This window comes from Haliotis cracherodii, unplaced genomic scaffold (genome assembly GCF_022045235.1).
Source record: "Haliotis cracherodii isolate W230 unplaced genomic scaffold, xgHalCrac1.p SCAF_7, whole genome shotgun sequence".
In the NCBI taxonomy this organism is placed as follows: Eukaryota; Metazoa; Mollusca; class Gastropoda; order Lepetellida; family Haliotidae; genus Haliotis; species Haliotis cracherodii.
Window position 1 is genome coordinate 10,955,987 of NW_027266330.1, and position 72,089 is coordinate 11,028,075.

General features: G+C 39.3%; 2 protein-coding genes across 4 annotated transcripts in view; one reads left to right on the forward strand and one right to left on the reverse strand.

Moving 5' to 3' along the window:
• Window positions 1-7,496: 7,496 nt before the first annotated feature.
• Window positions 7,497-60,068, reverse strand: LOC139448582 (multiple epidermal growth factor-like domains protein 11). 3 transcript variants are annotated; one of them, XM_071230152.1, is made up of 13 exons: window positions 59,989-60,068; window positions 44,104-44,174; window positions 43,576-43,854; window positions 42,072-42,168; window positions 41,472-41,509; window positions 39,664-39,731; window positions 39,138-39,175; window positions 36,141-36,249; window positions 34,653-34,694; window positions 30,980-31,021; window positions 23,585-23,604; window positions 22,701-22,757; window positions 7,497-8,469 (listed from the first exon to the last, which is right to left on the reverse strand). In XM_071230152.1, the coding sequence occupies exons 7-12, from the start codon at window positions 39,172-39,174 to the stop codon at window positions 22,720-22,722; spliced, it is 288 nt and encodes a 95-aa protein (XP_071086253.1). In that variant the 5' UTR covers window position 39,175; window positions 39,664-39,731; window positions 41,472-41,509; window positions 42,072-42,168; window positions 43,576-43,854; window positions 44,104-44,174; window positions 59,989-60,068; the 3' UTR covers window positions 7,497-8,469; window positions 22,701-22,719. The 3 variants fall into 3 exon arrangements, with proteins under 3 accessions (XP_071086253.1, XP_071086252.1, XP_071086250.1); XM_071230151.1 differs by having other exon boundaries at window positions 39,129-39,175; XM_071230149.1 differs by lacking the exons at window positions 7,497-8,469; window positions 22,701-22,757; window positions 23,585-23,604; window positions 30,980-31,021; window positions 34,653-34,694 and having other exon boundaries at window positions 36,164-36,249.
• An 11,376-nt stretch (window positions 60,069-71,444) lies between these two features.
• The window catches only part of LOC139448578 (platelet endothelial aggregation receptor 1-like), a 10,994-nt gene continuing 10,349 nt past the window's right edge, over window positions 71,445-72,089 (forward strand). Inside the window, exon 1 of the mRNA XM_071230147.1 lies at window positions 71,445-71,545. The gene's annotated coding sequence lies outside the window, so the exon portion shown is untranslated. The remainder of the gene's footprint in view (window positions 71,546-72,089) is intronic.

A 72,089-nucleotide genomic window follows, 5' to 3' on the forward strand; every position in this document is an offset into this window, starting at 1 on the left:
ACTTCTTGTATTATTATGCATGATAGTTGTCACCTTGCAGTTAGTCATGATTTCAGGCCTTAGTGTGATTGCTCCTACTTGCTCCTACGTGTGATCCCTCGGAACTCGGAACTCGGATATTCATCACAGATCTTAAAATGGGACACCTTAACATGGGTAAAAACGACATTTGAATGCTAGGACGGAATTCTATTTTAGTGTGGAATACAGTTATAATCATATTTGGTTTCTGTAGGAACAGTGTCTGTAAGACTCATTGCTTGTCTGTGCAAACAACTCTCAACACTTATCTTTTGTAATATAATGTCCTTTAACATGTTGTGAAATATTGCTGACTGTAATAAATGTAATAAATAAATCAACCTAAAGTATTTTTCTTTTTGGTTTGTAATAATGTGTGCTGTATATCCTTAGTTCTGCTTTTGATTTGTGACTCTAACATACCAGAGAAACCACATGTCCTACCAAACGTGTGTTTGGAACCAAAAGGAAACACACACAGACACTTTTGAGGGTTTATATCAGTTTATTTGCTAAAAGGTCATCACTGTTTTAGAAAATGAAGAAAAACAATCACATATAAATGTGGAGTTGATAGTTTACCTGTTCTGTAAAAAGTGTTTTATTTTATTTCGCCTGTGGAATTCTCATATACATGTAAATAAGTATTCAATTTTATGTGAATTTCGTTGCTTACTCTGTATTGCGGTAGCTGTTTAGGCATTCATTCTTTTGTCATTGTTTTGTGTGTTTTGGCCACATCCCAATAGTCTATTCTTGTAATTTCTATAAGTGACTGATAAAATATGTGCATCTCTGTCGAAGCTGCCGAGTGAGCAGGCAGATGAATATTGCAGCCATATCATGTTGTGTCGAGTTATTGGTATTAACACGAATTACTGCAATGTGCTGACAGTGTGACTGTGATGTTTCATATTTCCTTGTTTATGTCGGTTAAATAAATATTAATATGAAACTTTATATAAGGGCACACTCACACGAAAATGAACCTACTTTTGTTGTACTTTTTCAACTCGAAAAGTATTCACCTAGATTAATTTCACAGCCAAAACAGAATACATAACACGAATAACGAATTATCTTTTGCATTACCGAGAGTTCTATTTCCATAATAAACATACAATGGCTTATGACCCTTGCAATATGACGGCATCGGTGCACATTGATGAACGAATTGCGTCATTAGACTTTACTAGATACGTTTTCACGTGGTTTCGGTACAGGTTGTGATTCTACCATTTCAGATGCTCAGCCTACTGTTCTGAAACAGGTTCACTGTTCGGTGCCGCGTTGTTGAAATTACAACACTAAAATTTATGGGGGTGGGGAGTTACAAACTTGAAGGCCAAACATATCAGTACAGGAGGTCAGAATCTTTTAGAAACCTTATTATTTTCAAATATTGTTGATTTTCAACAGATTTTAAATCATTTATATTGATAGCAACAGTATATGCGTTTTTAAAAAATATTTTACATATTTATGGTCCACGCAATTAAAAAACCCAACTGTTTTTTGTTCCTTTAGTTAATAGTACAAAACATTTCAAACGACTTGCCTCGGCAGTCAGCGAGACGGACCACATTTTCGTGTTACACAAAGACTATTCTCCCGTGATTAACTGGTAAAATGCATGGGTAACCTTGGTGTAACAACGTTTGGCGATAGATCGTATTTGTATTTGTTGATATTGCAAAGTAGCCTTGATATGTAGTCTAAAGGTGGTTTGGATAATCATAAAATAGGAAAGCTTTAATTTGACGACATTACCGTTGCCGGTGATAGAGTCTTCACAGGGTGAGGCAGGATGAATAGGCCAGCTTACGAAACATGCGGGTAACCAGCCATGACAAGAGAATATTACGTTTCCGCATCTGTAAAGGTAGTTATGAGCATATAAAGACACATCTAAAAGTATTATTCTTACCACTGTGTCGTTCGCGATTGCGTTGATGTCGAGTCTGGGTCGGGTGACACAATAGGTTACAATATATGCGAGTGTTTCCACTCCATGTTCATCCTTAATCGTTTTCATACTGCGAGACTGGCTCGTGTTGGTCATAAGCGTATAGTTTTTCGAGCTCTTGTTGGTTCAAGGACACTTCTTCGGAATCAGACAGGTATGGGATGCCATGTTGTCTTACCATAAACTGGTTCTTGATGTCTTTTGCGTTGGGACTATATAGGGAAACAGTTTTAATTGGAACAAAATTACGTCATAATCTAAGGGGTGTAATTTAGCTCGGAATACGGAGAGATCTTAAGGGCGTAGCATTTCCAATCATATATGAAAATGAGTGCATATTTTCAAACATTGATATTAACTGATTCTGAATTTGTGTTTTGTTTCATGTAAGAACAAAAGTTATTTTTGTGTGAACATTTGCCCGTTTAGTTACCTAAAATATATCGGGAGTTAAATTGATAGACTAACTGCTCATATCTAGTCGAGCCACAGTCCCGTCTGTTTTCTGTTTCTTAAGTTCTCTCACACACTAGTCATACCAATATTACGCCCAGTATGATCTGATATCTTAAGGAAGTTATGGTTGATCTAAAATCAGTTTCAAAGAATTTGGTTTGTATTTGAACATATACGCTAATAAAATGATTCTAAGGGATCACGAAATAGTAATGTTAATATGAAGTAGCAGAACAAAGATAAGTAACGGCAAACATCCTATACAACAATGTTTATGTCTGTAAAACATAACACCAAAACACAACCTATAGTTTTCACGTGTCGCAGACAGAAGCGCCACATACGTGCGTAGGGTGTCATTCCTGATTTTGACACTTGCAAGAAAGGTCAGTTATCCTCGTGGACCGTTATTTCTGTCAATCTTATTGATTCTGCTTGTCATACAGTTGGGATAAGTTAATTTTATTCATGGTTTGTGTATGAATAAGTGATGCTGTGTCTGCAACGTGCGAAGCGCCTACGTGCCATTGGCATGCTGGCGACTATCAAAATTCAGCGTTCAAGGTTTCACACTCTCTGATTGTCAGACTATGTAACAGGCACCAAAAACCAAAAATGTTGATGACTCATCCCGTTTAAGGCGCCCCAGGTCAACGACAAAAATACAGGAACAATTTATCTGAAACCAGGCTCTACGAAATTGAGCTCTCACGACGAATCATATTATTGCAAACATTCATTAGGCTACTGGAGTACGAATTACGTGTCAGACGATTAGAATCAGGTTAGTCTACATGCAGCTCATCTCAATGCTTAACGGCCACGTATTGTGCAAACAGACGTCAATTGTGTTGACGACGTCGAAACTGGGATAATCGTCGCTGGTCACGTGTGAGATAAGTCCAGATTCACTTTCCACTCATCTGATAAACGTGGTCGTGTCTGACGTCGTCGAAATAAACATCAAGCCAATGATAACCTGAGACCTCATGACATCTGGTTCGGTAATGGTATGGGGTGGCATCATTATGACTGACCGGACACCACTCCAAATTGTGTAATGAAGTGTCTCTAGACAGTACATTCGGGGCAATACACTGAAAAGGTTAGCTTTCTATATTAAATCGAAAAGGCAGGTCCGGTCAGTTTGTAGCTTTGGAGGTGACCACAACTATTGTATGTTATTATGATATAGTGTGTTCGTGAATGGAGGACAGAAACACTCCTTATACAACGAGGAAGTACACTGTGCAGGGTTTAGAATGAGGCGTCGATGTTCGAGTGACATGTCCTTTTTATAGCACAAAAGATGTCAGAGAGTAACTTGTTTTGAGTTTCAGTGCCCCCTCCTTCGTAGTAAAAGCCATACATTGATGTAATCACTCTTTGGTTTCTGTCGAGTTCACTTTGTATTGATTGTTACTTTTTTTGCTATTTTGTATCGCTTTCAGCAGTTTTTCATATGACGGCAGCTTCAGTAGTTAAAATGTATGTCCGAGTTTGAATTCTCATATCGTTACGGAAGCGATAGCACAAAATGATACATCTGCACCTTTTACTGCATGCTTACTCGGGGGCTCAACATTAAATTTGTATTTATTGTCATGATTGATGTCTAGCGCCGCAATCCATCTATTCCTGCTATATAATAGCTGCCTGTGAAGAAGGAATCATCTTCCCGAGGCAAGGAAGAAAACTGACTATAAAAATCCAGTTTCCATCTTTGCCGATCTAGGCCGGAATTATGAAGTTACATTTTGGCTGGACTAAAGAGTCCATGCACAGTCCAATCAAAATCGAGTAACGAAATCGACATCCGGTTAGTAAACTGCCGCGCAAATTTCGGACAATTGCAGGATTTGCAAAGCATGTGTACTGTCAACTCGGCGTCAACAGATATTTTCCAAATCTTTTCATGTTTTGTTTTTGAAGGTGTAATGATGTAATGCACGAATTAATCACAATATAGATTCTTATTATCGACCAGATCGTCTTGACTGGCCGGCGCCATGTTGTTTTAAGCAAGAGCAAGTGATATGAGAGGTTGAATGTGGTAGGTCAATAGGAGGGGCATACAAGGGACATGACTCGTAATAGCCACTGGTAGCACTTCGATCGAGCCCAGAAATTCCAGCCTATTTCGGGAAGGGTGGAAACTGAACTTTTATAGTCGGCTTACGCCTTTGCCTCGGGAAGATGGTCTGTATCAGACAAACCATTGTCTGATATTAAGAACGTCGTCATATCAACAAAGTTGCCGAGCCTGACCACCCAATCCACAGTCGCCGATAGCATATCCTACCAACTTCGACTGTACATTCAGGCAGATCCAAGTGCGATCACATGTTATGCTTTGCTGATGTGAAGTTTCCATCGTTTGTCTGTCCGAGTCAAAAACACGTTTTGAGTCGGCATACACTCTGATTTATCCGTTTTGATTTATCTGGCGATTGCCTGACATTATCATACCTTCCTCATTGATGTCATCATCGATTATCCAGTTCATTACGTCTCCATTTCACTGAAATATATATTTTTGCTACTTTTGCTTCGTTTTTCGTGCGGTTGGAATGATATGATACAATGTACCCGTCCATACAATCATGTCTCGGTTATATACTTGTCTGACACGGTGAAGTGTTGAGTTAAAATGTGGTTTAGCGTGGCATTCTAAATTATTTCACAAAATTAGCGACATTAATGCGCAATTCCACTTTTCGCCCTATACATACATGTAGATGCGGCAAATGTCGTCCCTCAACCAGTAAATAAGAGAGAAAACCCTTCCACATTTATAAGAAAACGATTATCATAAGGCGATTGTACGGTTCCGACTGCATCATATACATGTTTTCACAAATCTATATCAAATAGTGATTATAGGTGTACTCGTAAAGGTGCTTTTGTTTGTTTGTTTGTTTATTGTTTAACGCCGCACTCAGCTATATGACGGCGGTCTGGATAATCGAGTCTGGACCAGACAATCCAGTGATTGATATGATGAGCATCGATCCACACAATTGGGATCGATGACATGCATCAACCAAGTCAGCGAGCCTGACCACCCGATCCCGTTAGTCGCCTTTTACAACAAGCATAGTCGCCTTTTACAGCCAGCATGGTTTGCTGAAGACCTATTCTACCCTGGATAAGGTACAGGGGCAAGTCAACTGTTCATCTAAAAAGACCATCGAACACATATGGTACAAGTCTAAATCGGACATGTTTTTTTGTTACTGATGCGTCACCTTTTGAAAGCTTTTCTGAGGTATCGACTATTTGAAAGTTGAGACCATGCCCAATTCTTACATACATGTAAACAATAGGGAAGTCCAACATTTCACATATTCCTTTCTCAGTTCTATTGCTTTCATTTTTGTCAAATTGTCCTGAACCTCTGAAGATAGATATTTGACTATGGTCACCGTGTTTAGTAACAAATGTCCCATGGCTCAAGTCTCAAGGAAAGGTGTTTTCCCTTAAGTTTGTTATGTGTCTTGATAGAATGAGACTTGTTCTTTTTTTAGATTGCCAAAATTCAAGCAAATCCTTGGGTTTTGTGAGAATCCACTTGTTTCTGTGGAAAGTCTTTCCTTGGTTGTTTTGAGGATTATGGTTAATCTTTGAGACAGGGATTTGGTTGTTATATTTGCTGGACTCAGCCATATATCTCTCTTTGTTTGGATTTGTATGTAACATGGATTCCAGTAAAATCAAAAGTTGGCAGTACTGATGCATGGTTTTGGTGGATTTCTTCCTCAGTTAACATACTGGCCTTAAATGTCGCAATATTTGCTATGTCACTTATACCAAGTTCTGTGATCACACAATTCACAAAGTAATGCTTGCATATAATTATTTATGTTTTTTAGACCCTGTAACTTCAAATTTATCATGTAGGGCAGCTAGACGTTTGATTGCATCCTGCTTGGATTGAATAGGTTAATTTCACTTCTGTTTCCTCTTTTCAGTTCGAGCATTCTACTAATGACAACATCATGCGCTGCTTTAAGCCACTCTGAAAAACATTCTCTCTATCTTTAGCATATTCATCGACGGCATCCATAAAGCTTTAATAGTTGGTATCCAAATTGGTAGGAGGATGCCCCTGCAATAGTGGGTTGTCATTTTCAACAATACTTTCCAGGTCAAGTTCTATCAGTCTTCTGATATACTGTAGACGCTTCTACTCGTATCAAGGGTTCCCCGTAGGCGGCCGACATTTGGTATGGAGATCACAGCCAAACTCTTCTTATTTTTATTGAATGTGAAGTTTAAGCGACAGACATTGTGTGCAAGGTTAGTGACAAGAGCAATCAAAACGATTACGTCACGAAGCTATGGTGGCGAAATCTCCAGAGAATTTGTAGAAATGGATATATAACATTCCTAAAAATCAAATGCAATGATGTGTTTGCAAAATACAAATTTTGCAGAACCAAAAACAATATTCTTGAAAAAAGCAAAGAGCACACAAGAATAGTATCAAAAAATTAAAGCGTATATATACATGAAGGACAAAGCACAAAACCGTTGTGGTCGTCTAAAACCTAAATATAAACCTAACAAGAGTGATAAATACATACCGTCGGAAATCCGAGAAGACATTACCTCGGAATTCATTATCGATAGTATTAAGTTGATTTAATACAATAATAATTTTAATTTCGATGGTTCTTAATACAAAAAACTTAAAGTCACAGCAATGGGGACACAAATGGCCTTGTACTTGGCTATTTGGAGGAAAGGTTGTTCTAAAAAAATGATGAACAATTGGGCATTAATAATGGACAGAGATTTCAAGACAAATTTTAGTTTGATTGATGTTTTGGCATTGTCGACGTTTTATATTTAAATTGGCATAATTGAAATTGGTTCTTTTTTTAGATTGCAAAACGTCAAGTAAATCCGTTATTAAGACTTCACATTATTTCTGTGGAGTCCTTCCTTGGGTATATTAAGGAGTATGCTTAATCGTTGATACAGCAACATATCGCTCGTGCACACTAGTATATAGGCGAGTTGAAATAAAAATTACATACAAAAACAATCATGCTATATAACAATATTTGAATGTGTAAATGAAATTGGGAACAATCAATAATGAAATATGATAATATCAATCAATAATGAAATTAAGAACTTGAGATCGCACTTTCGGTAAGCTACGTGGCAAAACATGTTCTGTACAGTCCATTCGCACTCGATAGATAGAAAATCTTACCTGATCCTCTTTGACACCAAATATATCAACACAGGTTCATAAAAGTTTTAACGCCGAGGTTTTTAAAAAAATGTCTTATAACAATATATGAGCTACTTGTAAACGGTTTATTTCTGACATTTATCAAAGACCCATTGTCATATTTATATTCCAAGTCAACTGACGTTGAACGTTGGGTATTTGTGTCTCACTTTTGACCAGTTGTTACGGTAATTCCTGATTATCGAATTTAATCTATCCTAACAAATGCCTCGACTAAAAGATGTTGGTTACACGCTGTAATTGTGTCATTATAAATGATACTTGACAGATCATGACGTATAACCCATGTTTTTTATTCATCCTGGCAACGGACTGTGGAATAGTCGATCGGCCAAGATAAAGAACGGTAGAAAATAGTAGCTGTGCCTTTCACACTTTTCTGCAAAATATACAGTAAAACACTGACCGGACGATGTTCAGTATATAACTGTATTCCACACATCTTGCTTTTGAAGTATTTCTTAACGGATCAATATCAAGACAAATAGACCCTGGGTAATCCGGGTAAGATTATAGTTCCCCAAACAACCCATGCTTTCGTAAGATGTGACTAAATGGACAGGGTGGTCAGGTTCGGTGACTTGGTTTACTGCATCAATGTTCATGATGTCTTTCACTGGAATGTTTGGCCCAGAGTCGAGTATTTACACACCGCCGTCATATAGTTGGAATGTCGTTGAGCTGTATGCTGTTGATCATCTGTTTATCTTCATTGCGTCATTCCAGTACGTTGAGTTGTGTGATCAATGGAAGGCGGTTTCTGTTCATAAAGTGAACGTACATAATATTATAAACTCAAAAACGTACAGTGTCGACGTGGGACCAGAAATTACAATAAAGTACATGACAACTATATCTCGCGAATGTGCAGTGACATACAATAACACTGTTCTTTCTCGTTTCAGCTGCACATACACTACATATATTTAACAATACACTACTGCCTAAAAGTTCATTCCCCTAACACGCGTTGAGAACGCGTGTAACACGCATGTGACACGGGTGCTCAACGGGTTGCACACGGGGTGAGCACCCGTTGGACACGGGTGTGCAACGGGTGTGCGTCGCGTGTGCAACCCGTTGCACACGCGTGTGCCACGCGTGTAACACGGGACCGGGTTCCAGTTGAAGTTGACAAATTTATCAAATGAATAGTGAGATAAAACAAAACAGTGAGATGTGAAATTTGAGTTTATGAGCGGCCATTGAGCTGTGCTCACCAGACCGTAAATACAAGGTCGGCCCATCTTAATTAGTGTTCGGTTGCTAGACTTTTATCGCATGAACCATTCCACTAGGGTCCAGTCTAGCCATTGTGGCTAGCCGACTGTAGAACAGTAATGAATTTAGATGCGAGTTTATTGCTAGGGGAACCCCCGTGTTGACACGATTGTCGCGGGTTGGTAAATGTTCGCCATTAATAAAATGATTGTTTGTGGATTGCGAACATATTCATTTGCCCACACGAGTCACACGTTTTTCGTTCGCCAAATTTATGCTTTAGACAGTACAATTATGATATAGCCGTCACCACTACTAATGTCTCATTATTTCACGTAGGAATATGTCCCATTTCCCCACACCCCACTTTCTGTGTTGTATTTTGAAAGAATAAATAAAAGAAGGCTTTGTGTGGGACACTTTTATACTAATTATAAGAGGATGTTGTAAATGAATATGAACAGCCATGCTGTCTGACAGTTGATAGAATTTGAGATCTTCACAATCACCGGGTGTGACCATGTTGACAGAATCTCGTTAGGGTTTGTGATTTTTACATTTGCCCAATGACCATGGTGAGTATTGCTGAGGATACCAAACGTAACAGTTTATTATCTGAGGTTGTGAGTACCTATACCACGTAGATAGGATATCTTTAGGATTTTAATCCTTCTTTGAGAGGCATTTAGAAGTTGGAGTACTACGTTAGGAGAAGATGTATGGGTGACTTTAATCCTTTCTTTCTCTGTGGGTAATCCTTTCATGTTGATTGGAGGAAGTCTCTCAACCAGGTCATGACAGGTCGTGAGTTTACTCACTAACTACTGTGGGCGTTTTGGGCATGACATCTTTTCTTGTATAAACATAGAAACGATGCTCACTCACTCACTGTTAAACTTCTGCAGTTTGCTGGCAAAGTGGGGATAAACCTCAGTGTCAAAGACGATCAAATTTAGTTCGAATCCTTGTTTATATGTGACATCTCCCAAATGGGGACATTTTCATAAACTTGGCAAGTGATGATGAACATTAATATTAATATTATTATAGTTTATGAAATTGTTAATAAAACTTTAATAAAATTGTGCTTCACTCTCACGAAAAATATATTGTCTGTGAGTAAATTTATATGTCACGTTACATCGGCATTTTTCAGTGATATTGCGAAGAAATAATTACCAGATTTGGGGACTACATGAAACATGCCTGGTTTTACATTTCTGGTTCAGGTGCTTGACTGACTGAGTAGTTCATGATCAATAAGATATGTTTAAATCAGTCAAGTTTGCAACAATAGATGAATAAGTTGATACATTTGGACCGCAGTTACCGATCACCAACTTAAGACATAGAGACAGGGAGGAGATATATAACCAAACCTATGATCCTGTTGAGACAGTTGACAGTTAGAACGTTGGATTAAATGACAGTTACTAATTTGAACATTCCCCAGTTATATCATAAAATACATCATAACTCATAACAGTCCGAGAGACAGCTTCCAGACTTATACTAGTATTGAAGGGACAATAGCTTTTGACAGTTTAAAAGTAAACTCACCTTAAGGTGCTTGGCAAGTCAAAACTTACCTCCCTGTATATGTTTTTAGGTTTGACAGCAACTATGCTTGTAGATTTCATAGATAGACATGATTGGTTAGCTAGATGTTATTACAATAAGCGAAAATGTCTTAAAAGTCCACAGTTTGTTTAAAAGTACAAAAAGTGTGTTATAGATCTATCAACGTTTTCTTTTATTGAACATAATATTTGCACTATATTGCTGTAAGCTGTAAATAATCTAGCCTCCCCATGTACGTAACTTACATATATTTATGTATGACCAGAACAGCAAATAAAGTTCTGGTAGATAGGTACCTCGGAGATTTAACGTGCGCTTTCCGACTTTAGCCTATCTCGCATACGGGGAAGCACTTATACTATTAGGGTAAAAAAGCGTAATGATTAAATAAAGAAGTGCAAACACCCCCCCCCCCCCCCCCCCCCCCCCCCCCCAAAAAAAAAAAAAAAAAAAAATTAAGTTTAGTCCTTGTAGTAGTCTCTTGGTCAGCTTCTCATCCTGGGGGTCGGGATTCTGGTAGAGACTCTTGGCAAGGAGGGCGGCGGTATTGGCGACGAAGTGGTTTGAGGTCGGTACGCCACTACTCTGGAAGAAGTGGTACAAGTCTGTGTAGTTTGTGATGTCTTACTCGATGTCCTGTCCCCCCTTCTTGTGCACCATGACGAAAGGGACTCCTTGTTTGGCGTAGAGATATTCCTTTGGGGTGTTGATCTGGTCAACCTTGAGATCCGGCCGGGGCTTGTAGTGGTTGATCGGAATGTCTGATTTTTCCACTAGTAAATAAAGTTCTTTGGTATGACCTCTTTTATCCCTGCTGACGTTATCCTAATGTTCAATTTCAGTCTGCCTCACCAAGCGTAAGAAAACATTGTACATGATAAACCACACTGATGCAATTTTCTATATATATATTTGTAGATATGAAGCATTCTAGTTAATTGTGGATACACTGGGCAGACAGAATTGTGTTTATTTCCAGGCCATCCTGATCGTCGTTTATTACTATAAGGTGTATGGTTGGAGGCAAGATCAAAGGCGCCGCACAGCATTTATTAGATAACAGACGGGGTCGTCCGTTTCGCTTTGAACAACCACCCCACCTGTCTGTAGGAGTTATATAATCAGTGCGCAAATAACTGTGTCAAGTCCACTGCCGGGCTGATGCGGTGTCAGTGTCAGCGATGAACATGAATGCCCAAATCATAGACCTGTAGCACTCACAAGTTGCTTAGCCAAAATATTTGAAAAGTGTATATTCAATTCTCTGATAACAGCAAATATAACCTTAGGAAAAGATTCAACATACAAACAATCAAATGTAGAACACAGACCTATGCTTATTATCATTTCTTCTGGATATGATCAACCTGCGGAACCCTCTATCCGATGAAGTAACTAATGCTCGCTCATTAAAAGAAATCAATTTCCTAATTAATCGTTCTGATGCAATTATTAATAATTTTGACTTCAAATATTTTCATAGATCATGCCAAATTGTCCACTGTCGCCTTAGGCTCGGCTGCAGTGACTTAAACGCTGATAAGTTTAGACGACATGTATCAGACATACCAGACTGCACTTGTGGATATCACCTTGAAGATGCAATTCACTTTTTCTATAACTGTTAAAAAATACGATAATATCAGAAACACTGTGTATTTCTACACACATGGGTATGGTCTAAACATGATATTACATGGCAGTAGTTGAGCAGTTCTACAAACATGACTTCTTAAATCAGTTCATGACATCATTGTCAAAAGCAAAAGGTTTGAGTAGCTTAATTTTATGCATGTAGTAAAGGAAAACTGCATTACCTTATTTCACAGACACCACTTGCTTCAGTGTACTGGCTTCGTGTATTTCATTTGTGCATTTTGTATGTTTATGTTCATCACTCTCTTATATATATATATCCAGCTGTTGTTAAGTTGTTACCTGGAGAGGTATTACATAAGCAAGTTTTGCTTGTTTACCGATCCAGATTTCTTTTGAAATAAAAATACGTTTAAGCCAACACAGCTAACCCTAAAACACATGATTGTAAACTATTCAAAAAGGAGCACTAATCTCTGGCTTCTTCTCGGGTGTCGAACTCAAACTCAAACTCATTTATTCTTAGAATAACATGACATACAATTATCTACAATTTTTATTATGTACAATTTAACAAAAATAATAAAAATAGGATACGTGGATATTAATACAATTTACCAATTGTATTGTACACATTGTTAAGGAATTTAGATAGGCCTTTTAGATTTCTTACACTGTTAGTGGTCATAATTTTCTTAAATGTTTGGAAACTTAAGATATTGCTTATTTAAGAGTTCATATCGCCGTTGGTGTAAAGCTTCACATCGGAATGAATAATGCAATTCATCTCCCACAGCGATAGAATCACAGAGTGGACACTGGCTGTCTTCCCTGGGAATGTTCAGCCATCGACCAGTTTCAACTGGTAATCCTTGGTTAGAAAGTTCTGAATTTTAGTATTGGGAGAAATATTGATTTTAAGAGCAGTAGATATTTCGCAAATGAAGGTTGATTCTTCAGGTAATACGACCTTTGGATTTCCGCTTGGGCTTACTAGCTGCCGTGAGTCAATTTGCTCGTTAACGCAACCGAGCGTGACAAGAGACTGGGCTACCAGTCTGCAAGGACAGCTAAATAAACTTACGCATTTTTGAAAACTGATTGGTTACCCGTGATCTATGAAGATTTCAACAAAGGGCGCATGGTAATTAATTTCTTCAGCCTAAACAAACAGACAAATAACGGCGAAAGCTCATCGGATGTCGTTATTTGGAAATACCCCTGATTGTTACAGTTTGATAATAAAAAAAGTATCCCTGAGTGAAAGCATTTGCGGATTTCGGATTGCGTGGATGATACAATTACTACTCCCTTGTTGTCATCCACATTTTCTGGTATAACCCTACACTTCTGTATTTGTCGTAATTCACATGCTGCTCAGTTAATGAATTTATATTATGTATACTCAGTTGTAGCACCACTCAGAATACCGGATAAAGGTTCAAATTTGGTCTTTCTTGTACCTGGGGTAATTATTTGATCTAAATCCAGGTTTGAAGTGAAGTGAAAATGTGAATTATGCACGTGGCAGCCCAGCAAGAGATGTATGATCAGTTGATTTACTTTTTTTGTAAATCAACTGATCATTCCCAGACATCAAAGGATCAACAGGAAATACGTTGATTGATTAATTACTGTTATCTTGCACAGTGGATATGTCAAAAGTAAGTGTTTACATGTGAAGGTAGGGTTACTAAACCTAGGGAATACACTCATATCATGGCGTGAAGTACAGATGTAAAAACAACATACTTTGTTCAAAGGGTAAGCGATAATACACTGACTGGTTGTTCATTGTTATCTAACTCAATGTATGATTTTAAGAACCGTGGACATTATAAAAATAGTTGTCACGTGGGCTTTCTCAGCTAACTTGGCACCTATGTGAAACAATTGAAACAAACTAAGTGATCAGTTAAGAAACAGACACGGGTTATAATATTCGATACATTTAAATAACGTTTAAAAACGATATATTTAAATATTTAAATATATTTCATATATATTCCAAATATTGTTTCCAAATAATTATTATTAAAGTATTTGATTCTCACATAGACATTTGACATCGAATAAGTATTTTTGTACAGCTGCAGACGCAATGGATATTGTTCCTTTATGTTGATATTCCCGGATACATTATAACTTTGGTAGGTTGTAATAATGATATTTGCATTTTGTTTTCATTCATTCGCTGCAGCTTTGAACAGAATCATTCTTGTTCCTTTCCGTTTGGTTGGGAAGTTTTTCTATGCGCGATAGACGTTGTTTTCACAAGTATTTTCTTTTGTAAGCGTGTATATGTTACAGTCAATGTGTAAAATATGATTCACTCAGGCAATTTATTAAATATCTAAATATTTCAGTCATTTTACAAATTGACTGAATAATCCATTCATTTATTTAACCGACTGACTAAAAATGATAAAGACGACCAAAAGAGCTTAAACACATCACAATATATTAATTATTGCTAAGAAAAGAAGCCCAACAATACAGAACTGTACTTGGTGATGATATTAAACATAAACAAATATTTGGAATTCGTTATCATATTAATAAAGATGGACATATTTTTCAGTTAATTTGTAAAATAAACTGAATATTTAGGCGTTTAATACATTTCCTTAGTGAAATCTGTTTACATTTTGAATGTAAACATATACACACGGTAAAATAAGCAATGTGCAGATGAAATATTTACTTTGTGTTGCAAGTCAAAATAGTGTACACGAAGATCGCACAATTACCAAGCAAGTGACTTATCAAAACTGCATCACCATTACCGATGCTCCCCACAAATATACCTACATTTCAAAAACTGTATTTCATTTTTGTTGATCAGTGTGACCATATGTCCTTCTACTTTCAATAAAAATGCGCTTACGAATGGCGAGCACAGGTCGCGAACAAGTCTAGATTTCTGCTATATCATCCGGGTACTCACTGAGAAAATACAGTAATGCACAGGTAACAACTACTCCCGCGGAATTGCTTTAGATCAGTGCTCTTTTGTACGTTGAAATACTATATATTGTGAATGCCAAAATGATGTATCAAGGATCAAGTAGAAGATACATTGACCGTTGCACTGGGAGTTTATTCAACAGACCGTGAAAATAACACTGCTGTATCTTATTATTTATTTTAGATGACGCAGTCAAAGCTCACTTCTCCTGGCGGCCATTATCGAACGGCCAGCTAAAACACAACCCCGCGCTTACGTCTACAGGTCTCTTCCTGTAGTACGGTAATTAGTATTCTCTCCCTCAAGTGTATCCTCAATGATATAACCCACCCTCATTAATTACATGCTGCTCTTTTCCAGCCTCACGGCTATGGAGCTGTGATAAAGAGTCCAAGTCATCATAAAGTAATTAGGGTCCAATAAAAACAATGCGCCGCCAAACCTCATACATATTATCACTGAAAGTCGTACTACAGACGGTTAATGTCAAATCACAATAAAAGCATTTCAATTGCAATAACATGTTCCAGGACCATGTATTCTCTTAACACCATCGGATTTAGAAGCAATGGTCGTATAAAACAAAACACATCTATTTGATCACAACAGTATTCATGTTATTCCCACAAAATCACATAAAGAAAGGAGACATTAGGAAATACATGTGCATTATCATTTTTCGTCAGGATAACAAAATGTTCTCTCCTTGTTACCACCTCCAGGTTCAGCTTAAGACGGGTCCTCCTTTGGTCAAAAGTTTGTTCCCCCTCTAATGAGTGTGTCACGCGTTGCACACGAGTGGCGGACGGGGTGCACACCCGTGTGCAACGCGTTGCACACGGGTATCACACGCGTGACCAACCCGATGCACACTGGTTGCGTAACGCGTTGCCCATGCGTGTAAGGGGAATGAACTTCTAGGCAGTAGTGTAAGTATATATTTGCATTATATGGGAACGTACACGTTTACTGTCAACCTTGGCATCTGACGTGTATTTTACAGTTAACCCCTTCAAATTAAATACATGTTTCTTTTACTCATATCCAGTACTTCATGCTATCAGAAAGGAACCAAATTATCTTAACGTCAAACTACATGTACTTGTTTGTCCTACCTTAGTGTACAGTCCGTTTGATTCCATCTGAGACCGATGAATTGCTCACTAACTCAAAATCTAATAATTGCAACAAAACCAAAATGTGCACAGCAACATGAACTGGACAGACCAAATCTGATGGTTTGTCTCATAATTTTGGACACCCAAAATTGTTTAACAAACGATCATCATATTGTTGACATTTTTCGCCATCCCACACAAGGTAGGACCAGCCGCTCATGGAACAGCCAGGTAATGAACAAGCATGTGAATCGTATATGGGGGTCATCTCAAAAGCCGTTTTGGGTGTTCAATCGGAGTCACTGTTGCAGGTTCCTGAAGCCGTGATAGTGCATTCGGAATCGGTGTCGCTGTTGTCCAAATCACTATCGCCGCTGTTCGAGTATACCCTGATGATCACTGGCTTGATTGTGGCATGGTCCAATCCACTATGATCCCAATAATGTCTCTCTATTTCATTCTCAACTTTCTCAACACACTTTTGCCACGTTTCCTGCGTGATGGTGTCTATTGATTGTTGAACCAGTTTCTGTACATCCCGCAGTTTGAATGTTGTATTGTGCCTGGCAAAATCCGATTTAATAATACCCCAAATTGGTTCTATTGGGTTTAAATCGCAATTGCAGGGCGGCAATCGCAAAACTGAATGGCCATGTTCTTTAAGATACTCGTCAACTTTAAAGACAGGTGTGGTTTTATTAGACTTTATAATATCATACAGAACAGGTTTCGTTGCTTTTTGTGGATATGGTACTGCTTTGTATGTCAACCATTCTATCATATCGCCCTTCCTACTGTTAGAACGCACTGATATGGAGCATTGTCCATGACAACCAGACTCTTGGGGGCAATACCGGTACTAATTGAGTTTTAACCCATTCTAGGAATACCGCTCCGTTCATTTCGGTATGATAGTCTCGGTTGACCTTGGATTTTGCCTTGAAGACTAACGAACAGCCTGGTAGGAATCTCCAACTCTTGCAGCCAGCATGGAGGACAATAAGCCGCTCACCCTTGCCAAGTGGCAATTTCCTGGCACAGAAATCAGAAAAGGAGCTAGGGAACCATTGTGTTCATAACCCTCGTAACGTTTTTCTGGTATTGTGCGTAAGAAATTGTTCCTTAGTCGAACAATATCAGACCTCTCGCATAATGCATATCTATTTTCGGAGCCTACTTTTTTGTAACGGAAACCAAATTGGTTAAGCAATTTCCATAATTGATATTTTAAAATGGTCAAAGAATGATTTGTCACCATATATCTTTTAAGAGTACGGAGAGAGACATAGATATTTCGTTTATACAGAGTCTTGATGGCGTTTCTAACCATCTCTTGTTGAAATGAATTGACTATAAAACATCGCTTGGGTTCTGAGATGGTCCCCTCAGGTGTGTCACTGCAGGTTGAATCAGTACACTTTTTTAACATAGTTTTTAACTTCCTTTCTGTTATCCCAACTGCACGTGAAGTTCGTAAACGATACTCTTTCAAAGCATAATGTGGTCTACCTCTTTCACATTCTTTTTTTAAAAAATTGAAGGCATTGCAAATAATTGACTTAGCGTCGAGTGATGTTCCCATTGTTTCAAGTATAGCAATCACGCATCTATGGTTTGCTCAGCAAGCCTTACGTCACTTTCGCACATGAAACTCGCCCACCTGGCTGTTCTATGAGCGACTGGTCCTACCTGTAATGGGATGGCGAAAAATGTCAACCATATGATGATCGTTTGTTAAACAATTTTGTTATTCGGGTGTCCAAAATTATGAGACAAACCATCAGAGTTGGTCTGTCCAATTCATGTCGCTGTACACATTTTTGGTTTTGTTGCAAATATTAGATTTTGAGTTAGTGAGCAATTCATCGGTCTCAAATGGAATCAAACGGACTGTAACTGCGATTGCTGTTCGCCGTCCACTGCTTGAACATCAAGCAAGGAAAAGCATTTATAATTACATCAGTCTTCATAGGTTTTTGGTAGACATTTACAAGTTGAAAGAACACGAAGACATAGGGGACCTGTGTCCCCTTCATCGGTTGAGAACTAAATTAACCTTTTGGAGTTAAAGGACCGTTTCGGAGACAATCTGGGTCAGGTCAGGGATAAATTATGATATTCAATATATGCAGCAATAAAGTAAAAACACACAAAACAAACCATTTTGTTGTTTTAATAAGTTATATGGTTACGATATGTATGCTATGATAAATAAAGGAGATAGTAAATTAGTACATAAAATAAAACAGATAAAAGATATTAAAAATGAGACAGTGTAACTATTTTTATGAAACAAAACAAAGACAAAAGAAAAGGCTGATAAAAGTTGAGCAAAATATATTAAAGACGTTTAGTTGTAACGCATAAGCTGAGGATGGGATAAATAAAGTGTTTCCGTTAAGCTGGTAATTAAATATTTGATAAAGAAATATAAAATATAGAAAAAGTGGGTAAAACCTAAATCCCATGTAAAATCGTTGGCCTAGGCCGGAGTGGTAGGGCGGCTGGTTTTGGCAATGTTGTGATGGTGACAGCCTGGGTGAAGCCACCTTCTTGCCCTTGGTGGAAGGGCTAGATAAAGGATTTCAACTATATAGTGAGTATGGACGTCGTAGAGGACAACCCGCGCTTAGAATTTCGATCCTGATCCGAATTTCAGAAAGTTGTGTTGATTCGAAAGATTGTTCTGTTTTAGATGGTTCTTACGTCTGAGAAGCAGGTTACTGCTTTTAATAAATATTGTTGTTGGTGGGAAGACTGCTGGGGGATTGAAAGGGCTGAATAGGAGAGAAATGTTGTTTTATATTGAGGAGGTGCAGATTGATAGAGAAGAGTATGGTGTGATGGATAAAGTGGACAGTGTTAAAAACTATGGTTGAGATCCTCTGGGTGCTACAGTTAGTACAGTGACCACTAGCTTGACGTTTCTGTTTAAATAATATAGAGTTGGTGATGGGTTTGGTGCAAAGTTAGTTTAAGACTTTAGTCTAATGAAGTGCAGATCGAATGGCCAGAGGTTCTGCTCCGTTTGAACAAGAATTAGTGATAATTGGTAAAGGTTCAAACTCATGGATACCTTTGCCGGTTGAATTGTTTGTGTTTTGGGATGCATCTCTGCATATGTGTTTGTGGTGTGGCCAGGATTGTTTGATATAGTTTATTGATAGGGCAGATTTTAATTTTGAGTGAAATTGGAATGGTGTTGGTCACATATGATGTGTCGATTTGTGGTGGGGAGTTGTCTTGGATATATGTTATGTGGGGGTGTACACGTGTTATGTTTAGGTTGTGGGTATGAAGTTGTTTATAAAGATGGGTTAGGTATAGTGCTCATATGGGATTTTTTGGAGCTGTTGGTGTGTTACTTTCCTTGCATTTTGATATGTTTCTGTTATTGTTAGGTATTTTTTTTATTTGGGGCTTTGTCGTGCCCAGTGTATTTTAACTGGAATTAATTCATTTTGAAAAGTTGGGGTGTCCATGTTAGGTGATACTCCTACATTATTTTCTTTTTGAAATATACTTTCTTCAGTATTTATGTTATGGCTGTGAAATATGGTCTTAAGTTCGCCAGTTTGCAGTAACCTCTGGTCCGGAGTAATAAGATTATATTTTGCAAGTAGGAGTTTTAGTTGTATGTTAATATTTGTTTAATAATATGTGAGGTTACGCAACGGGGCGCTATAAACAGGGCTCATTTCAACGTTTACCTGGTTTTAGAATTCACTGCAAACACGAAAACGTCGTTTTTTATCGTATATGGTCACTGGACGAAAACACGACGTTATTTGGACGTTTTCAAACCATCGTTTTTCCGTCCAAATAACGTCGTTATTTGACATCGGAATTTACTGGGAGAGAATGATATCATCAAGCTCCTCCCTTTCTTGATTGACATTGTCAATCAAGCAACAGCGTCTGCCGGTATTTCTACTTCTCAGATTTCATTGGTCAGTTAGATTACAGGCCCTAGTTTGACGCTGTACTCGAAGCACTTAGCGGAAGTACTGAAATCAATCGTTCTGCGCATGCGGATTTGTTAATGCCTTGTCCAAATTTTCCGTTCTGTGCATGCGCGACTTTGCGTATTGTTTTTCTTAAATTTAATGTCACCACTATTTGACAATGATTCATAAACACAGTCTCGTGATAGGTTCGGAATCGTACAATGTCGCTAAAATTTATGGCACGTACTTTATCAGCACGCATTTCCCATTAACTAATACAATGAAAACGGTAAATTTTGTCAAAATAATTAGGAAAGCGCAAGGCTCAGGAACGTCTAAGTACAGGAAAAGGATTTATTCTTTCGCAAGTTAAATAATCGTCAAATACGCAAACCAATATCAACTGGCTTTTAAAACTTATTTTTGTAGAAGGTGATCTTGGTGTATATTGCCAGATATTAGTACCACCATAATATGACTTTCAATAAGTGGCGATAATGCCGAAAATAGAATAATAGTTTTGAATTGTTACACGAAGGTGGTGGAGGATAAAATAGCTTATAATATCTATTCCTGTGGCTGAGGATGTGCTTTTGTTGAGGTTGATTGTTTGGTAATTAGAGTTTTATTAAGTTTGGGTAATAAAACACCAGCTGCCCCTAGCCCTATTCCACGTTGTAAATCACCAACCCGAGGCAAAAGTAGGCAGACTGGGTGACGAACCGATCGTCATAAGCGTTGAAATTGTGCAGCGCGTCGAACACCGGGGACATGCTTTAATCTCCCCGCAGTGGAGGAATTGTTCGTTTGGGAAACAATTTCGCCTGCCGTTGTGTTATCGTATGTTTTACACTTTTTCCGTATTTCCACTTAATTTTGGTCAAGCATTTGTGTTTAAATTTTCCCTTAAGTATTAAAATCTGCAAAGTTGCTATGTTGACTTCACTTGCTCTTTTACAAAGGTCGGGGTTCAAATTCGAAATTTGCATTTTGAAGCCCACATCACTAATATCGGGTAAAAACAAGGACATCGCCAATCTCGATTCCTTCGGTGATTTAAGTCTTGAACGAACCTCGATTCGTCAGAAAACATGGCCGAAGCCAAATGTCGAGTATCCCAGTGTCACGCAAATGTATCTGTTAATGCCATGGTTCTGAATAATCTGTCCTGGACTGGACTTATTGTCGCTGGGCGCCCAGAGCGGCATCGATCATCAACGTTATATGTTCGTTGGTAATTAGTTTGTTGGCCCACAATCTGCTGATGACGGATTGAGCTGCATGCAGCTTTTTTGCACCAATATTCTGACGTGTGCCCACCTGCAACATGCTTATGACATGAAAACGTTGAACACTTTGCAAACGTCGCATGATCAATGTTGTTACCTCCTTGATGTGTGTTTGTTGTTTAACGCCGCACTCAGCAACATTTCAGCTATATGACAGCGGTCTGGACCAGATAATCTATTGTTTGACATCATGAGCATCGATCCACGCCATTGGCATATGCTGACATGCACCAACCAAGTAAACGAGCTTGACCACCCAATCCCGTTTTTCGCCTCTTACGACAAGCATCGTCGCCTTTTATGGCATGCGTCGGTTGCTGAAGATCAATTCGCTCCCAAATCATCACGCGTGGCTTCTTTAATGTTTAGATGTGTTTAATAATTTGTCTTTGAGCATTTGATTCCAGGAAAGTATTATGCGTCTGCTCAGAACCGAGTCGGAGTGACAATGGTAAATCTGGCATACCACTTGCACTGCTGTAGGTCATGTGTTTCATGACTATCACAATGTTGTGTTTGGGAGCTTGATTTCTTCGGGAACCTTCTTGCTGCTACATGTATGTTCACACAAAGCTGAATTGATGTACAAAGTTAACAATGTAACGAGGAAGCTATTGGGATTAAAGGAAGAGAAGGCAATTAAACACAATGTAAACATAGTGATAAGGATGGGTTATGGTGAAAATATAAAGTTGCATGTCTCCAGAGTCTATAAAATGACAAAATCATGCTGAAGACGTTCCCATCGTCACAGTTAGCATCACGTCAAAATTAACACGTGTAGCAAATTTCACATCTAGCAACAGTGTGTTTACAGCAATTCCTCCTTGACAATTTCAAACATTGACATATATTAAATGCTTAGAAATGAGTTTCCACGTCGGTTTCGACAACAGCGTTTGGGTTCCTGGTTAACATTACCCTGGATTCTAGAACAGATCATGTGCCTCACTTAAGACCTCCAACTGTGACACATTCTGGAGATTCGTGAGTGCAATTATTTATGTAATAGGCTTATTATTTATGGCTGCTGCCTTATTTGTTTTATTTTTTTAACCGTTTTTTTTTTCCCTTTTGATTGTAAACCTGATCCTGTGTATTTAAGTAAAACTTCATCTTGTGTGGTTATTTACTAATTTGACAATTTATTTCTGGAAGAAACGATTTTAGGAATGAAAATGTAACAAATTGAAGGAACAATTGATAGGAAGAACAAGACTTCTCTTTCGTGTAGGAAATAAATGCAAACTATATGTTCTAGTGCATCCTACCTTCATTCTGCTGCCACTCCTAGTCATCGAACTCTTGATATCTCAGCAAAACAACATCTAAACAACACATTCAAAACAATAACAGAGTCAAATTCATCGGTAAAACTACAAACTGACTTCCATTCTTGTATAAACCATTTGACCTGTCCGCGTATATTGTCTCATCTCCTACTTAATTTAGCTAAAAGTGCAAATTCAAACCACGAGTATTTCTTACAGCTATCGTTCAGATACCAGTCACAGAGTAACTGGAAATAGTTCTAATAATCTGACAAATATTGGATCAGGGAAGTTATAACGTTCAAAATCACACTATGGACCAGTACATTTGATTATCCGTAAATCACTGGTTATTGTAGTCCAATTCAATTAATGTCAGTCAACGTTTACTGAAAACAAATAAACCGTTCCTTAAATGTCACTGACATAACAATGTTTACCCAGTATTTGACCAATTGAGTTGGTTTACGAATTTTTGTATGTGGAAATTTTGAATTATTAAATCGTAGCTGTAAAACATATTTAGGTAAAAACTAAATGGAGGACATGGTCATTGTCAAATATTGATATCACAAGCAAACTGTTATCCAGACAAACACAAACATATTAATCTCAGAAATTATCAAAGCACTAAGTTGAACGAACAAAAGGTGTTTTTCAGGTACTTTCAAAAAGAAACGCAGAGTATCCACGCCCATTCCTCACAATTTCCCCTAATCCTAACATACAAATTGCTTATTCCCTACCATAACCTGGGACCTACCTGATTCAGGTGAACTAGAAATAAGACATTTGTTTGCAATACATGCAGAATATACACAACTTAAATGTGTCTATATGTTAATTTTAGGTGTAAGGTGATATCTATATTAAGAACTACTTACCACTTTCTTCCCCGACGCTTCTGTTAAAGAAGAATATGAATGTTTTTGATGAAGATTTAGAAGAAATAGTTTATTCAAATCCAGAGGATAGATATTCACAGGTAATAGGTAGGTGAAAGACCAGAGACCATGGCTTAGCATAATTCAGTTTAGGTAAAATAGCTTAATAATATATTACCTAAAATGAATAATACTAAGCCATGGCGTGCATAACTGCAGTGCAAGTCACACAACTTTCACCTACATAATACATAGTACCTGTGAATATCTATCCTCTGCATTTGAATAAAGTAACTTGTTTGAGAGATCGCGGAGAATCGCCCTCCATGGTGTTTGAGCAGAGTTTAATGTTTGCACTAATTTGGGGTTAATACCTTACATAAGGCTGCTCCAAGCAGTTTGTGCAACTGAAGCAGTGCACTTTCCATGTGTTACGTGCCGATTCCCAAATTGAAACAATGTTAACCTCAAAATCTGTACGTAAATGATTTTAGAAAAAAAAACCAACAAATGGCGTACAACCAACAATTCATTAAGTAAACAAATCAATACAAATTACAGAAAATCAATTACAATGGCAGTACACAATGGAGTGGTAGTATAATACTCAATGGCAATATATAATATGATGGCAGTGGTCAATATCAAATACACAAATACAGTGGTGATAGCATAAGTTATTGATAATAATTTACATTCACCCCGCGGCGACAGCTTGACCGCTTCCTAAAGGGTTGGTTGGTTGGTTGGTTTGTTGTTTAACGCCGCACTCAGCAATATTCCATCTATATGACGGCGGTCTGTAAATAATCGCAATTGGGATCGATGACCGTGCATCAACCAAGTCAAGCCTGACCACCCGATCCCGTTAGTCGCCTTTTACGACAAGCATAGTCGCCTTTTACGGCAAGCATGGGTCGCTGAAAACCTATTCTATCCCTGATCTTCACGGGTCGCTTCCTAAAGGGGCTAGACAGGGATTCCGGGGACATGTGCTATCCTCACAAGGAAGCGAAAGTTTACACAACACACTAGCATCTACATAATTATAGTAACTGCCTGACGATTGCTTTCGTCACATATTACGACATTCCTGACGACTAATCACTCTCCCAACACAGTGCAATGAGCGTCTACTGAATCTTAAGATAAAAAATGTGAGACAGGTACAGTTAGGAGATACACATAGTGTGTTTTCAATGTAGAACTAGGTAACCAGTAGATTTAACCCCGCAAAATTGAATTTGGAACCGAATGTTACATTTAGCGCGGTTAAATCTGCAGGTAACCAAGCTCTACATTGGAAACACAGTATGTTTATCTCCATTCTACCATGACACTCTTTGGTGTTAGCAATATATTAAGTGAAGCGGCATGGGTTGAGTCATGCAGTGTTTTGAGTTTGTTATCGATCTGTAATACGGAATTACCGAACAAAATATGGCGTTGTCTATCCTCAAGCAATGTGTTTACACCGTAATACTTCACTCGAACATATGACAGGCATTGAAAACATATAAGCACGGCAACTTGGTAAGCTAACATGAGGTGGGCATCCTTAAAGAAAACAAAGTAAGCTTTGCAAGGCTTTCGTCACCATTATGACGTCATATCGCTCATTGTGACATAAAATATATGACGTCATAGTCGTATATAGAAAAGGTTCAAATTTCCAAGCTCTCTGTTGTCTCCAAAACGTAAATACATTCCCTTTGTAGATTTTTATAGTGTTTTCTGCACGAAATGTATTGCCACACATCCTTTGATTATTGTAGTAACCGCATCTGTGCATTTTGTAACCAATAATTGTTGATATAATTATTTAAATATGCCTACCGACAATGACTGAAAATAGCACTATTCTATGAATATTAGCTTCCGCGGTGGTGCGGCCGTATAACAAGCTGTTTCAATCAGAGGTCTATTGTGATTTAAATGGCTCTGATTGACCAGATTCTTGATCAGAATCGAGTAAATTCCAAAATTCATGGTAGAATCATTGTTAAACAATAAAATACACTGGCATATAACACTGTCCTCCTTCGGAGAAAGAAAATTTGACCATAATGATAACAAGAAAGGCGATCTTGATCTTTCCCACGATGTACACAGCCTAACCAGCTACTTGCAATTTCTACAGTTCCCCCACCAGTCTGGTGGCACCAGGACATCACAGAATATTTTGCACGAGTCCACGGCCTAACAGAAGTTTACACGACACACCTAAATATAGTAACTTCCTGACGACTGCTTACATTAAGTAGTACTGCATTCCTGCTGACTGATCACTGTCCAAATACAATGTAATGAGCGTCTAATGATTTTCAGCAGAAACAATGTAACACAGTTACACATATTGCTGAACAATAAAATATAATACACGGAATATGAAACAGTCTTGATTATCTGCCGAAACAGAATTCATGGATTTTTTTCCCTCAGTGAGGCATGTCGTGTGAAGATTTGATTCGCTTGGGGCAAGTTCAAATAGCTCAGTAATATCATCTTATGTTTCACATACTATTCAAGTAGATGGTACCCTGAATCTCCACGAGCTCCTTTAGGTCAAAAGGTTATCTTTTTGGTGAAAAGGCTATAATTTAGGGAGCGACCATTTGATATTCTAGGGGGGGGGAAATAAATTGTCCCCTAAAACACGTGAAAAAAATAATTATGCTTCTAACCCCTTCCCCAGTATATTAAATGGTCGGTCCCTTCAAAATATCTCAACTGTTCAGGAAGGAACACAGAAAGAAACATTGACTCTCTGCAAACCATACTGTGGCCCGATCTATCATCAACCAGTCAAATCGTGATCATCATAGCGATATCACAGCCATTTTTACGAACAAAGTCCAATCACAATTAACGTATTATAAGCTTTTGCTTTCCAATTTTTCTGCGATGCCTACGATTCTTGATCGTTCTTAGAAATTACTTATACGGATCCATACTGCATGCTTTTCTCAATAATATCATGCAAGTTATGAAACGAAATTTGTTAGACTATCAGAGATTTCAAAAGATAACAATACGCCAAGTTCAGCGAGCGGGAAAGACACGCGACCAACCGCAGCAGAGTCACATGTCATCTAGTGCAAGTGACAGTAATTCGAATAATGTTGCACACGGTTCGGAACAGTAGTACAAAACACGAAATTATTCCAACAGTATGGCCGTGGATGGAAAAGACTTTGAAATGGATGATTTGTTCCGTTAGCACTGTCCATAAGAAGAAAAACACACTTACTAACTGCATCAACCATCGCTCCTGTACTTTGAATCGTCATGTAAATTCGTCTGACCACGAGGATTCGGTTGGAACCGTAAGTTAAAAGAAACATTCTACCATGAATTTGGAATTTACTCGATTCTGATTGGTCAATCAGAGGCTATTAAATCACACTAAACCCCCTCTGATTGAAACAGCTGGTTTGATGACCGCATGACCGCGGAAGCTGATATTCACAGAATAGTACTTTTTCAGTCATTGTCGGTAGGCATATTTACTACAATTACAGGTTACCAAATGAACAGGTGCGGTTACTACAATATTCAAAGGATGTGTGGCAATGGATTTCGTGCAGAAAACACGATAGAAATCTACAAAGGGAATGTATTTATGTTTTGGAGACATCAGAGAGCTTGGAATTTTGGCCCTTTTCTATATACGACTGTATACACATAGCTTTTGCGTCACAATGAGCAATGTGACGTCATAATGTTTACGTGCTATGTAGAGCCACAGCCTTACAAAGCTTACTTTGTTTTCTTTACGGATGCTCACCTCATGTTAGCTTACCAAGTTGCCGTGCTTATATGTTTTCAATGCCTGTCATATGTTCGAGTGAAGTATGCTTGAGTATACACAGCGCCATATTTTGTTCGGTGATTTCGTAATTCAGATCGATAACCCACTCAAAACACTGGACTCAACCCATGCCGCTTCACTCAGTATATTGCTAACACCAAAGAGTTCGCGTTTTGTTTAGTCATGGTAAAATGGAGATAAACATACTGTGTTTTCAATGTAGAGCTACGTTACCTGTAGATTTAACCGCGCGAAATTTAACATTTAAAACCTCACGCTGCGTGTTCGGTTCCAAATTCAATTTAGCGCGGTTAAATCTACCGGTAACGTAGCTCTACATTGAAAACACAATATGTATCTCCTAATTATCGGCATGGATATTATTTGGAAAAACATTTCATCTCTGTATACTCAGTTGGCAAGTACGCGTTCGATGGCTTAAGTAAAATCGTTTCAAACTTTCTCGTCTCTTTTTCTAATAAACTTTCAAATTGAATTGAAATAAATAATGTTACATAGAATAGAAGATGTAATCCATAAAGAAATGTCATGTTTTAACGTAGTAACAGTAAAGAAGAACAACTGGAGAAAGTAGGCAAATCACTTGGTAAGAACATGTTAGAAAAGATGTACTCAGCTATTTTTGGTAATGTAGGCCTAAATTGTGTTGGGGTATTCAACTAAATATTGCTTATTTGTGTTTAATAAGTAATTCACATGTGATTTTGGTTATGGTTGTTCGTAATTAATTGCAATATTAGACTCTGGATACATGTTATACCTACACAGTTTATAAGAAAATCACATTTTTAGTTTTGTCAAATCAGTATAACTTCATTCAATACGTTTTTCATATCTTACCAACATACTTTCTGCTGTTTCGCATATTCATAGTTTGATTATTAGAAGTTGCAATGATGCTAATTAAGAGAACATCCAACATTGTCCTTCACACATTCTATTCCAGGCTGCAGATGGGGTGATAAGAAGAAACATGTCATGAAAGATGCTACATACACTTCAGGATCAGCAGGAGATGAGTTTCGGGCATGTGTGACAGAAGCTATTTATGGATAATATCAGAGATCAGCTTCTGTGATGGTTGGAAGTCACCATGGTGTTGATACAAGTTACTGTATATGTTGCTGCTGTTACCAAAGCCCTTACTGGCCTAAAGGATAAAGATGTCAAAGAAAGGAAAACAGCTTCAAAATAAATTGCAGGAGAAAATGAATGATGATGCGAAAACTGAAATGGTCTCCAAAGCCCACAAGTTGGATCTCTAAAGAAGTTAATGAAATAAGAGTGGAGTTCTGTGACAGCCTCACTAGAAATATAGATGATAGATACCCCCAGGATTCTACCTATGTTGCTTCAGTTTTCAGTGTCTTTGGCTTGAGATCTCTCTCCCTTCTGGCAAACGAAGATGAGAGAACAAAAAGGAACTTCAGCTACTTATTGATTATTATGGAGCTGATGCCAAGAGAGGTTAGTGCACAAGTCAGGCAATGGGTTGATGAGCCTATGTGTCACTCAGAGTGACTCCTTGCAAAGAAAGTAGGTTTAGAACAAATGTATCCAAGAGACAGCACCAAGATTCTTGGTAAGTTCTACTTTCACAGAGATACGTTTCTACATCGGCTCATTCTTGCAATGTTGTGCTTCATCATGCTATATCAGACGGCAGATTGTGAACGAGGCTTCAGTTGCCCAAATGGAATGAAAGCCTCGATGAAGGTACCACAGGACGGTGGTTCCCTTAAGGATTTCAGCTTAAGCAATCTGTACAGATTTTGAAAGAGACGAAAGACAGAAGCATTTAGAAGTACACTCTTTAAAAAAAGAAACGCATAGTTACAAAATAAGGATTTTTATTAAGCGGATGTAAACGTATCTACACAGAATATGCATGTACACAATCAAATGAAATTAGACACAGTGATCGACAAAGGCATTGTCAGCATTAATTCAGTTCAGTCATTGCACATGTGTAGCCACAATGGGGCGTCATGATCAGTACCTTGTCACACTACCTTTTGCAGCCGTCACTGCTCGACACCTCATTGGCACAGATTGCACAAGTCGTCGGATATTTTCGTGTGGAATTCTTCGCCATTCCTCCTGTAAGGCGTTGGCGAGTTGTGCCAATGTGTGGGGACGCTGGTGACGTTGTTCAATTGGGTGGAGATCAAGCGATTTGGACGGCCATGGAAGGACATTGATGTTCTCATTAACAAGGAAATTAACTGTTGCACGTGCTGTGTTGGGCCGAGCGTTGTCTTGTTGGAACAGCTCCCTCTGGTGGTCCAAAGTTGAGATTCCCGTGAAGATTCCAGGATAGAATAGGTCTTCAGCAACCCATGCTTGCCGTAAACAACAAACCAACCAACCAACCAACCAAATTTGGGAGGAGGTGAGGACGCAGAATTTGGTCTATGTATCGGTTTGCTGTAAGATTGCCCTGGACAACCACTAACTGTGATCTACCCGTGTTGGATATGGCTCCCCTAACCATGACACTCCCTCAACCAAATCGAACGCAGTTCGGCGCTAAACGTTCACGTCGACGTCGGTATACACGTTGTCTTCCATCCCGTCGTTGAAGAAGAAAACGTGACTCATCGCTGAACCAAACGCGTCGCCAGTTCCTGAGATCCCATGCCTGTACTCTGTTGCACCACCGGACACGTCGTTGACGGTGTAGACGTCGCAAGACATTCCAACATTTGGTCGTCTCGCTCGAATTTCCCACTTCCCTCCGACGATTTCTGATGGTTTGTTTGGAAATTCTTCGCATACCGCGCACTTGTCCTGCAGTGTCCGTTGCTTTTGCAAATCCATTCCGAAGCTGATGGATGTACCGATCCTGAGCAGGGACGGTCACTCTAGGTCTTCCACTTTTGGGGATGATCTTGAGTTCAGTAAGTGCGGGTATATCGATCCCATAGTCGGGATATGGTGCTTTGGTGAACGTTGAAGTGTCTTGCAACGGCAGATTGGGACTCCCCTGCTTCCAAACGTCCAATGGCGATATTACGGTCAGCTGCAGTTAATCTTGGCATTTTTCGATCTCCGTTCCGACCGAAAATTCGTAATGAACTGATGAATTTTGTACGATCTTTTATAGTCAGTGTCTCTACTCTTGTTTCCAAAATTTTGCACGGTCATTGTGCTGAAAACTTTTTCTGGACGCAATTTCCGTGCATCCTTTGCATTTTTGCTTATAAACGTTTACAAAAAAACATTTAGAGATGTGTTTGCGGGCAATGCACAACAAATATGACATGATTAACGGGAATCAAACATAAGAATTGTCTTTATGACGATTGCTGGGAAAACAAATCTAATTGGAATTCTCAAAACACCTATGCGTTTCTTTTTTTGAAGAGTGTAGTAGTCACTCAGTACTGTGACTACCATTGTGCCAGTGTATTTTCGTGACTTAAACCAGCTTTGTGATTAGATTTCAACACTGTGATTTCTTATTGAAAACCGTGAATGTCACATGATGCTTAGGATTCATCAAACACTGTACAACAGTATATCATATTTAATTCAAAAAGCTATGACAATTAAAATATTACCTGTCATCCTCAGGTTCTCCACGTAACCACTGCACTACATTGCTGCAAGAAATGTTAAAATATGGTATGGATACTCACAGAATATCAGTATATGATACAAACGGAATTCATGGAACAATAGAATCAGAACAAAATTATTGCTATAGTTCAAACAGTTTAGTACATACGGCAGGTATTAAATTAGAGCTAAATTCAGCGCTAAATTTGAACCGACTGTACAAAATATTTACCATTCTAAAATACCAAAGATATGCATGAACTATTTCATATTTCCGAAGATAATAAGTGATTCCTTCTTGGAGTCCAAAATGTTCATCAGGTAGCCTTTCAAACAAGTGTGTTGTAATGTGTATGTTACACCCAATCTGTGCAACTGCCCAAACAATTATCTTCTAATTGCATGCAATAGGCAATAGTTAAATAATTCTCCATTTTTTTCACAATATGAGCAACAAGCTTGCTCATTTCACGCAATGGGCAGGTAAGTGTTTTGCCCAAAGCACGCAATTGAAATTGGTATTGTTTTACATGTTTTGTTTTCAACAAGAATCGTCATACATTTCAAAAATTCTCTCAATTTGAGAAGATATAATTAACGTACGGTTTTTCTTATCAAACATTAAACTATTTGTGCCACAATTGCATTAGTTTAACCTTTCGAAAATAATATACCATCAGAATATTTGTAAAAATTGGAGAAAACATAACTAGTAAATTTCATTTAGATCAAAGGTGAACATGTTTACGTTACGAAAACACCTCTCAAATATGGAGAAATGTAATAGAAGGAACACCTTTTAAAAGGATAACTTGTTTCATTCATTCGGGTAAATTGATATCAAAACAATATACTGTAGGTCAATTATACACAACACAGCCCATGCTTGTAAGCAGCAAATCCAATTTTGTGAGTAGATTTACTTCAGCAAAGATCACTGTTTAGAAATTTTTAAAAATTAATAATGTTGATCACATTTATTTGGTGCACATTAAAGTCTACATTTATCAGGCGTATCATTTTCGGGCCGTTTTTTATTTGTGTTTTACAGGAGTTAAGAAATAAATAATAATTTCTGAGTTAATGTTGATGCATCCGTGTCTGAAAACGATTCAGTTAACAGATCTTTGTAAAATAACCCGATGAATTGATCCTTATAAAATAGCTTTGTCCTTTTGAGATCTGTGAAATTTCAAAACTCATACAAGTCACTGTCAATTGCATACATGGGACAAGCCTGAGCAAACCGCCTGCCAGATTGGGTGTTTCTCTCTCTCTCTCTCTCTCTCTCTCTCTCTCTCTATATATATATATATATATATATATATATATATATTGTATATATTGTTTTACACAGAAATATATGAGTGAGTTGTGTTTAACGCTGCTTTGAACAGTTCCAGTTAATATCACGGCGTGTCAGCTTAATGTGGGAGGAAAGCCAAAAGTGATGCAGGTCTCAGACTTCGAAGAAGGTTTCCGGCGTTCCCAAAGGGATGCAACTATGTACAGCGAATCGCGGCGACTTAGACGAGTGGGCCACCCGTGCCCCCTCTACGATATGACATGCATCCGTGATTCGGAAAACACTGACTTTTTCTGCCTGTTTCTAACACTGATTCCTGGACTCAAGAACAGATCGTGTGCCTCATTCAAGATATTCAACTGTGACAAATACTGGACTTTTGAACTATTGTCTAATATTCCTACATGCCACATAGTTTGACCCAGTGTATTGCCTTTAACCTAAGACTGCGTATTTCAATATGATTTGTTAATTTCTTTAATCTTGTGTTGTTATTTACAATCATGGGCGTACATAACTTGAAACAGTGAGTTCTTCCAGAGGATTCCAAGAAGTCGGACATCATCTGACGTGCGGCACTTGGCAACACTGAACTTAATCCTCACACAGAGATGAACTGCAATAAATGACTAATGAGTTTTGTGATGCCTAAATTGTTACAGAGCTCGCAGAGAATCGCCCTCCTTTCTCTTTGAGCAGTATTTGATGTCTGGACTAATGCATCATTACACACTCCTTCAAGGATATCGATAGCTGCCATCTTCTCAGACACACTTTTGGCGTGAATAAGACATATATGGCTGCTTGGATTTCTGTCAACTGTCTAGGTAACTGAAACAGTGCACTGTGGGTTTCTACCTTCACTTTCCATGAAATACGTCAGAGAACAATCAGTCTCTATTATCGACCGAAACAAATTCCAGGAGGCTGTAAAGGCAAAATAGTGGTTAACATTGTATGAATGAATCGCTGAAAATGAGTGATGCAAGTCCTGCCCAACCGGTAACAGTCGCCACCCACACAATTTGTATGAAAAAGTAAGTGTGTATTTGTTGCCTATGCCACAAAGCAGTATTCCTGTTATACGACAGCGGCCTTTAAACAATTACGCCATGTCTACCCAAATCTTTCTGGGGATCCTTAGAGGTCTGCACAACTCCCATGTCACCATCAAAATAGCGGCACAAGAATTCCGGTGAATGGTTGTATAAGATATACTCTCCCCTTCGTGAAGCCTTTCCAGCTCAAGATTTAACTCGCGTGGAGCAAGTAGATATAAATCAGTAACATCTTTTTAGGTTTCAAATACTACACAATCCATGAGTTCTCTTTACCAAAACGTTGTTACTTTCAGACCAAAGGATTGAGCATAGAAGAAAACATATGACTTTCTGAAAACCATACTGTGACCCGAGCTATCATCAGCACCAGTGGGTAATTCAGATGAAAAAAAACATTCTGCAGCATTTTATCATTCTTGACTGATGAAATCTCCATTTAGATGTGGTTTTCGACGAGATGGTTTTATTTTCAGTTCCAGAAAAGACTTATGACACAGCAGCACATGTAAAACCCCAGAATTCTAGCAGATGTTTGAAAACAACCACAGTCGTGTTCTTTCGCCGGCTGGCAGATGAATTTGTCTATGACATGAAACACGTCATAATTCTCATACTTTGTGCGTAAGCAAACGGAGCAAACAAACATGTCAACAAGAAAACATAGTTATATTTTTTTCTCGCAATTGGTGACATCAGAATTGTGTTTGTAATATAGTAGTGAATATACACGGAGAAAGGGAGGGTAACGCCATAACAAAAACTGTGCGTCATTGCTGCAAATGAAACACCAAAGTATGTGTTTTTAGAAATACCAAATGTGTTTGATGAAAATGCGAAGTTTCATATTAAAATTATGAATGGTTTCCGAGTTATGCTACGCGTATTTCAGTCTAAGTCTGGGTTGTTGCCAAATGAAACACAAATATATTTTTTGGGAAATATCAAAACATCAAAAGGCACCAGTTTAGCATGTGTCTGATGAATATGCAAAGTTTCGTAATCGAATGTCAAATAGTTTCCGAGTCAAATAGTTTCTCCAGAAAAGAAACGTCGCCTGGGAACAGACGGTAAGACAAAAGGACAGCACCCATTCCTATATCCCCTTCCCACTTCGTAGCGGTGGGTAATATACGTTTTAGACTACAATTACAGACTTTTATAATTACTGTACATTTCTAATCGATAATTTCTGAGGAAGCGTGATTCGAGAATGTCACTTGATACTTAGATTCCACGATATGAGATACATATTGGTTATTTCGTAATTGGCTGGTAATCTTCAAGCGATATAAATATGTCTTGAAATACCTGTACTTTTTAGATCCTCCACATGGCCATGGGCATGCATTTCTGCAAGAAATGATAAACATAGTATAAATGCTCACAGAATATCATTGTATGATACAAGCTCGATTCATGAAACAATGGAAAGAGAATAAACTTATTGCAATGCAGTAAACTACGTTTATAACGAACACGCCTATAACGAACTGACGGGTACATCAAACTTGTCTCTTTGGTCCCGTCCATTTGCTGTATATACTTTGCATATATGCTTTAAACGAACAACGGTTATGGCGAACTATAATTAGCGGTACCCATTGGTTCGTTATAATCGTTGTTTACTGTAGTTCAAACATTTTTCGTTCATGTAGAAGGTATTGGATTGGAGCTAAATCCGCGCGAATTTGAAATTTGAACCGATTGCATCGTATGGTTACCATTTAACAATAAGAAATATATGCATGGACTCTTTCATGTTACCGAATATAATAATGTGTGAAGATTTCTTCATGGAGTACGACATTTTCATCAGGTTATATGCTTTGAACAATGTGTGTTGATATATATATACTCAAGACGTTTGTAGATGCATACTATACATTACTCGCATTTCTTAGAAGTTGACGGATGACAAAGTAGACACAATTTATGGATAACAACTTCTTGAATACTGTAAAGGCGACGTTTCGGTATAAATCCTTATACCGTTGTCAAGCAAGACTGACTGATGGCTTTTGGGCGGAGAATTCTAACAGCTTCTGTTAGTTTTCTTTTAGAAAATGAACGTAACAACGAAAACATAGCATATGCTTCCCCTTGAAAGTAAGTCACCGTGACCTACCACTGATATCAAACGATTGTCATCGCTTCTCAAACATAACAAAAAAAGCTTCTGCTGCTCTTCAATTGATTTAACCACTACAATCGTAAACAACACATGCAGAAATATAATGTAAATGACAAAAATATCACTTTGACCTTGACTACATACCTATGTCACGCATGACATTTTCCAATTAAAAGATGACATGTTCTAAGCTTCATTGACTATCGCTAAAGCTTGTTCACGGTATTATGAACATATTACATTTTGGAGTGCACGGAATTGAGACTGGATCTGAACCTTCAATATCAGTGAAAAGTATTTCATGGGCATTCATTCCAAAGGGCTATCCAGCACATAAACCAAATATCATGTACACTGGTGTTCGAACTTCTTGAACAGATTGGATGGTCATCATTGGTTAGGATATTCTACGCTTCTGAACATGAACATTTGAGGAAAGGTAATTTCTGCCCATTATTCAGACATTTGTATAGGTATCAACATCTAACCTTTCTGGTACTGGCAAACAATTGCCATGATGAATGTAATTATGACACTCTACTACACAGCAACCATGTGTGTGTGATTTATTACAGAATAAAGTTGTAAAAACATGTTTCTTAGATTTGTGAAATTAGGAGTACACAAGTATGTAGTCCGAGAAAGCATTTATCGTTACAACTTACTTGATGTTAAGACATAGGCTTGTCGCAGTAATCACAAGGAGAGCTATGCATAGTCCGTATGTAGTCTTAAGTTTTGCTTCCATTTCTGTATAATCCAAATCTGTTTTTGCTGCAAACAGAAACACATACATGGGTAATACCATAACCTTATGCATTTTTTTCGGACCCGTCCCCTGCTTTAAAGGGGCGGTCGGTTGGGGTGCATGGGTGCAATGTATGAAGCCCATTTCTGGTGTCCCCCGCCGTGATATTGCTGGAATATTGCTAAAAGCGGGGTTAAACCATACTCACTCACTCTCTCCCTGCATAATAGATGAAGTTTCTTTGTCCGTTAGTAAATGCGCCCCGACTTAAGCTGTTAAAAAATCCAGGATAAACCAGGATGACCTTAACCCTTGGCATGATCATTCCAATTCCGTTTTGTTCAAATGGGTTAGAAAGGGGAATACTATATAATTGGTCTTCAGCAATCTATACATGTCGTAAGACGTGACCAGTAGTATTACCCGGAAACCCCATGAGTTCGTTTCGTCAGTGTGGAGGTATCCGCAATATTTACGAATAAGTTATGGCTTTGAAAGTTTTGTGTTTGTGTTTAACGCCGCACTCAGCAATGTTCCAACAGAATTACGACGGTCTGTTAATAATCGAGTTTGGACCAGACAATCCTGTGATAGACATCATGAGCATCGATCCACGCAATTGGGGTACGATGACACGCATCAATTAAGTCAGCGAGCTTGACCACACGATCCCCTTAGTCGCCTTTTACGACAAGCATAGGTTGTTGAAGACCTATCCTAACTCGGATCTTCACGGGTGAATAATTTATGAATCTCACAATTAGAACAAATATTACATAAAGTTTGTACACGAAAAAAGAAACAGAAATGCTCACATTCATGTTTGGGCGGTATGTCGCACAAATTGCATCCTGACCTGCACCTAAAGAAGCTTTCCTCTTCTCTTGTTAAACACTCTTGAGAACACTGATACTGGCAGTCATCACCAAATAAGCCTCGCCTGCATTTTACACAATGTCCACTTTCCTGATGACATGACTCATACCTAGGTTTACACGAGCTACTGCATAATTTGCCATAACGACCACCCATGCACGTGTCTTGTGAACAGTTTCCCTGAATACTACATGCATATCCTTTACATTTGTCCAAACACGAGTGTTGACAACTCTCTCCATATAAATGACTCTCGCAAAGTGTACAGTTCTCGCAAAGCATACGTTTACACCGTAGACAACCTTCAGGACAGGGTATCTTACATGCAGGGTAACAGAACCCATCAACACATCCATCTGCACACATTGTTTTTCCTGTGTCATTATCCACCATACATCTACCATTAGTACAGGTCTCCTGACACGGATGTTGACAAAATATATCGGTAAATCCTGGTTCACATCCGTCAGTGCATACTCCGTCTTGGTCACACTTTCCAAATAGACAGTTTCGACAACTCGGGGAAGCTAGAATTGAACTGAGGCAAACTGAAACTGGAATTACGAACGTAATGTAAAAATTAACACGTTAATATTCTGCAAATACGCGGGTCTGGACCAGACTAAACATTGATTAACGTTCCACGCCGAGCCTGCCCGCCGGATTGATCTAGTTGCAGCTTGTAACAAGTATTATTAGTTTGTAACCTTCTAATCTGGAATCACAAAAGGGTCAATAATAAAAACTAGAGTTCATGACAGCAAGTTATTTCCTTAATTAATTGTACATGATGTACAACCAGTGGTGTTTCCGCGTATAGAACATAAGATGTCAGCAACATATGCTTGTCACACATGTAATAGGCGACTAAGCAGATCGGGTGGTCAGGCTCGCATTAACTTATTTACTGCATGTAAACATATCACAATAGCTTTGATCGATGCGTGGGTAAATCACTGTAGTGTATGGTTGAGACTCGATTATATACCACAGCAACATTTCAGCCATAACTAATTGAGACTGAACCAGATAGGCCATAATTGACATCAGCAAACAAGCAACTGGGGTACATGTTTCATTTACCTACTTCAGTTTTTTATCAAGTATATGAACAAAAAAAATCCCTGAGAGAGAATTCAATGAATCAATGAAAATAAAGCATATACTACAAACTGAATGTAGGTCACCGTGATTAACTATTGATATCCTATTAAGGTTGTCATTGCTTGTACATAAACATTCACAAAATATATGCACCGCATGCATAAGACATAATCTGCGGAAATAAGCATTCAGTAAACCTCACTGTGACCTGAATCTTACACGTAGATCACTCACAATTGTTTCAGCTCGCGGACACGTCTCAAGCATAACATGTACCAGAATTCATTGACATTACTTTCGTCAAGCTATGGCATATATGAGCTCAAACATTGGTATCATCACTATTTCATAGTGATTCATATACACATGCTCATGATATTGTGGAAATCGTACAATCGACTCTTCTTTTGGCAGAGATTTCTTATGGACAGGGTTTTGTCACATTTATCTAGGCACCAAAGAACTTTACATGCATATATGGCAAGCATTGAAAGTTTGTGGACAACTTGGACGGAAATGTGTCATGCACAGTTTACGTTTGTCGCACATTCGGTGGGCATTCAGTGTTGAGCATGGCTTCATGTACCTCGTCAGCAAACATGTAGTGGAGATATAGGATTTTAGAAATTATACAATATTTCCTTAGTTGTTTTATATTGTGCCACATCTACTTAGGTTATAAAACAATAACCTATCTATGAAGAAGGTGCTATTGGATTATGTGCCTACCAACGATGATTTGGAAAGAAGTACTTTCCTTTTAATATTAACATCCGCGGTGATGCGCTGTCAAATCAACTGTTCCTTTGAAACCCTATTGACTACCTTCAGCACACGTTTTAAAGTTTTATTACAGAATTAAGGTTAGAACGCCTCATCGGCAATACCCCAGACAAAGTATTAGACAAAGGTCGTAGAAGCCTACCATACAAACCTGTCAGTACACAGCAAACGTTAAGTTGTGGGAACATCCTGCAACAGAGTCATTAGTAATTGTATGTTTTGAATTTTCTCATAATCGGCGACATCTGTTGAAGCTACTTGTATAACACGTACTGTCTCCAGCTCAACTATCCTCCTAAGAGCTGAAAGTGTTTGTTGTTTACAACATCACAAAAAGCACAAAAAGCAGAATTATGTTAAACCCCACTTATAGCTAAACATCCAACAAATTGTATTACATTCTGAACAGAGATTTCTTCTTATAGCCATATATAAAATGGTTTCAATATGGCTGCCCTATTGAATATCGGACATAATGCACATAAGTCAACCACCCTCTACCGATCCTGATGATGCCTTGAATAACGGACATGTCAAGTTCAAAATACGGAAACATGATCCAACCATCCATTCACCAAATAGCATTTGATTTCCAAATGACCCCAATACACTGTTGTTCACGTTTCACATTCAAGTCTCTACCTCACTTTGTCATAACTAGCTAAATATTCACTTACTTCTAACTCTATACCAGGTTGAGGTCTCAGAGCTTCAAGAACTGGATTCTTGTTTGGCTTCTTTGTATCTGCAACATACAGTATAAACTTTACATATAATGATAAAGCATGGGTTGAAATATTAAGAAAGTGATATATGTCCGATTTCTCTTTATTATCTCTGACTTACATTATCTCACCAAATTATGGTTTCTAAATAAAGTAACAAAACCCTTTACATATCCAATAGACATTTTTGCATAAAGCATCAATTGTACGATTCCGACTATATCATGATCAAGTGTTTATAAATCACTATCAAATAGTAATAATACCAGCTGTTCGCGTATAGGTGAGCGTATCCTGCCCATCGGTTGCACCCGTCACAAACACATGCAAAGGCATGAAAAGAACGGGAACATATAGTACAAGTCAAAATAGGGAATTGCATCAGACATCATTTTTGTCACTGACAAAATGGGAAATGTCTTCCACATGTCTGCCATAAAACTTGTTAAAGCTTCACTAGGGCCTTGATCAAAACAAGCTCTGAGCAAGAGTTCTATGCTCAATTGTATCTCAAAAGATGTGAAATGTAAGACACCAAAGGCTGGAAGTGATGGCATATTGTAAGACAGGAAGTGAAAGTTGACTGTTGGAAAATTTGAAGTGATCCCTCTTGCGGAGAGTGTTTCGTCACTCGTCATGGGTAAATCATTGGAAGGGAAGTGGCTATTTGATTGTTATTAAACGATATCAGATCATGGATATACATGATGCTTGAGTTACACTTCTTGGACAAATTACCTTGGTGTGAAATTCCGATTTATGTGCATAATGAATTGAATTCGAAACAGATCCGCAAGAAGGGGAGCACAATTGGTGCCTAAATGTCTTACCCCAAAATGTTATGTAGATGTTATCAAAGAAGATGTCCAGCATTTCACATATTGTTTTCTCAGTAAAGTTCAGAGGGCAATTGCTTTCATTTTTCTCAAATTGTCCTGAACCTCTGAATTTAGATACGTTATACTTTATCTGTGTTCACCACGTTTGGTAACAAAAGTCCCATGAAGGAATTAAGTTTTTCCTTAAGTTTGTCATTCGGGATAGTGGTGTTCAAAGTTGAAAAATGTTTGGACAGAATGGAACTTGGTTCTTTTCTGAGATTCTAAGTTAATTCAACTTGTCTCAAGAAATCCCTGCACTGATGAATCAGAATCTCGGAATGCATATTCCCAACTACGATGACCCTATAGTCTATTCAAGGTTTTGAAATAGTTTCGAAAAAGGCCACAATGACATATACGTTTCCTATTATATAACATATGATGTTTCTCTTTTTGTGATATTTTTAGTTATTGTAACTTAAAATTTGAACTGTTTCCTTCGATCAGAAACAGCAACTTAAATGTTCCGTGAAAGATGTCGTGTCTTAACCAGTCAATCCAGAGATGAATGAACCACACCTTCGATGCAGTGACCAGCGATTGACCAAGTCACCGAGCCTGACCACCCGATCCATTTGGTCGACCATTAATGCCAGCATAGGTTGCTGAGGACCTATTTTTAGCCAGAATCCCAACGTGGATGCAGATTAATAAATATTATGTACTGCACTTGGTTCACATTTTTCATTTAGTCTTCTGCAATTGTTGAGAAAATCTTTGGATATCAATTCTGACAGCCTAATACTAGTATATTGTTTACAGTTATATTTTAAACTTATATTTCTAGGTGAGCTGCAGTGCACTATATTTATGAAGTTATGTATCTGATTGTCCACAAACAACATATCGTTAACCATTTACAATAATTACAGTACTTACAAGTTGGTCGTCTTCGTATGAAACGCACACACCATACACTGAAAATGTTATTTGCATTTTTTCAGTTCTCAGATAATTCAGTTTTAAAAATGATCAAATCAAATTTCACCTGGCATATAGTAACGGAATGATGTGAGTATATGTTGGTTAAGCCACAACATTACTCCAGCTATCACCTGATACAAACAACACAAAAGAATGTTCTGTAACGCTGTCTCTGTAAAACAGTATTCCTTCTATGTGATCGTTGCTCTGTCGGAAAATCAGAGATTTGCCAGCAAGGGCAACGATTCAAGATACTGGGTTGGTGTTTTGGTTGGTTTATTGTTTAACGCCACACACAGCAATATTCCAGCTATATGACGGCGGTCGCCTCTTACGACAAGCTTAATCGCCTTTTTACGGCAAGCATGGGTTGCTGAAGACCTATTCTACCCCGTATCTTCACGGGTCTCAAGATACTTGGAATGCATTCACAATACAGGGAATGCATTGACAAGATATCAAAGTGAATTTATCTTAATTAACTGTTGACAACTTTATGTTGAAACGAGACATGTATATTCATGTTAATAATATATATACATCACACATACTTACACAGCACCAATGACGTTTAACAACGCTAGCACTCCAAGGGCCACAGCCAAGTAAGTTTCACTTGAATCACACTTACAGGCGTCTGGGTTGCTGAAATCTGATGGTGAATTGTGTCCACATTCAGGGATTTTATACAATCTTTTCATATTCAAAATATGCTAACTACCTATCTTGAAAAAAGATAAGAGCACTACTGGTTTAACAACATCGCTTCCGGTTTAATGACATTGATCATCAATATCAGCCAATCACATGATTTATTTCGAATTCTTCAAGTTGAAAACATGACCATGAACATGGTTCAGTACAAAAAGCAGAATTGCCATCCCAGTGACCTTTGCTCAAAAGCTTAAGAACTGAATGATCATGACATCTCAGTTGAGATAATGTGGACAAAATATCATCAAATTACTCTAAATATTTCATGAGTTTATCAACGTGATACATTTTTGAGTGAATGATTTTGGAGAGAGAATTTGACAACATCTGAGACATCTTCATATATATAAAGAACATTCCAAGTGGTTATTTAACAAAAATGACAACATCATTCGTCACAGTGACCAGCGCCTCAGATCATTAGATGACCATCACTTGTTAATAATACGTATTTAAATAGCATATATACTACTAAATGCTTATATTACTACATAATATATGCATAAAAATTCATTTTCTTGATAATGGCAAACATTTCGTTACGAATTACCTTCGCTGTGACCTCGACCTTGCACACAGATCACTCAAATTTTGACACTCCCAATGACCTATCTTAATCCCTCTTGATATTTTTTTCTGTCTATGACATGGAGGATGTTCTTGACTCTTGACTTGACACATCAATGTTAGTCGGGGTTATGAAGGACATATATCTGATATATTCAGGAACCACATATTTTCCAAAATAAATACGCGTATGCAACTTATTGAAAATAGCTTTCCGTGACCTACAAATGTCATCACTTGTCATACGTAAGTAAATGATTTAACCACTACGTGCATAAGACCTGAACAGACCTGAGACCTGAGTCAGAAACAGATAATCAAGTGAAAATAGCGAGCACAAATTACGAATGGACTCCACTGTGACCTTGACCATATACGGAGGTCACACAACATTTTCAGATCGCAGCTCTTCCACAAGGATGACTTTTTCATGGGCAATGAACTCGAGGATAATATGGATCTTTGACATGATGTGTCAAAGAAAGAAACCCAAGTATAAACTACATATACATGACGTCATACCTGGGATTATTTAATAAAAACTAAGAGAGGTGATTTGCGTATCATTCTGACAAAACCGTATTCCTATGCGCGACCCTATTTACAAAAGGTCATCTGATCCCCTTCCCACTTTCTGGCGTGTTGCCTTTACATGGGTTCTGTTGTGGTCTTACATGAGGATGCCAGCCTAACTGACTTCATTTGATAATTCACGTCATTGAAAGGTTAGCATTCGAAGAGTAAGAAATAAAGTTTTCTTGTGTAATGAGAAATGTACCTTTGGCAATGTAACAAAGAGGTCCTGTGTAGTTTTCTTGACATCCAAGGGTGCAGTATCCGTTATGTTGATTACATATTTGGTTGAGACAGTTGACGCTGCACGTTTTTTTGCAGTCTGTACCACACCATCCAGGAAGACATCCTTCCGAGCATTCTCCACTTGTTTTATTGCAGTGTTTTGCTGTGTTGTTTTTAACCAGGGCGCAGTTACAGGAACAATTTCGTTCACAGTTCTGACCAAACTTTCCCCACTGACACTGATCAGCATCGGCCACAACTGCAAATGAATGAACGCAAACATAGTTGTATATCCGCATTGAATCGTAAACGTTCACCAGTTCGGTGCATCCAACAGTCTCAAATGCAAGTGCAGACAATCAAAAGATCATATCAGTACGAATCGAGCCTCACATGATTATGGGAGACATTAATCTGCACGGCAAGATCCGACACCTACGGCGAGAAGACAAACGTGCTTGTTGTTGGTTGCATTGAAATAGGACGAACTTAAATGATAATTACTCACATAGGACAACAGCAATAAGTAGACACGTCAAGCACATGGTATCCGCATTGTTTAGCTTTTCGCTTTTTGGCCTGCAAAGAAAAAAATGTTTGGCATGAAATCCGGGTTCAGTCACATTTATAAAGGATGGAAACTGTCGGTTACGTTCGTGCAATACATAATATGGTCACATGATGCACGCGACATATTCTCCTCATTCCTTAAAATTATGTTTATACTCTGAATCACTCATCGTGAAGATCCGGGCCGGAATAGGTCTTCAGCAACCCATGCGTGCCGTAATAGGCAACTATGCTTGTCGTAAGAGCCGACTAATGGGATAGGTGGTCAGGCTCGCTGACTTGGTTGATGCATGTCATCGATACCATTCCGCAAGTGTTAGAAAAACAGTGAACCTGATAGCTAAACAATAATTGTGTGATATTCACATTAAAAACACACGTCTGTAAGTATCATGTTCCCAACAAACACGCAAACATCCAAATTGTGCGCCAAGCGTGAACATGCACATGCACATGTAAATGAAGAAACACATCCTTAAAGTCGGGTAGATGTCTTCATGATTATATACTGAACCACAAAAGAAACGTCACCTCAAGTAACATTGCATGAAAAGTTGTCATTTAAATATCTTAGTAATTTTTGTCAAAGTTTCTCAAATTTAACATTGCCTTGTCCGTAAAAATGAAATTTGATAATAAAAAAACAAAGCAGATGACAATAAAACCGATCGCCAAAACGCAACACGGCAACGGCCAGGGTAACCCGATGCACGTGAGTTCCGTGCAAATTGAAATGCACATGCCCTATAAAAATCCCCCCATATCGGATAACATCCATTTGTTATTGAATTGCTACCACATGCCAAGATTGACAAGATATCAGCGACGCCAAGGCCTTCGACGATTGCAAGCTGGACAAATCGCCCCGGCAAATAGCCAATGCATTTCAAGTGCACGTAAGGATCATATACAGGCTCCAGCAACGGTACCAGACCACCAACACTACAGATGACCGACCACGTAGTGGAAAACCAAAGGTCACCACCCGACGTCAGGATCATCAGATTGTGCGACAGCATCTTCAAGATCGCTTTGTTACTGCTACGGAAACTGCTCGACAGACCATGGGGACACATTGTGTGACACATTAGTGCGGAAACCGCGCGTCGACGATTGACGCGCAGACACCTCCACTGTCACAGGCCACACCGAGGACCCATTCTGACACAACGTCATCGCCGGGACTGTCTTCAGTAGGCAACACAGCACCAGCACTTGCGCCACCAGCAGTGGATAAGAGTCCTCTTCTCAGACGAGAGCCGTTACTGTATCTCAAAATCGGTCCAGGGAGAGGCAATGGTGTCACAGCAGATCGGTACATTGATCAAGTCTTGAGACCATATGCCATACCTTATTTGGCACGTCGCCTCAACCACGAGTTTCAGCATGATATAACACCCGTGCCCACACTGCGAGAGCAACAATAGGCTTCCTCCAGCAGAATGGCATTAGAACCATGCAAGTGGCATGCCCTAAGTTCCTATTTAAATCCCATTGAGCCCCTGTGGGACGAGATTCAAAGACGGCTGAATGACGTCTAACCAAGACCGACAACTGCAGTTGAACTGCGTTAGGCGTTCCTCAGAATGTGGGCTCAAGTGCCGATGGCCTTCATCAACCGCCTCATCCATTCCATGTATCGACGTTGCTCGGCAGTCATCAATGCACATGGCGGACACACTAGATACTGACTTGTGATGCCATTTTCTCAGAGATTAGTGTTGTGTTTCACTTCAAGAACATTTGACACTTTAATTTTAACCTTGATGATCAGTTTTACCAAGTCTTATCTTTTTAATATGTCTCAAAGAATGTTTACAGTGTTTTGACAAATAAGGTATCTTATATATCTATCCATGGTGACGTTTCTTTTGCGGTTCAGTATATATCAGAGATATATTATTTAATTTCAGAATAAGTATATTTTTATTGAGTTGTAAGTGAAAGGTTTTTTTTCCATTGTTATGTGACTCAATGACAGTTCAATTTTTCTTGAGCAGTCTTGACATAAGTCTAGCCAATGTTATGATGTGTACTAATCTTTCAAATTGAAACGTAAAAGTTAACCCAGATATTAGTACGTACAGAACAAGACTGTGAAATCAGTACATAACCACATAATAGTTCAATGAATAATCAATGAAGTATATACTAACAAGCATTTGTTGGTTAACAATAAACACAGGCAATACAATGTTAGAAAACGGAGCAGCAATATATAATTGGCTGTATAGATCATGTAAGTGCACTATCGAGTCTACTGATTATTGTCACTCAGTTCTTGAATTTGACGCTGCTTGTTTTACAAATGCGTACCCCAAGCTGCACTTGGCAATGAGATGAGACACATTTAGGTCGAAATGCCTCGGATCGCCCTTTTGTCGCCCTTCTGAGAGTACAGCCAACATTCTAGAAACGGTCCCATCCCAAAACTTCCCAAACTATCAAGACTGCCATATTCATGTAAGCAAGGAGTAGAAAACTATATTTTATTTTATCAAATAATGGGTAGGTTTCTTGGCAGGAAAAAACGATAAGTTGGGCTTATTTATGGATAAAAATGCAAATATGAAAGGTCAGATAGGTTCTACTTTCGGTGTTTACAAACGGCGGTCTGTAAGTAATCGAGTCTGAACCAGACAATCCAGTAATTAATAGCATGAGCATCGATCCACGTAATTGGGATCGATAACATGCATCAACCAAGTCAGCGAGCCTGACCACCCGATCCCGTTAGTCGCCTTTTACGACAAGCATGGGTTGCTGAAGACCTATTCTACCCCGGATTTTCACGGGTCCAAACGGTCTGCTGACGTAATGTATATTAATACGCACATTCCCGAAAACTTGCAATGTTCAGGTTATGACAGTATATGATCAAGACGCCATCACGCTCGTGATTTGGGGTGGTTACTATCCTGTATTAGGAACTAACACTATGTATTCAGGCTCTCTAAATCCAATGTTTATTCCTAATACTAAATCCTTATACTGGATATGTATTTAATAGGTACGTGAGGTAATATGTTTATGAAATATTTTGTCTTTTTTCAAGACAAATACGAAATCAATCGAAATAAATCAAACTTCCCAACATATGCGATGATAACCGGTGCTCCTTCGAGAGAAACGAGTCACATATTCAGCAGCTTATAATTCAGATTTATTCAGTATAAAGACTCTTTAAAACGAGTCGCAGGCAGCTTTTTTTGAGTGAGTGAGTATGGTTTTACGCCGCTTATAGAACACAGGTCGGGAATCGAACCAAGGTCTTCGGCGTGACGAGCGAACGCTTTAACCACTAGGCTACCCGACCGCCCCGCATTTGTTGAGGAGCATGAATCGTGGACTCTGCAGAACATACCGTTGACGGGTGATGTCAGTAGCGTGTTGGTATGGTATTATAGTTTATAGGATTTGAAACGTCCTTGCCAAATAGGAAGGAAGTTATTACTAAAACCTGAATTGTAAACTCCAGCATATGAATCACATTAATCGCGGAAACTGAGCCATACACAAACCCAACATTGCCTGCAGAGGTTGTACTTGGGAACGACAGAGGACAATACTTTACCCGGGATATTTGTTGTGCAATGTAAGTCACAGATGTTTCCTAATTCTGCTGAATGTAACGTAATTTACTGACTAATCTTATTTCGTCAATGCTATTTCTCATTTGCGATTTATTTACTTGTTTGTGTTTATTTTCAGGCCAAAGATGATTCTGTTGATTCTGATGGCTGATATTGGGATCCCTATAAAGGGTAATTATCTACCTCATTCAAGTAGTTTCAGAAAGGATATTCAAGGTGTGATATCCTAAGACTGTGTCTGTAAATATGCAAATACATGTACCACGTACAAATGGGTGCTTTTCAAATTGAAAGGCGAATCATAAAATATGTAAACATGTTCGTTTACGACACTTCAGTAATTGAGAGGTCGTTGTAAGAGTAACTGATACGAAAAATCACCATGAATTTAGATGTGATGATTTGTTTACCAAATAAACGAAAAATACGTGTACTTGTTCAATAAGTGTAATAAAGTCTTACTTATAATCGAGATTTGTTACTCCCTTGCGTTAACGTTATATATTTATAATTATTGTTGTTTTAATTTACTCTATCGCATGCAATGTGCACAGACATTATTTGTGCGATCAGCAACCAGGAAGAAATTAAATCGGAGGTTTGGACTATTGTCGAATAACACGTACTTCACGAACGAAAACGTAATCAATACACCAGCCTCAAACGAAATAGTAAACCATTGTCGTCACCCTTTGTGAAATCATGAAATAGACAGATTCTACAGTAACCTTATACGACTAACGAGGATACACAATTTTTACAGTAGACATATGGATAACATTATAAGATTTGACCAAGAATCAGTGAGAAATAGGAAGTACAATCCAATTACCTATTATTACTATGGAAAGCTACTAATTTTGGGGTAAAATGGCGTAATTGGCCATTCTAGGGTAAGCATCTCTGCTATAGAAACCGTATACGCAATTGGCTGGATCTGATGATATATAGAGATCCCATTAAGGGTGTCACATAATGTAACAGAATCAGTATAATATGCCATGCAGCCTCAGTGTGGGATACTCTATATGTTTATTTTACTTCATGCAACTTGTACGAAAATTCTTACAATTGTTACATGCATCTCACCATATGAACATACATAATTATGATACAAATTAATCTACTGATTACAGCTGCACCATGTGGAGGGAATCAACACTGCTCAGACTGTCATGAGGTTATAGGACATTGTCTTACTGGGTGCGAGGACGGATATTTCGATCTCATGTGCAGTTCGTTCTGCAGCAGCGGCTGCAAGAAGAACCTGTGTACGCTAAACGAGAGAGGTCTTCAAGTATGCACGGCAGGTTGTATACCAGGGTATCAGGGGAGGAAATGCACTGACCCATGCGACAACCCGGGGGTCGAATGTACAAAGTGTCCACACATGTGTCATAGTGGATATTGTAAGACAGATGAAGCCTGTGTTTCTGGGTGCAGAGGTTCCTACTACGGTTCTAATTGCAAGAATTGCTCAAGTAGATGCAAATCCTGCAACAGGATTACAGGAAGGTGTGACATATGTGCCCCGCCTTATGCTGGACCGAACTGTGAACATACATGCGACCGTTGTTTGGAGCCCTGTAACAATGGATGTCAACATGCTTGTGTACCAGGATTTTATGGCAAATTTTGTGATAAGGTGTGCAGTGGATATTGTCAACCCATTCCGATCAGCGTTGTCAGCGATTGTTTAGCACCAAACAATACCAACAGTTGTCTTGGTGAGTGCAATAAAGTGAATGGTGCCTGTACACACGGATGTGTTAATGGCAGGTATGGTTTCAACTGTTCCTTCCTTTGCAACTCCAAATGTATGCATGGTAAATGTGATGCTGCTGGATCATGTACAGAAGGTTGTGTACCGGGATATTATGGGAAAGACTGTATACCATGTCCTGACAACTGTGTCAGTCTTGTGTGCCATTCTGACAATGGTTCCTGCATCAGTGGATGCATCAATGGTTCTTATGGGGAGTTCTGTGACCACAGGTGTCAAACATGCCTGAATGGTATGTGTCATCAGCAGACAGGTGCGTGTATCAAAGGATGCGAGGCTAGTTTCAGTGGCTTCAGATGTGAGCATAACTGTGCTATCAACTGTGCCTTGCCAGACTGTTTGACGACGAACGTATGTGAAGGAGGTAAGATAATTTTAATAGATTTACATACAGGTATATGTTTATTGTCTAATTATCTTTCAGACCTTGCATAAAGTTGTCACCGTCTGGCAATTCATGATTTAAGATCACGGTCATTACAGTCGAGTATAACGTCATTATTATCAGCCTGTCTCAGTCCTCTCTGCCACTTTTTTAAATATAGTGTCTAGGATTTGTGTTTTATGTCTGATGTATCCTGTCATTTCCATTTGAAACATATATACATATACACCTTAAGCCTGTGCATTTCAGTCATAGTTCCCTGACTAACGGGATTTCACTGTATTGTTTGTCAACAGGATCAACTTCGTATGCTTTCCTTGGTGGAATTCTAACAGCTGCGGTGGTGTTTGCTGTTTGTATCCTGCTGGCATCTGTGTTCTATTTTCGAAGGAGAATGGACAGTAGAAGGTTAGTATGGACGAAAGGGAACAATGAATGATTACTTCAACTCAAATAGATTGTTCTGAACCAAGCCAAAGAGAGAAGCATCACATTTAAAACGATAGCCACGTAAACAATTATGTATTAAGAAAGGTTTGTGTCTTGTGATATTTTCTTGATGAAGAAACTCCATGTTTATGGGATTGTTTTAACATAAGCGTGTGACTACTTGTGTTCTGCATTCCGACACCACACGTTGTTTTTAAAACCATGAAGTACTTGAACTGTCAGGGTTAATGTATGATGAATATCTCCTTTGTAGCCATGGGATATGAATTTAGCATGTTGATATGTCATCATCAAGGTATTAGCCTGATGAAATGTCATTTCGGCTAACCATTCGTCACGATTGGTCACACCAGATGAATACCAACGTATGACAAATGATGGCAATTTTATACCATTAGTGGGTCAATGTGATGAGTAACTGGTCATCACATTGACCTACTACTGGTATAAGATTGGTGGTATGGAATGATTTCTGGAAGCCAGTTCTTGTCAACATGTCATAATTTGTGTATCACTTGAACCCCAAACTTGTTAATCGGTAACTTCATTGTTACAAATAGACAGATATATACATATCATTCATTTGTCTAAAATAGGTGGCACCAGCGCAATGACAGAACCTGGAACACTGTGTCGGTGGGTGAGACGGAAACACCATCTCCGGACTACGAATCTCTACACACATATTGTGAAATCAGCAACAACGGCACTGGCGCAGTATCTGAGCCGCAACACAATCACAAAGGTGAAGGTGCAGACATTCCCATTCAGGCCTTCGCAGCAAACACGAAGCTCCGTGATCAGCCTACAACAGGAAATCATTCTGGATATGCCCAGTCATTTTCACACATGGCGCATGATGGCCTGGATGATAAGCCAGCTCAAATTGTCAAGTATCTATCTCCGGTTCACCGACAGAACAGTTCTGCAGCTCCGCAGAGACCTCTATCAATTTGAGTTTTAAAATATGCTGCAGAAGATATAGCATTAAATAGGTATATACTTTTCCTGATTCTTATTGATTGACATAGACAAATTAAATTTAATCCTCGCCTTCACTACATGTACAAGTCCATTTGGGTGAATGGGTTGTGTTCTTATTGCCGTTTTGAACAACGACTGGTTTATATCACAGCGTTTTTATTTCATGCTGAACGAAAGTCCACAAGTCGTTGGGCTGTAAACATTTACACCCCACATGGCACACTCAAGACACAATAATTTTTTATATTGTGAGTATGTGCATGGTTCTGTTTCAGTTTGTTGTAGTTTAAAATCACCACATCTTCACTAGCCCCAAACCAACGGACTACTGACAGTGTCTTTCCCTGCTATTTCGTGCAGAATACATTGTGGATATGTGTATACATTACATGGTTGAGTTGTAGTTTATATCGTTGTAGATAGGTTTTACTTTCATCAAACTTGTAAAGTATTGAATATGGATCATTTAGCTCACTGCTTAACTGTACATTTATGTATTCTTTGTTGTCGCCTCTATGTTGCCGACACGTCATTAATTTCCCAATCAGTCCCTCATAAAGGTTCTTACAACGACAATGGATTATGTGTTGAATTAATCGCGAATAGCTGTTCCTAAGCCGATGATTTGGGGTGGAAACGATTCTTTTAATCGGGACAGATAATCCGAAAAGTCAGGAAGCTTGGCGGCTATTCACAGTCTGGAAAATAATGTATCAACGTCGGTATTCATTTGTGTCTCACACATACATTCAACCTTTCATGTGATCAATTTACATCACTGAGGCTGATCACATTAACACATATATAGCAGGTTAGGACGCTTTAACACGTTCACAATGAAAATGTGTCATCAACTTTTGCAATGTAACATATTACTTTCATTAATCCCAAATGATTCATAATTGTTACATTTTTATTTTGTTTATTTGCCTAAATATTAATGCTTCGAAATCTATGTCTATTCAGTGTATATCTTTCTTCACACTTTCAATTGTTGACTTTCGAAATTGCATCGCCCTCGCCGCATTGATTTTTATCAACCTTTCGTTGATACGTGACAGCTTGTGTGTTAAGAAACTGAAAGTTTGGTCATTAAACCGAAAGTGCATTTAACTATCAAATTAAGGAACACCTTCCCTTTTGTAACACACGTGCTGTGCACAAAACTGTAAAATTAGCAACCATGCTTGTGGTAAGGGGCGGTTAACGAAATCGGGTGGTCAGACTCGGTGACTTGATTGATGCATGTCATCGTGTTACACTTACATAGATCAATGCAGATGATGTCAATCACTGGATTGTCTTGTCCAGACTCGAGTATTTACAGACTGCGGTCACACAGCATGAATATTGCAGAGTGCTGCTTTTCCATTAAGAAAGGGGTTTTACCACAGCATCATTGTCCGTACCATCATCACTTTTCACATTTGTCGTGATTTTATATAAACTAATTCATTTAATCGTTTAAGGAGATGCTTCAAATACTATGACATAACAAGTACAGTGAAAATAAAACAAGCCAAGTAAGCAAGTTGGTATGATCATTGCCATGGTGTACATTCTAGCAGAAGAAGGTTTCTTTGAAATCAATCTCATGTTAGCGACGTTACACATTTTCATTGTACAAATTATGATATTCATGGATATGTCATGATGTAAATAAACATGTACATTTAAACTTGCTAACTTCGCAAATATATTCTGGATAATAAGCGCATGCTGTCAAATGTCTTCTTCAAAATAAAAATGAAATAGTTTGGCATATGTGTTCCTTGTTTGTGTTCAATGCCAGTGCTGACCTAATGTAATTTGGTATAATTTCCACTTATCCAGGTTTCGGTTCACGTCATGATAGTTAAAAATTAACGTCGTATCGGCATTATTTCAGCCATATAGTGATGAGACCAAGTTGAATATGAGTCATGTATGCACAGTTATATTTAGAAACAATTTATGAAACATATTTGAGCATAACAATATTATATATACAGTTTTAAAACGCAGGCTATAGGCCACCAGTAACCAAAGCTAGGCCACCTCGCTGGGGATCATGGGGACTTACAGTATTTCCGCTTCCTGCATGATACCCCAGCAGGATTTACGTCATCACTTCAGCTACTGGTGGTTGTGCACAATGCTAGCCAATATTTAAAAATACTCAGCAATGAGTTGGCTTCAAAACACTGGTTGATGATAGTTACATCGATTATGATAGGATAACGTATCATACAGGGGGACATTAATCTTACGCTACGTTAACCTCCTGGACAGAGCCTTCATTAATGTCAGTTCATAATAGCATCACACCAAATTTAAAAACAAGTATTTAATTATTCACATACATATTTAAAATGTATTAAAGAGACCAATTTCTTTCAAGTAATGTATGATGAAATGCCCCCTGACACGGGAAAGAATTAAGATGCATACTCTCGTAACATGTATGTGTAAATTCGGATGTAATTTCTAGCTGGGTTACTCCATATAGGGCACAGGTCAACAGATAAAGTGGCCATGGGACAGTTGGCTGTTGGTTGGTTGTTTAACGCCGCATTCAGCATTATTCCTGCTATATGACGTAGACGGCATTCTGTAAATAATCGAGTCTGGACCAGACAAACCAGTGATTAATATCATGAGTATCGAGCAACGCAATTGGTTGGTTGGTTGGTTTTGTTATAAGGTTAAAAATGCATCTCAAAAACATTAGAAAATGGTAACCGTTATAGCTGCACTGGGGAGTTGCTTTAGATATAGTTTGTGACAGAACTTTTAGTTTGAAAGGAATCAATAGATAAAAGACATTTCACATTTATCACAAGTGTATTCTGGACATTTCATAATTATCATTGGATTGGTTCCTGGCTATCGTCCATTAGTTAATGAAACAAATAGAGAGTTTCAAGGTATATTTCATTTGGAGCTTCCGGATGCGAGTCACAAGTCAATAGAGACATGAGAAATCTGGCACGTAGGCTTCTGTATTTTTCCGATTACGACACACATGAGTTCATGGTCAGATCTAACTTTTAACGAATCAGAATGAGGTATTGTGACATGTGACAGACAGGCCAGGCCCGAACACTATAAAATGATACCTTCAACATTAGGAGAGGCGAGCGCGGTTTGCAATCGATCGAGTTGAATCCCGATCGTTCTAAGTTTTCCCACTTAGTGACGAGTCTGGTCGGTCTGATCCTGTCCTGTATTGATAGAGGGGCTGAGAGTAAGTAAAACTATGTGAGTATAAAGCCTGCGTTGCGTTTCTTTATTATGTGAGTATGTATGCTGATAGAGACAACGTGGAGTAAGTGTCGTTAGTCCAATCACTCCTTGACGGAGCCGAGCCGCGGCGGACAAGGCGAGTGGCAATGTCTTGGCGTAATTGACCACAAGGACCAGGAACGGCAATACATTTAGTAACTGTAATAGGGTCGCACTTGACGCCCGAAAGCAGTTACGACAGTTTGCTGTTTTACGCCGCACTCAGCAATATTCCAGCTATGACGGCTGTCTGTAAATAATCGAGTCTCGACCAGACAATCCAGTGATTAACATCATGAGCATCGAACCATGCAATACGGATTGATGACCTCCATCAACCAAGTCAGCGAGCCTGACTACCCGATCCCGTTAGCCGCCTCTTACGACAAGCATAGTCGCCTTTTACGGCAAGCATGGGTTGCTGGAGACATATTCTACCCCGAATCTTCACGGGTAGGACGGGATTAATAGGTCAACCTTAATAAATTAGGATCTGTAAAATAATAGCATCATCTTGTAATGGACGCCCATGCGTAGAGACATCACATTATTCGATAGCCAGTTATGGACCAGATAGCGCAGTAACAGGAATAAAATGCGCACTTGATGCCAGTCTTGATGTACAGACTTGATGACATCCAAATTATCCACAAGTTGTGACAGCATATATTGCTTACCCGAGTTGAATATCGAGTTTCTGACATCCGTTACATGTGTAAAATTATCAGTATTGTTTGATGTCGCATGCACACATATCATATGCAATTAAAGTAGAAAATACCACTGGTCCAAATTTTAAGAGGCAAGTCTTCAAAAACATGAACTTGAAATTATGAGTTAATATCATATTTAAAAAAATAATTGCATCAGAATCAGGAAAAGAACATAAGAAAAGAATTAAATTAAATTAAAAGTTTCAAACTTACCCTTCACATTCTGTTATTTTGTCCAAGATCTCAAAGGCCTATCACGCAAAGTGTGCATGAATATATGTTATGTGACGGTACACAGTAATCTTATCACAGGTCGGAGTCCATTACACAAGGCAGTCACACATGCGCATGTTCACAATGCACAATAAATAAAGATTATGTTATAACGAGAGAGGTAAAAGTGTAACCTCGTGATATATAAGGCCTATAAATATGTTATGTAGGGGGGACCACTCTTGTCTTTTCATGGATTACCTGCTGATTTGTACACTTAAACCAAACCGTGGGGATTTTGTTACGAATAGATCCCCAACACCTGGTGCTTAAAGAGGCGACTTAATGAAGTGGGTGGTCTTTGTTGATGGCGTACTCCGACGTCGCGGAACGATGCTCATAATATCAAGCCCTGGATTGTCTGGTCCAGACTCGATTGTTACAGACCGCCGTCATGTAGCTGGAATATTGAAGAGTGCGGCGTTAAACAACACACACACATACACATACACTTACACCGGAGGTCCCCCCAAATGTTTAATGTTTCAGGTATCTTGGTATGGGGGAAAATGACGTGACAACGCGTCACAAGCAGCATGACTAGGCTAATATAAATCATAACGCACGATAATAACCCAAATGAATCTCATAAAAACATGTACCATGGTCAATCATACACTCTCTTTCTCGTAATCTATACACTTTCCAAAGTCAGGCGACTATGCTTGTCAGGCTCGCTGACTTGGTTGATGCATGTCATCGTATCTCAATTGCATGGATCGATGGCTTAGTTACAGACCGCCGTCATATAGCTGGAATACTGCTGCGTGTGGTGTTAAACAACAAACAAAGAAACAAACTTCCCAAAGTCCAATCTGAAAGTTTTATAGCCTTATGAAACTTTGTGAAAAGGTTCCCGACTGTGATTCACGACAATTGACTCGAACCTTACGATCTTGTTCTGGAGGTAAAACGTACTTATCTTTGACATCAAAATGTTTTTAGTAGTGATTCATGAACATGGACTGATGCATAAATCCCTGTCGACAAACCCCAAATGGATTTTAATCTTTCCCAAACACAACTTTCAATATCAAGAAGCATCGTGCGGCAACTAGGCTCCAATCTAAAAAGTCAACATGCCAATACGAAGGTACATCTTCCTGCCTGAGGGCTAGGGAGATTATCGGGAAATTTAAAACAAGCCAATACATTCGTTTCACGACAAGTAAGTCAAGGTCAGTAGCGGAGCATTCATTCGTGGGTCACTTTGACCCAACTGTTGCTGTGTCAATAGACAATGCTTACTGTCATTGGGCCGAAATTGAAACTGAGCAGGTGTAGTCATATTACATTCAAAGTTGCAAAGGCGTGAAGCTTGCGTCCTCAGGAATTAAGATAACGGCCAGTCAGGTACTTAAATGTAATTCAAACTTGCGTAACAGGGTGTAGGCACACTCATAGTTTGTTCTTGAGGTCCGTCAATGCTACAAGATGCTTCCGATAAGATTGATTACGTGCAATACCTGGTTTGCTGTTTTTACAACCCTGGCGAATAAGGACACATTTATATCCCGTCTATAATAAACAAATACAACGTTGTATCCACTGAATACAATACATGTAATATACATTTGTAGCCCCCCGAACTAAAAAAATGTTTAAATATAGGTGTCACTGCAAGAAATATGTGCGTATGATTGTAAGGGATGAACCTATGCCAACATATTAAAATTGCATTATATACAACATGAAAGGGGGCTGTCGAAATACATGGAGATGAAGTTTATGTTTTCCAAATACGTCTTCATTAAACATGTGTACTGACTGTCTCCTATATTTAACGACCCGTAAAGACCCGGGGTAGAATAGGTCTTCAGCAACCCATGCTTGCCGTAAAGGGCGACTATGCTTTTCGGAAGAGGCGACTAATGGTATCGAGGGGTCAGGCTCGCCGACTTGGTTGATGGAGGTATGGATCGATGCCCATGATATCAATCACTGGATTGTCTGGTCCAGACTCGATTATTTACAGACCGCCGTCATATAGCTGGAATATTAAACCAACCTATATTGAACCCCCACACAAGCAGTACATAACACGATAATCCTTGTCACACAATGATAGAGATAGTTTTGATAACATGACTTCGCAGTTGTATTCACTGGGTTTAGTTGCTGGCGTTATCTGTGCAAGCTTTGATCATTTCCAGTGCTGATATCACGTTCAATGTCGTTTTGTTCCAGCAGGTTCAACGAATCGATAGGAAAAACAACCTTAAGACTAGGCGTACACACAGACGGTGTTGCGAAACACAAAGGTTACCAACTGACTGTTTCCTCGAGGAGAGGAGAAACGTGATAGCCCTCAGCGTGTACTTATTGTTTGGGCGTGTACCACCTAGAGCGAAACATGCCTCTACTTTAACACATATTTCTTTTGATATCATAATGCTATGTGTTTAAGTGTACAATACTTCGAGTAAATTGACATAAGTGAGTGAGTGGGAGGAGTTTAACGCCGCTTTTAGCAATATTCCGGCATTACTTGACGGGGACACCAGCAATTTACTTCAAACACTGTACAATTTTGGATCAAACCAGAACCAGTGACGAGCGAACGCTTTAACCACAAGGCTACCCTACTGCAACCCTAAATGTCCCAAGGCAGACACCATGTGTCACAGTATATTTCACTGAATGTTCACGTTATATAACAAGAAGATCATTACATGCATTCACTCACATGCAATAATTCTACTGTCTGAGGGGGCAAGTGTTCACAAAGGCGAATACACTTAATATTCATTAAAACGTAAATATTTACCACTATGGTATCAGGGAATGTCTGGGGAGGAATTGGTGGATCTTATTTCAGTGTTTAGTTTTGCGCCTCTTGTTAGACAAATTTCAAGATCATGCTAGTAAACAAGACAATTTACAGTTTTTGCTGTAGCAGTATGACCCGAGTAGCAACATTGCAATACGAGGGTGGGTGCGTGTGTAGACGAGATACAGTCAACACTTAGTCGTTACAGTACATTGCATCTCTGGGGGGGGGGGGGGGGGGGGGGTGTAGATGAGATACAGTCAACACTTAGTCGTTCCATGCAACACTACATTGCATCTCTGGGGTGGTTGTAGCCGAGGTGCAGTCAACACTTAGTCGTTCCATGCAATAGTACATTGCATCTCTGGGGGGTAGGGGGGGGGGGGGGGGGGGTGCAGTCGAGGTACAGTCAACACTAAGTCGTTCCATGCAACAGTACATTGCATCTCTGGGGTGGTTGTAGCCGAGGTGCAGTCAACACTTAGTCGTTCCATGCAATAGTACATTGCATCTCGGGGATGCTTGTGAAACAATATTTGTGCCTTGAAGGAGTTAGCAGGTCGCACAAGAAACACGACCATATTGAGCGTTGCAGGCTACGATGTAATTTTGTTGATGATATAGGCATAGGTTTGTGACGGGTACCACCGATTGGGCAAGATACGCTCGTCTTAGCGATCATTTGGTATCATAACTATGTCACTTATGTCACTCAATCAAACAAGTCATCGAGGTTGTTAATTCGCTTCTCGGTATCACTCGGTAATACATGCACTCACACACACTCACACACACACTAACACACACACAAATACGTGTATGCTATCATAAAAGCAGTCAATTGCGTAGTCTAATTAACGTCATCATGACTAAATCGGTTTCTCGTTGCATTCTGTTTACCAGTGACCAGTGTGAAAACATTATCACAGCGGTTGATTCTTTAACAGACGTGATCTGAAATACGAGGATTCCGGTGCAAACTAGATCCAATGTGTCCCTCCCTTCGCGTAATAATAGGGGAAAGAAAAGGATCGGGTGCTTATAGTGTTACCATTTGTCTGCCTCGCCAAGGATCTATAAGTTACAAACCGCTCAAAATGTCTCACCAACTAATCTGAATGAGATATAAAAAGTGACTTTAATGCAACGGATATTTATTTAGACACACACGCAGGTCACGTTGCAAATCGTTATTTACTTTTATATAAACCCTGATAAGAGCTGTACTAACACTTCTTTTAGTTAATGCTGCATGTTTAAGCATGAAACGTTTTCGACCAATACCAACCGAACGTCAATCGGATCAGAACTGTCACTTCTAAGGACATGTCACATAATTAATGACTTCAGCTATAAAAATATTTCTCACAGTTGACTGACAGGCAGTGATTTCGACAGGTAGTCGCGAGAAAACGGGGTCAGCCTTATCATATGATATCTAATGTAAGCCTGTTTTATTTGACCTTGTAAGAGGCAAGTCCTCAGAAACATGAAAATGAAATGGGTTTTTCTCCTTTTTTTTCAAAATATGATTGTATCAAAATAACTGATAGAACTCGGAGTAATGAACAGCGGGTGAGGTAACAGAGAAGACAGTTTCTAACTTACCTTCACATTCTGAAAATCTGACCAATGTATGAAAGGTCCACTACGCTTCGTGTACATAGAATATATGTTATGTATATCCAGCCAGTTATCGCGTCACATAGCACAGTATGATATTACAAAGCGGAGTCCTTGAGATAAGGCAGTCAAGTATGAACGTGTTCACAATTCACAGTGGGTAAATGTTATGTCATGATATTTAAGCTCTACCTTTAATGCTTCAACAAATCAAGCAGTATGCATTATACGGAACCCTGTGATATATCCAAACCTTACACCGTGTGTTAGCTGTAGTTTTAACACATGAAATAGCTGTATTACAAGTATAAAGGGGGGAACACACGTTACAGCGCCGAGTTTTAAACTTACATCATACGCCCGTCTCCACCCGGGAGAGGACTCAAGCACGCTATGTAAAACGAAACTGTGTTTGCAGGTCGCCGTGATACAGCTGGAATATTGTTGACAGAGGTCATGAAACGAGAAACAAACAACCATATACTTTGGTGACTCAAAAAATAGTTACAGTAAACTACGGTTATAACGAATACGCTTGTAACGAACTGACGGATATAACTAACTAACTTTTTAGTCCCGACTATTTGCTGTAGTTATGCTGTATATATGCTTATAACGAACTACGGTTATAACGAACTAAACATAGTAGTCCCTTTGAGTTCGTTTTAACCGTAGTTTACTGTATATATTAATGTGTGTGTGTGTGTGGGGGGGGGGGGGGGGGGGGGGGGGTCCGTGAGAAATATTATGTGTTGAAATACTTTGCTGTTAGGTACAGCTTGAAACGTATGTGTTCTTGACAATACGAGAGAAAATCTAGTAACCGTAAATCTTCTCGGCAGAAGTCTTCACACAACTTAAAATCTAAAACAAACATACGCCGTGGTTCACTACTGATCAGTATGTGAGTACTCGTTCCTGGGTCACATTGACCCAACTATTATCACAATCGACACATTGGTAGAAATGCATACTGCTAATCTCAATTTTGACAGAACATCAACGAAGCAACTTAAAATTAAATTCCCAATATGTTTCTCGGTTTGTCAGCTCCATACCCTTTGTCCTGGGTCTCACCAAAGGCCTGACACAGTACATTAATTTGAACACACGGCATACAGTTATACGAGAGAAATTGTTGTAATGTCACCGAGAAGATCTGTGTTGTCACTCACACAACCTGTTCAAGGGGACCGAAACTGACACATAGGCTTAAGGGGCCCCAATGAAATTTCCTTTCTGCAGAGGGGGCACGGGTGGCCCAGTCGTCTGAGGCGCCGCGATTCGCTGTGCAGAGATGCGTTCATTGGGCACGCCAGAAACCTATGATTGTGGGTTCGAATCCCGGCTCTGCCCGATTTTTAGGTTTGTCAGCACCATACCCGTCCTTGTGGGTTTCACCGAAGTGGTAAATGTCTGAGACCTGCATCACTTCGGGCTTTCCTCCCACATTAAGTTGACACGCCGCGATATAAATGGAATATTGTTAAAAGCGGCGTTACGCCCAACTCACTCACTCCTTTCTGATGAAGTTAGCAGCACACCCTCTTGAGCGGGGGAGGCAGGTCCCGGACACATAACAATCATCGCAATACAACACACAAACTTATCAGAATTGAACGGGAAATTGCTGATACAAAGGGAGACAACTGCTGATGGTTTCAAAATTGACCAACAGCAAAGAATGTCTTGCTCGGCCTGAACGTCGAAGCTTAACGACAGCCTCGGTAGTACTCGGACACAGTTGGCTGTACGGACAGCAGAGAGGCAGGAATCGGACACTTCTTATGTTTCAATCTTTTTTTTAAAATTGCAAAATACTTGAAACAGATTAGAATGGAATGGAGACATTTCAACATACACCGCATTCTTAACATTACCAAGAGACTTTAAAAGATGGTACTTGTTGTTACCCTGTCTGGCGCTCGGCATTAAGGGGCTAAAACAGGGACTGGTCGGCTCGGAGTCAGTATACTGTGTCTGAGTTGGGTATTCATGTTAAACTGCGGCATGGTATCTCAGTGAGCTAGCACTATAAATCGGCATCAGGCCGGCCTAGTACAAGCAGCCACATACATACACGTGCATGCACGTCGCTATATAAGTGCAATAATCTTGGACGCGACGTTAAACCCCATTTCACCTCACCTCTTCTCACCTCACCTCACCTCACCTCACCTCACCTCACCTAACATTACCATGTCTCATACGTGACTAGTTAAATTCCGCTTAGTTTAACGTAGCTGGTACATCGATCGAATGTAAACAATCAATTTGAACGATCACTAAAAAGTATGATCAAATGTCACCCACAGTAAGCTGTTAATCTAGTTATACATTAATAACGGCTACTACCGCTGCCCGGGTACTGCTGACACGACTCTACATTACAAGTATCTCACAAAACAAACAATAATATGATTGGACATTGTATAGTGCCATGTATTTATGGTGCACAAAGCCTTCGCTCAGGCAGTTTGGGACACGGTCGCAAAAAAAGGAGACATTTTCATCACTGTTTCCGTTTGGTGTCAGAATTTAGATCATGTGAATTTAACTGTCAACGTTGTATCAGTGGCGTGAAATTTACCAGCGTGGACTCTGTACTTTTGTCGTTACTTTGGACTTACCTCCCACACTAAGCCGTGTACAAAATAGTAAACACCAATGTATTCCCCACTCTTTCGAGTGAGGCCCTCGTTTGAGGCCCATTCCGCCATCTCCCAGTAGGACAAACAGATCTTAGCGCTAGTGTATGACAGTTACTGACGTCGTGACGCTAAGATCGTTTTTGTGTGCATTTGTCATACGACTGTCATACGACTGTAAAATTATTTGAATATATCATTATTATTTAAGAATTTACTTTCACTTTGTATACACAATTTTATTTAGGCCTAGTACGTGAGACTTCATGTTTACACTGACAGCCACACAACAACCACCTATATCGCGGAACAAAATAGTTCCTCCAAACGAGAGGTGTCGTGAGCACATGTATGTTCAACTTGCTCTACAGGAATATCTGTTGCAGTTTCTTTACAATAAAATGTATTCCAATAATGTCATCACTGGATGAGAAAAGTCTATTGAAAACTAGCTCAACAGGCCAGTCAGAATGACAGCGCGTCGTAATACGTTTACATCAAGAACAAGATGTCAAAATGGCCGACACGATAAACGTGACGATAAACGAGAGATTTCCGAAGTTGTTAATGAACCTGTGGCGGTTACATTGGGTTGGTCATCAATCCCACTTGCACGGATCGATGCTCATAATGTCAATCACCGGATTTTCTGGTCCAGACTCGATTATTTACAGACCGCCGTCATATAGCTGGAATATTGCTGAGTGCGGCGTTAAACAACAAACAAACAAACTTTCCATAGTCCAATCTGCAAGTTTTACAGCCCTTGAAACTGTGTGAAAGGGTGTGTCAAGCTTGTCAATTAGGTTGCTGTAGGTCACTGTTAGGCTAGACACGGATCGAGTTGACACTACGATAGGCCTAGTTTGGATGAGCATTTCTACGTTTTTTTACTAAGATGGGTCGTAGCGAGGATATTCGTGAACGATCATTCAGTCGAGCTCTCTGACGTTTCTCAATATATGCTAAACTGCTGAGTCCAATATTAAAAGGGCTAAATGGTCAGAAACAACACTTCTGTATGTATTCGTGCTAGGGAATTCCGAGGGGTTCACCCAGGAATGTGCAAGCAGTCGGTCGGTGTTTACGTTATTTGAAGAACAAGGTCAACATATATGAACATCAAATGTGTCCTTCATACACTTATAAAAGTCAATTTCACGGTCATGTGACCGACCTCTCGTCCAATGAAAAAGCCGTATATGTGTAATCTTCACATTAAAAAACTATTACATTATTCAGAAGATTAACACTTTGTTCATTTGTCGTTGGTGACCATGAGTGAGTGAGTATTGTTTTACGCTGCTTTTAGCAATATTCCAGCAATATCACGGCTGGGGACACCAGAAATGGGCTTCACACATTGTACCTATGACGGGAATCGAACCCGGGTCTTCGGCGTGACGAACGAACGCTTTGACCACAAGGCTACTCGACCGCCCCTAGTGACCATGAGCTGGGTGAAACTGTTCAAGGCGGCTTCAAACAAACTCTCTCACTATTATGATGGTACACTGTTCATGTTAGAAACCCATATATATATTTTAACATCGTTTAACGCAGTTTTTCGAACGTCTTGACAGAGAGGGGGGCACGGGTGGCCCAGTCGTGTAAGGCGCCGCCATTCGCTGTGCAGAGTTGCGTCCCTTGGGCACGCGAGAAACCTATGATTGTGGGTTCGAATCCCGGTTCGCCCCAATTATGTTTCTAGGTTTGTCGGCACCATACCCGTTCTCGTGGGTTTCACCGAAGTGGTAAACGTCTGGAACCTGCATCACTTCGGGCTTTCCTCCCACATTAAGCTGACACGCCGCGATATGACTGGAATAATGTTAAAAGCGGCGTTAAACTCAACTCACTCACTCACTCTTAACAGAGAAGTGTGAGCAGAAGACGAAGTTAAATGTCTGCTTACAGATAGAGACCAGGACCCACTTGCACAAAACGATCTTAGCGCTAAGACTATTGTAAGTCTGTGTTAAAGTATGGGAGTTAAGATCATCTTAGTGCTAAGATTGCTTTGTGCAAGTGAGTCCTGGAAAATATATAAGAGCCACACGGCTCTGTAGCTCACATGATGTTTTTTCTTGAATATCACATTAAATGAGAAATTTCATACAAAGGTAAAAAGGTACAAAAAATTAATTACATTCTTTTCACAACGTACATGTACGTCACTCCGCACGTGACATAGCACAGTAGGCAGCCACAGTGATATATCAAGGTTTAAGTTTGAAACTGTTTCAAACCTCGCCACACGCAGAACAATATTAAATGTGTTTCACGTAGCGCATACTTACTGTCTATGACATTTCATTATGAAATATGTAAAATGGCATTTTTAATGTGGCTGCCACTTACGCCATGATTAAAAGTCTATCGGAATTCTGAGAGCAGATATCTGTAGAGACACCATTCCCAGGTTTATACACAAACAATGTAATTTTATTTCCTAACGAAATCGCTATTGAAAATGAAGTATGCAGTCATGACTACACCAGTTTTGATTGGTCGCTACAAGTAGGTTCAAGCGAGAGACATCAGGTAGGTTCAAACATCACGGTAGTAAAATATATATTCTTTGCCCTATAAAACTTGATTTTGTCAAATTATGAATATGTATCACATTGTATTATTACATTGCGTACATTGTATAATATTTTGGGAGGATCTAGTTACCACACTAGCTAAGTTATATGTGTTTGAAACAGTTAAATTCGTAATGTTATGACTGTACAAATAACACGTCTTTCTACAATACTCTTAAAGAGTCTTCAGTCAACACCAGTTGAAAGTGGCAAATTACTTGTTAGCAGTGACAGAAGTATATCGGGAGAAGAGGTAACAGTGGGGAGAAACCGTCACGTCTGGCGAGGTAAAGGAACAAATCGAAGGGGTCTTGAATGGTTCTTGTTTATTCATGTCTGAAGCAGTGAAGACACAAGCATGATAAAATAAACTTCCTGTCCATACAGCGCCGAATAAGGCGTATTTATCTGCTACATACATGTATGAATGAACGCTAACTGTAATGAGTCATCATCAATAATGATTTACATCAGCTGTAACTTACAACTTTTCCCCTTCAACAGCAAAGAAAACCGGTATTATGCCCACCACGCAAGTACGGTTATCGAGCTTGCTCACAAAGAACCATAACTCTAATTGACTGTTAATTAATGACGTCGTGAATGTCAACATGCACGCAACACTGGTTCGAGTCGCACCCATACAACGCCACCTAAACACACTTTTCTTTTCCCTTTTTTTCACATGTTTTACATGCATAACAAACATCAAAATATTCAACACCTCTAACATAAGAAAGTACTTCCTTAAGTACATGAAAATCAACACAGCATCAACGCAGAAGCCCATACAAAGTAAATACGTGTACATTAATGTAAGTGCAACAACGTCCGTGTGTAAACAATCGATTCTGAACCAGACAAACAAGTGGTTAATATCATGAGCAACGCTCCACCTCGTCGGGGTATAACGACAAGCATTCAACCAAGTCACAGAGCCTGACTCCCGATCGAAATAGTTACGGCTAGCATCGGTTGCTGAAAAGGGGAGATATTCTTATAAGTGACTTGGCCTTATTAGTGACTTGGCCCAACATGAATCTGGGACCCGTGAAGACCCGGGGTTGAATAGATCTTCGGCAACCCATGCTTGCCGTAAAAGGCGACTATGATTGTCGTAAGTGGCGACTAACGGGATCGGGTGGTCAGGATCGCTGTGGATGCATGTCATGCCAATTGCGTGGATCGATGCTCATGATATCAATCCCTGGATTGTCTGGTCCAGACCCAATTATTTACACACCACCGTCATATAGCTGGAATATTGCTAAGTGCGGTGTTAAACAACAAACAAACAAACAAACATGAATCTGGTTTCATACATTCACCCTCACTGGTGAATAACCAGGAAGCTATTTTGTTAAATAAATCGTTTCGTTGGAAAGTTTATCGTGAAGGGTTGGAATCTCTAAATATTCCTGTTTGCTCAAGCAAACAAATACCATAAAAATCAGTCATCGTCACCATTCGGCATAGTCCGGCGGTCGTCGTTGTCCAGTGGCTTCACGTTCATTGCTAGGAATTGGAGACCCGTAATTTATATTCTCTAGCTGCAAAAGCTATGAAAAAGAAAAAAGAGTATTCAGTCTGTTCCCCTAGTAGAAAGAACAAAGAACTACTGTACTTGAAACCCAGGCGGTGGTGTACGAAGAAGTCAAACGTGATGCAATCAGTGGCGGAGGGGATATTGGAGAGTGCGTGTCGATATGTCACTGTACGTATATTAAAAAAACAACACAACTGAATTATTTGCGATATGCTTTAAACAAAGAGTGCGACTACCAAACGCAAAAAATATTTGCATTCATCTGGCACGTTGTATGTGAAGTGTACAATCCATCTGTGATTAGTGTCCAATCACCGCTTCTGTCGTTGCTTAAGTAATCTCCCCGATGACACCTGATCTTCAGTGACACATGCATTAAATTGTCATCACTATTTTGCCTTTCGCCAGATAATCAATTATTGTCTGGCATTGACTTTTTATTTTTACATTCCTACTGTTGCTGTTAACTTTTGGTTGGTTCGTTGGCCGATCGGTTTGTTGTTGAACGCCACATTCAGCAAAATTCCAGCTGTATTTTCTGTTTTAACAGACTGAGGTAACCAAGATTTTGGAGTAGTCTACACTTTCCAGTATACAAATACAGTGTAGATGATGTAATGAATTAGCTGGACATGTCATAGAATATAAATATGTCTAAATGCACAATGACAGTTACACACATGTATTTAACGTGAAACAACATTCACCGATAATTGTATAAGGGAGCTTTAGGATTCACATTGCCGGAATATTTCCTTATTATATTCAGCGGCTAAATGTCCGTTTCATAAAGGACGCTACTTAAAATTGACAGCCTTGAGGGTGCTGTGTTTTTCTAGGTTCTCTTCGAGCAGACGAAGCTCTTGGTACATAGGCTCACGCTTAGAGAACACCACACTATATGCCCCTGAGGATCGGTTGGCAACGTATTTATCTTACCGACATTCTTTCATGCAGGTCCAGAATATATGTCCGCAGTTTCACTGAGTCAGCAAAACTCATAGCAGACGGCGCAGCGAGTGAGTGAGTGAGTTTTTCTACCCCAGATCTTCACGGGTCTAGAAGATATTGTATCGTGTGGTGATGGACTCACACTATCAACTACATATGTGAAGGTGACAAAGCGGAAAAGAAAACACTCTCACCGCGTTCGACAATACACTCCCTACATTAGACCATTTATTGATTTCGGTACAATAACCATTCACTGTTGTGAAGTTACCGTGTGTAACATGTGGAGTAGTGGTGCGCTCCTGGGAAATAGTTTAGGTCTGCATGTTATAGATTCGTTTATGTGATGCAGCATTTCTTAAGTCCGAGTCTAGACCATGTATGACATTTCACTTTCACTGCTTGTCATTAGCGACAGTGATTGTGTGAGCTGGTTGTGTTTGACGCCGTTCTAAAATCTATTAAAGTAGAATAATAACATGGCAACGTTTCCCGAAGTGACCAAGATTCATTTGGGTTTTATAATTGTACCCTACGATTGTGCGTTTCTTAAGCTGATCCTTAAGCTTCGTGTTAAAATCTATAGCAAACTCCTAGAATGCTAGTGGAGTTTTGTCAATACAAACTATAGTGCTTGTCGACCAAGCCAGATAATATGCGCACAATAGTTGAATTACACACTTTGTTATCAAGGCCGGGCAAGACACGAATAATTTGACAGATGGCGAACGCAGCTCAGAGTGACTTTATATTGGAGTTAGCAGCGCACGGTGCTCGAACACTGCACACTCGTTACACAAAATATGGATTATTTGTTCATTCCGTATATATAAAGGGTTGTTTCTATGGGTCGTTGGCGTCGAATGTGACATTAACTCAACATTCAATTTATACTTTATTACGGCCGGGTACACCAGAAATCGACTTCACACATTGTACCCATGTCGGGAATCGAACCCGGGTCTTCGGTGTGACGAGCGAACGCTTTAACAACTAGGCCACCCGACCGCCCCGACTTTACAGAGGTAGAGACCCCAGTAAAGATCCGCGTAAGAATTGATGTTCACCAATCTACGCTCATCGTACGAGCCACTAACGTGATCGGGGCATCGGATCCCTATTGCGTAGATCGATGTTTATAATGTCAATCACTGGACCGTCTGGTCCAGGCTCGATTATTTATGGCTGGAATATTGCTGAGCGCGGCGTTAAAAAGTAAATAAAATAACTGTAGGCAGTTGCATGCAAAAAGCATTTTTACCAGGACAACACAGAGTTCTTAGCCCCATCTAGGCTGCAGGCAAGGCTTTCTTTCTCTCTCGTGTGGTAGTGGTAGCGCGTCTGCCCGGAGACCGGAATGCTGGTGATACGATCCCCAGCCGCGTCATACCAAAAAGACGTTGTTACCCTGTCTAGGTAAAACAAGGACTGGTCGGCTCGGAGTCAGTATACTGTGTCTGAGTGGGTATCCATGTTAAACTGTGGCATGGTATCTCAGTGGATTAGCACTATGAAACCGGCATCAGTTCGGACTAGTACAAGCAGTCACGAACGCACGCACGCACGCACGCACATCGCTGTAAAGGTGCAATAATCTTGAACGCGATGTAAACAAGCCATTTGACCTTGTTACAGCTGCGGCACGGTATCTCAGTGATCTGACAATATAAAATTGGTATACGCCCAGACTATGAAGTGCAAAGTCACCCAACACTGGGTGGACTAACTCCATGTACCTCCTCTCACACTCAAGAGCAGTGTTTCGCTAGAATGAATCATATTGAGAGACTGATATTCACCCAACCTGTCACGTGTAAGGTAACTAAAATACAATGTCGTGGGATGGTGATTATTAAAACATATGCTAATGATATAGTGGGAATCGTACAATGGACTTTTAGTAGCGATTTCTCATGAATATTGAAATGTTTTTGTTTTGTTTTTATTTAGTCAATGGCAAGGCAATAATCTAACGTCTGTACACATAATTAAAACGGGCAAAACTAGCGTGAAAATGAAGTGACGATGGCAATTGTTCCAAATGAATTCCTATTATGTTCTACAAACAGGAGGTCGTTGCAATGTGATACGGGAGGTATGACGAGGCGAGATGTAGAAGCGGCATTTCTCTTACACCCATATCGTTGGATTTTCCAATCTGCCCCCATAATATGATTTGAAAAAGCCTAGGAACCTTTTAGGTGGTATTTGTATTGCGTGGAATCGTTGTTTGATATTACGTATTGTCAGGTCAAGGAAAAGAGGCCTTTAGAAGTACATATGTTTATCGATTTATCGATCGATATATCGATTGTACATCAAAGCTCCACGTTTCTAGTCTATTTTACCCAAGCCCCAGATGCGGACGACAACGGATAATCTCAGACAGACCTAACACACACCCATAGTTGGTGTTTGACTGCATCACGAAAAGGTTTGTGCAGTTTGAGGCACGTCCAATGACAAACACAGAATTAATGTTATTTTATATTGATCCAAAAGACAATTATATAAAACAATATGGAATTATATCAAATAGACTTGCAATTAGCAAATATACCACTGCCAAAACTGAACAGTTGGGTCTTTACAAATGTACTAACGCTACGAGTGCAAACAAAGCACAGAGAGGCACAGCTTCACAGTGTCATGTCGCGTCACACAAACATCACGGTCATATACTCTCCAGACCAAGTAGCTTATATACAGGAGTCTTCAGGCAAGGTCGATTGTCGATTACAAGTAACAATATCAAATTTATGTATATTCACAAATCTTAACCATTAAGTATGTACAATAAATTGTCTAGGCTACATTAATTTTGTTTCTTGTTGTTTTAACGCCCCACTCAGCATTATCGCAGCTGTGTGACTGCTGTCTGCAAATAGTCGAGTCTGTACCAAACTTTCCAGTAATTGACAACATGAGCATCGACCTATGCAGTTGGGATACGATTTCATGCATCAACTAAGTCAGCGAGTCGTTTGTCGCCGGAGCTTCGCAGGGAACTTCACTAAATACTGGCTATCTTGATATATAATTGGCCACGTGATGAGGAGAAAGTGGTTATGACGTCGACCTCTTGAAATTTGTTATGAGGTGGGGTGAAATTGGGTTTAACGTCGCGTCCAAGATTATTGCACTTATATAGCGACGTGCATGCACGTGTGTGTGGCTGCTTGTACTAGTCCGGACTGATGCCGATTTATAGCGCTAGCCCACTAAGATACCATGCCGCAGTTTAACACGAATACCCCACTCAGACACAGTATACTGACTCCAAGCCGACCAGTCCTTGCTTTAGCCCCTTAATGCGTCTTTTAACGTCTTTTGGTATGACGCGGCCGCACTCCGGGCGGACGCTCTACCACTAGACCGCGGAGGTGGTCCTCTTTGTTATGAACTTAAAATAGCATTTATATACACTCAAGATAATATCGTCACATAAACATAAACATAAACTGATAAATACCCTCGATAATAGCAGACATAGTATTCACATGACATGTTCTCAGCAACAGTGTGCGTACGAGCCCTTTATCTGTTATGAAAATAATCAATATCGAGGTTGTATATGCTGTTGATGTGAAATATATTGCTGCGATGTATAATAGCATCATACGAAGCAAATAATAATAATACAAATAACCAATAGTCGTTGAATAACTACACGTATATGTAGAATATATTAATCGATGCACACACGGACACACATGCAACAAATGCCAACCTAACAGTTACTAATACTTGCAAGGATACAGGTTTCGATAAGTAAAGACACTGCAACCACTGATGGACTATAATCAAAGGTAAGATTAGAATAGTGCTGTACTTTTCAATGTTTTAAATTCACCGCCAAATGTATTGAAACATGAAAACAATCGAGGCAGTTGATCCCACACGTTTGTGTGCCTCATATGGGCGAAAATGGGACCGCCCTTATTTCCTTTGGAGGCAACTCGACGAAACTATTAAAAGTTGAATTGGTGAGGTGAGGTGAAATGGGGTTTAACGTCGCGTCCAAGATTAGTGCACTTATATAGCGACGTGCATGTACGTGTGTGTACATGTGTTTGTTTGTGTGGCTGCTTGTACTAGTCCGGACTGATGTCTATTTATAGAGCAGCTCGCTGAGATATCATGCCGCAGTTGAACATGAATACCCTACTCAGACACAGTATACTGACTCCGGGTCGAAAAGTCCTTGTTTTAGCCCCTTCATGCCGAGCGCCAGACAGGGTAACAACAAGTACCATCTTTTAACGTATTTTGGTATGACGCGGTCGGGGATCGAACCCAAGACCTTCCGCTCTCCGGGCGGACGCTAAAAGTTGAATTGTCATCATCGGTAGA

Coding starts and splice junctions, on each gene's coding strand:
- LOC139448582 (XM_071230149.1), bottom strand. CDS start 44,140: ATGTGCTTGACGTGTCTACTTATTGCTGTTGTCCTAT. Junction 43,855..44,103: donor ACTTATTGCTGTTGTCCTAT/GTGAGTAATTAT, acceptor ATTCATTTGCAG/TTGTGGCCGATGCTGATCAG. Junction 41,510..42,071: donor TTAAACGTCATTGGTGCTGT/GTAAGTATGTGT, acceptor TAACATTTTCAG/TGTATGGTGTGTGCGTTTCA.